General features: G+C 46.1%; 2 protein-coding genes and 1 pseudogene across 2 annotated transcripts; 1 reads left to right on the forward strand and 2 right to left on the reverse strand.

Annotated features, from left to right (window-relative positions):
* Positions 1 to 18785: 18785 nt before the first annotated feature.
* TUSC5 (tumor suppressor candidate 5) lies at positions 18786 to 34203 on the reverse strand. Its single transcript, XM_006891081.1, has 3 exons — positions 33820 to 34203; positions 20411 to 20564; positions 18786 to 18799 (listed from the first exon to the last, which is right to left on the reverse strand). The coding sequence occupies exons 1-3, from the start codon at positions 34201 to 34203 to the stop codon at positions 18786 to 18788; spliced, it is 552 nt and encodes a 183-aa protein (XP_006891143.1).
* A 9133-nt stretch (positions 34204 to 43336) lies between these two features.
* On the reverse strand, positions 43337 to 43993 carry BHLHA9 (basic helix-loop-helix family, member a9). The gene has a single exon (XM_006891082.1). The coding sequence runs from the start codon at positions 43991 to 43993 to the stop codon at positions 43337 to 43339; it is 657 nt and encodes a 218-aa protein (XP_006891144.1).
* A 12030-nt stretch (positions 43994 to 56023) lies between these two features.
* Positions 56024 to 56404, forward strand: LOC102877276 (annotated as a pseudogene).
* Positions 56405 to 61402: the final 4998 nt, after the last annotated feature.

A 61402-nucleotide genomic window follows, 5' to 3' on the forward strand; every position in this document is an offset into this window, starting at 1 on the left:
AATTGGTGAGAGCCTCCTTTGTTGGGTCCTATTCGTAATGAATCTTGCTGGTGGGAGACAGCAAATTGTCAGTCATTGCCAAAGCTGTTCTGTGATATTTTCCATTTTGAAAAACCAAAGACTCAGAAAGGTGGGATAATTTCGTTTTAGCTAGAAAGACAAAGTATCATTTTCTTTCATCTGAAGCAATGAATGTGCACAATTTGTGAACTGTTACCACCTTCCACCTTGTTCTTTTTATGTGCTGTTGAGTTGCCTGCAACTCATAGCAACTCGATGTGCAACAGCTCTGAAGCCTGCCCTGTCTTGGACAGAGTCTCACTGACTCTGACAACATCTACCCCCATTTGCCTTAGTTACTATTTCAATGTGTCTCATCTGGGGTCTTTCTTTCCTGTGCTGTCATTCTACCCTTCTGAGCATGATGTCCTTCCCTGGCCATGTGCCCAAAAAATGTGAAATGGAGCTTCAAAATCCAGGCCTCCAAGGAGAAATGTGGTTTCACCCTCTCCAAGACAAACCTATTTATTTTCTTGGCAGTCCATGGTGTGTTCAACACTTTTTTCCAGCACCACAACTCAACAGCATCAATTCTTCTTCTGTCATCCTTAGTCATCATCCAGCTCTCTGATGCATAGCAAGTAATTGCGAAGACCATGGCCTGGATCAGGTGCACCTTAGTCTCTAGACTGACATCGACCTTCTACCTTAATCATTCATTTCTTAATCAATTTTTATCATTTTATAAAATGCTTTGCAATGTAGAGCTTTACATCTCTGATGTTGTTGTTGTTGTTATGTGCCCTCGAATCGCCTGTGACTCATAGCGACCCTATGTACAACAGTCCTAAACTCCGCCCTGTCCTGTGCCACACTGTCTCCGACACTCCCATCCCAATTACCCCAGTCACTGAATCAATCCACCTCATAGAGGGCCTTCCTCTCCTACATCTCTGATAAAGGCAATTAATCTGACAGGCAAGAGTTTTTGTCGAACTCAAAGAAAGGAATTAGAGCAGAGCAGTTGGTCCTCCCTGCTAGAGAACAACCCAGCCCAACTCAAATCCATTCAGCCCCGCACTGGTTGTCTGAGGGTGTCGATCTTTCTGGGACCTGCCCATCTTTCTCCTCGTGTTAAATTCCCACAAGCCTTTTGCCTCAGTTAACCAGGCAACCACACTTCCTTGCAGAATCCAGTCTTATATTTTTCTATCAGCACAGACCAGACTTTTGATAAAAAAGCATAGTCTAGATGAAAAGGCACAGAAGGGTCCAGAAATGTGCTGCATTGCTTCTCTTGGATGAAAAACTTTCCAAAAGTAAAAGTCTACATTTCTAGCTAGAAAATTAAAGATGAGGTTTTCAGTTTTCTATCAGCAGTTCTAGTTATAACCCTACCTCAGGCCTACTCTGAGACTTCAAGCAAGTTCCATTCACTTCCTTGGTTTCTGTACGAAGAGCCCAGTGGGGCTGGAAAAAGGAAAGTGAGGCTCAGGTCAGAGGCAGCAAGCTGCTCCGTTTCTATCACTGTCACTGGATGCTGTCAAGTGATTCTGACTCCTGTCCCTACCCCATGACCATGTAGGACTACACCCCACAGGGTTGATCACCAGGCCTATCTTCTCAAGCACCTCTGAGTGGACTTGAACCAGCAGCCTTTCTGATAGCAGCTGAGTACTTTAAACATTTCGACCACACAGGGATTCCTTTCCTCTGTCCTTCTCAGAGTGCTCTTGAATAGGTGTATGACTACCATCTTCTCCATTAGATACACGCTCTCTCTCTGCACATTTTCCAGTCCTTCTGGGCCTAGACCCAGAGTTCGCACAAACTTGCCACCCTCTAGTACTGGCCCTCCATCCACATAAACAGTTGAATTCCACATAAACAACTCCATCATACAAAACACCAAGTAAGAAACATGCACAGTGCCCTGGATTCATTCATTCCTCAAACTCGAGTGAAGCTCTCCTGTGCACTGAATCCCATCCTGTGGGATTTAAAACGCATCCAGGGAGAAACCGACAGTAAACAAGGAAATTAATGTGCCTCAAGTGCTGTAGTGAAAATAAAACCTCTTAATGTGGAACAGAGTGCAGAGACCACAGAATTTGGAGGTCTCTATTGTCTTTATGCTTTTTTGCAGTTTCTGAGATTGCCTCAGTGGAAGTGTATTAACTTTGTAATCCGAATAAAAGTATTACAGCCACTTAAAGGATAGAAAAGAAGAAAAAGATTGAAAAACAAAGCAAAAGCACTCTGACCCCCCAGGGGCAGGTCCTTGGGGTGGAGAACACCCACGCCTCCCTGTGTGGGTTTGTGGGAGATGTCCCCCCTCCATTTCCCCACTTCATCGTCCCGTGGTCATGATGTTGCTCTGGGAATTACATGCTCCCCTGCGCTGAGAGCCTCTGCCCTCTGGTTGCCTCACACATGTTTATCCTGCCTGTTTAACCAATACTTAGAGGAGCTCCCTGGGGCCATGATCAAAACATGAGTTCATCGGCTTGTTTCCCCTGGGACAGCAGCCTCCCTGCCTGCAACTGTGTGTCTCCCCCTCCAGAGAATGTTCTGAGACACTAGACTATCTCTCCTGGCCAGCCATTCAGAGGGGGACCTCTGTCCCCTGAAATTTCCCTCGATTCCCCTAAGATCCCCAGAGGATCGGCGGATTTAAGGAAGGTGGTGAGATTCTGGTTTTCAGAGGTGAAAAGAAATCACAGCCGCGTGTTTATACTCAGATTTGAGCCCATCTCAGGGATTTCCCAGGCACCTAAATTACCCCTTAAGGGACATCTTGCTTGCATCTGGTCCCGTGGGCCCAGGCTCTCTATGAGAAGGACTCAGCGTTCAGTAGGGGAAAGGCAGGGTCCTGGAGCTTTCCTAGTGCTCTTGTCTCTCTGGCTGGGGGAGGAGCAAAGGGAAACTGTAGTGCAGGGGCTGAGAGCAAGCTCTAGGGACAAAAGCTGGCAGTTCTAGGGTCAAGAGCAAGAATCCAACCCGAATCAAAGGGCAGGCAAGAAGTGAACCCTGGGGAGGTCCCTGGAGGCGAAGCAGAGGCAAAGAGAATGCCTTTGCTGGAGACCTGCCCAGCTGGTCCAAAGCCAAGGAGAATGGCTCTGGGAGCTTCCATCCCCTCTCACACACAGCAGGCTCCACTCTGTGCCATGAGGCAAGTCAAAGACCCCAGGGGTTGGAGGCAAACATTTTGTAATCAGCTGCTAAACCAAGAGTTGCTGGTGTGAACCCACCAGTGGTACTAGAAGAAAAAAGCTAAACAATTCAATGATTTGCCTGTGTCAAGATTTGTTGTTCTTGTTATGTGCCGTTGCGACTCATAGCGACCCTATGTACAACAGCCCTAAACTCTGCTCTGTCCTGTGTCAATCACACTGTCTCTGACACTCCCATCCCGATTATCCCATGCACTGGATCAATCCACCTCAAAAGATTACAGCCAACAAAACCCCCTGGAGCAGTCCTACCCAGCACAAACGGTGTCACCACAAGTCAGAAATTGCGTCCGCGGCATTTGGCAGCAGTAACAACAGGCCCGTGGGGAGGCAGGTTTGAAGAAAGCTGAAAGAACCGGCCTGTTGCTCAAAAGCTCCCCAAAGTCACAAAGCATGGTAAATGTAATTCATATCACTGAGATGAACATGTGAATCGAAATGCCACATACTTTGTTATATGTACTTTAGAGAAAGAATTGTTTAAAATCTGTTTCATCTACCCGCTACCACTGAGTTGATTGCAACTCATAGAAATCCTACAGGGCAGAGTAGAATTGCCCATCAGCAACCTTTTTGGTTAACAACCCTAATGCCTAACCCACTAGCCACCATGCTCCTTGATCTAGTTAAAGCAAAAGACCCCAAACTCATTATCAAGTCACTTCTGGCTCATAATAACCCTGCAGAACATAACTACCCCAGCGGGTTTCCAAGACCATTTGTTGGGGAAACAAACTGCCTTTTCTTACTCCCACGGAGAGGAGCGCTCTGGTGGCCTAGTGATGAGGAGTTATGTTGCCAACCCAAAGGCATGTGGTTCAAATTCACCAGAACCTCTGTGGGAGAAAGATGGACCATCTCTTCTTTGCAATTTACTGCTATGAGTCAGTTTTGACCCAACAGTGCACAACAACAACAATGGATTTTTAATTTAAAGAGGTAATGATCTGAAAACAATGCTCAACACAGTAGCTATCCCATTCTTGTGCAATTTTCATTGCCATCTAGTTAAAAAAAACACACACACGAAGCAAACAATCGAGCTACAATGCAAATAGCACTTAGTTGAGACCTTTTATTATAAAGTGACTTGCTGTATATTGAAAACAAAGTCCTTTTTAAAAGCCTGGAAGAAAAAGGCTCCAATATTAACATTGATTGCTATGGCTAATGGATTATGAAGAATATTTTTCCTCCCACATACATTTTTATTTTTTAAATGAAATGATAAATTATAAAAGTAATAAAGAAATGCTGGCTGTAAGTTTCCAATAATGTGAGGCATATGGAATAACAGTTGAAAAGCTGCCTTCATTCCTGCTCCAGTCTCACCTGCCTAAAGGTGACCTCTGATACCAGTTTGATGTTTGCAACTTGTATTGCTTTTATATCTGAGAAGAAGACATTTTTCCAGGATGAGAAATCACATGGCTAGGGGACACAGAAAGTTCTAGTGGCAGAAGGGAGATCTAGAAAGTGGCATGCCTGGTGGAGAGCCAGGGAGCCTTGCACCATGGGACAGGGACTGTGGGGCACTGGTCCTGGCACCATGACTGCATTCCAGAGAATCCCAAGAAGGATCTTCTTACCCAGAAACCTCTTCCTCTGATAGTCAGCTAACCACAAAAAGTTCTTACTAAAGTCCTTCTCTTGAGGAACCTAGACTTCAAAGCAAATTGAGAAATCAGTAGAAGAAAATTCTTCATCTAGGGAGACAAGAAAAACTGAGATATTAAGGGAGAAGACAAACCAAGGAATGATTTTCCCAATCCGGCTTCCCAGTTCTTGACTTCAGCATTACACTTTGTCCACGAGGCAAATTCATGGGGATTGTCTTTTGGAGCTTGAGGAAAAAGGGCAGGAATCTGTGTTCCCTCTTCCCATCAGGCCCTCAGCGGTCTGGTCTGATCAGCCCTAAAACCCTGACACTCCTGCTACCCCAGCTACAAACCTCTAAACCCTGAGGGCTCACTGGTCAAACCCCATCCCACAGGCATCTTCCCCATTCCTAACTCCTGTGGTTGCCATGACAACTCAGAAATAAATTAGGGAGAGAGAAAAACTGAATACCTGGATGGAAACTAGCAATGGGAGACTCAAACAACAAACTCAATTTGTTGTCAACGAGTTGGAACCAACTCAGCTGATCCTTCAGTGGGTTTCCAAGGCTGTGAATCACGTGGGAAAACATTGCCCATTTTTCTCTCTTAGAAGTCCTGGTTGATTTGATCCACTAAACAGGCTTAGCCTTTGAATTAGCAGTGCAACTCTTTATAGCCTAATCCACCAGAGCTCCCTAATGGGAGAATTCTGTTGTTGTTGTTGTTGTGTACCGTGGAGTCGGAACCGACCCATAGCTGACCCTCCAGTGGGTTTTCAGAGGCAGTTAATCGCACAAGAGGAGATTGCCCAGCCTTCTCCTTAGGAGCAGCTGGTGGCCTCGAACCACATGGCTTCAGGATTGCAGTGCAGCTTCTTGCCACTAGGCTATAAGTTATGGTTTATAATTATCATTCATATATTTAAAATATATATGTAAAGTATGGTTACACAGATTATGTTAATATGATAACATTAGATATTATGGATTTCGTTGTGTCTTCAAAAAGCTACATGGTCTTTTATTTATCTGCTATGTATCTGAGGTCTGGACAGTAAATAAAGATGACAGAAGAAGAATCTATGCCTTTGAGTCATGGTGTTGGAGAAGAGCACTGAATGCCCCATGGACTTCGAAAGAACAGAAAATGTCTTAGAGAAAGTGCAGCTGGAGTGCTCTTCAGAGGCAAGGATGGTGAAGCTTCGTCTCACATACTTTGGCCATGTTGTTAGGAGAGGCTCTTCATTGGAAAGAGACATCAGACTTGGAAAAGTGGAGGGGCAGTGAAAAACAGCAAGACCGTCAATGAGATAGATTGGTACAGTGACTGCTGTGATGGGCTCAAGTGTGTCGGAGATGAAAAAGATGGTGGAGGGTAGGGCACGGTTCAGATCTGTTGTTCACAGAGTTACTCTGACTTGTACTCAATGGCACCTAACAAGAGCATAAAGGTTTGAAATGAGGTCTTTGAAAATGTTATCAGTTAACATTAATTCTGTAGATCTTGGCACACATTAATGTACTGTCCTAATAGAAAAAAAGGAAGAAAAGACACACTGAGTCAAGCAGAGAGAGAAGCAGCCCTTCAAGGATTCATCTACAAGTCAAGAAACACTTGGAGCTACCAGGAGCTGGGATAGACAAAACCAGACCTTCCCCTACACACATCCAAGAGAGCATATCTCAGCCCATGTTGATCTGAACATCTAGCTTCTGGAACATTGAGACACTAAACTTCTGTTCTTAAAAGCCACTGAGTGCCTACTTAGAGATTCAGAAGCATAGCTTTGGGGGAACATCAAGATTGATTAGTACAACACAGTCCACAAAGAGAATGAAGGCCACTGTGTCAATAGATCTGTTGAGGGTCTTCCTCTCTTTCTCTGACCTACTTTTCTCAGCATGATGCCTTTTCCCAAGGACTGGTCCCTCCTGGCAACATGCACAAAGTATGTGAGATGAAGCTTCATCATCCTCATCTCTAAGGAGCACCTGGTTACATTTCCTCCAACGCAGGTTTGTTTCTTTTGTCAGTCTGTCAAACAGTCAGTACTCTTGGACAACACCACAATTCAAAAAGTGTCAGTACTTCAGTCTTCCTTATCCAGTCTTTAACTTTATTTTCCTTCCCCTCTTTATAGTGATTTTAATGAAAGTTTACAGAAAAGTTGGACCTACCCTCTCAACAGTTTGTTTTTTTTTAAAAAAGAAATCTTCATTCATTGTCACCAGACTTCAACTTTCACATGTGTATAAAACAATTGAAGATACCATGACTTGAATCTTGCGGAGGCTGTCATTCAATATTACTTTCCGAGCCATTGAATTTGACTTTACCATATGAATGGGCAAGAATATGTGAACAGGGCATGTTCTCTTATCCACAGAGGATTGGCTAGTCTCACTCATTAAACTGAGTGGATTCACAGCAGAGACTTTCTCACCAGCAGCAAGGGTGAAGTCGGCATGCAGTGGACACCCTTCAGGACCAGACATTCTTGGGCCAGCTAGACTTACAGCAACACCATGGGCGAAGCAGAGAACCAGAAAGCCAACATGGATGGGGCTGACCTTGGAACTGCTACCCATCATGAACAGAATTAGAGCCTTTGCCCAAGTTTCTTAAACAACTGGGATGGGGAGGGGTAGGAGGAGGGAAGCCAGTATTAGTAAGACTGAGAACTTTGTAATACTACCCTTAAGCTGTGAGGCTTAAAGCTGAGGTACCTATGAGCACTTTTCAGAAGATGTCCCGACTCTATTCTGCTACTAACCTGGATTATAACTTTTTAACTTCCCCAATATGGTTCTGTGTGGTTTATGAGCTGTTGCGTTGGATTTGGACTCAGTAAAGCCGTAAGATTGGCGTTGAGATGAGTAGAAAGAGATGCAGTAGTGAGGGGGACATGTCTGACACCTTGGGATTTGGTTTTGTGCTATTGATGCTGTTGACAGGGACAGCTTCCCTCTGTGAAGTTGGTAATGGTCAGATATGGCCATCCTCATGTGGCCTTGCTCTTTTTATGGGTCTGATGTACCTTAGTCTTTAATATGATAACATTAGTCAGGGAGAATTTTCCTGGTTTTCTAGTTCTGAATTTTAGTTCTTTCCTGACAGTTGGCTTCATCTCAGTATGTTTCAGCAAGTGTTCTGGGTAGTAGAGTTCATAAAAGGAATAGTGAGAAAAATTAAATGAGAAGTTTGGGGGCAGGTGCTGAGTTAATTATTGGTGGCAAATACTTTAGAAAAGAAGGGGAAGTGGCATAAAGAATGGAATAAAGTCACTGAATTGTGTATTTAGAAGTTGCTGAGTTGATGTATGATTTACCATTTATATTTAACAATTTTTAAAAGTTTAAAAAAAAAAGAGAGAGAGAGAGAGAGAGGTGGCCCAGTGGCAAGATGCTGCATTGCAATACCAAAGGCGTGCGGTTCAAATCCACCAGATGCTCTGCTGGAGAAGGAGGGGCAATCTCCTCCTGTACCAGTCAGATCTGATTTGACAGTACACACACACACACACACACACAAAATAAAGAGAGAAAAAGAGAGAGAGTGACAAAGGAGCAATATTGTTTGATTTCACATGAAATAAACAAATCCATGGAAACCAGAGATTACTTACTTATAGTTGCTATGGCTGCAGGAGAGAGTAGGGATACTTTTTCCTAGAGAGGATTGGATTTAGGTTGACAGTGGTAGTGCCATGAGTCAGAATTGCTAAAAGACAGTGGGTTTGGGGATGGTAAAATAACCTGGAAAAGGATAGTTAGAATGACTGTAAAACTTAAGTGTAATCAACATCCCTGAATTATACATGTAGACGTTTAGTGGGAGTTGGGGGGAGAGGGAAGTCCCATGGTTTGTGGTGTTTTTTACAGCAGCCCTGGGAAGTCAACACAATAGGGAAATGCATGGCTCATCAAATCTAAAGTAAGTTTGGAGGACAACAGTCCTCTCAAAGAGAGCACTTGGCAGTGTGTTGCATGTAGGGCCTGCTGCATCCTCACCCTTGGAGATTCAGTCTATTCTCCAGCATTTTAAACCCTCTCAGAGGGTTTTTGTCAGGAGAACAACTTAACTTTATTTAATCTAATGTTTCCCTGGCATCCTTGATGACAGAGACCTATTCTATAGAGCCCTCTTTCCCACTCACAGGACTCCAGCAAGTCCTGCCCCTGTTGGGGTGTCATTGTATATGAAGCAGATACACTGGCTCCCTGCACCCCTCTGGAGGCCCCATAAGCACCTTGATGTAGACCTGCACCCCTTTTCTCCTTCTCACTGCTCTGCCTCCTACCTCACAGCTCAGCACATACACACTGTCAATAACAGTTTGTGGGACTAGACTGAATTAGAGTTCATGTTTCTGGTTTAAATCCTGATGATCTTCTTTTCCCTTCCTTCCTTAAATAGTGTTTATTATAGGATGGGTTCCTGGGGGGTGAGCATGGTAAAGCTCTCAGCTGCTGACCAAAATGTTGGAGGTTCAAGTCCACCTAAAGGCATCTTGGAAGAAAGGCCTTTACTTTTACTTCCAAAAATTCATTCACTATTTTACAGAGCATGGCTCTGATGGCGTAATCAGTAGGAAGTTGTGCTGCTAACCCAAAATGGTACCTGGATGGCAAGTTGAATCCCTCAGTAGCTCCATGGGAGAGAGATGGGCAAAAAAGGCACCGTCCACAATGAGTCTGAATTTTTACGTACGAAAATGACCACCGAGCCACTAATGTCCACCTTCTGTGTAGATCCAAATCTTGTGCTATCCCGTGCTCTAATCTGAGCCATCCTCACCATCTCAGCTATACTCGAGCCCTCAATAAATAATGTGCTAAATGAAACCATTGAACAGAATTGAGCCCGAGGTCCCTAAAGCAGCAAGGCTGAGCTGGCCTCAGCCCAGGCCCAGCAGACTTCACCAACTACAGTCCTATAACCTTTCTCAGGCAGCCTGGAGGTCTTGAGACTGTAAAAGTCTGATCATGAAGAGAAAACCACTGTAGGATCCTGAGTACTTTCTTGAATGCCCTTCCTGACAGCCACCACTGCTTGCCCTGTCTAGAGATAAACCCCATGGACCATCTCATCGCCCACCTTTCATCATCTCCACACCCAGAGGTCCCACTCCCTGAAGCTCTGGCCCACCCCCAGCCCTAGCAGCCCCCTCAGTCATCAGTGTTCACAGTCTGCCTGACTGGTACCCCAGCCTCCACCAAAGCCTTGGCAACAGTGGAAGAAGCCATCATTTATTATAAATAACATCACCAACAATAAGAACTTTGGCTCACTGAGCATGTGCCGTGGGGTCAGGCCTATGCAGGACTCTTCTCATGCATAATTCAATCCACCTAATATCCATGCCCCCAGTTTACCAGGGAGGAAGTGAAGGCTCAGAGAGACTAGAGGACTCAGCATTAGGACCCAGACGGTCAGACTTCAGGGTCCCAGATGACAAGCAACAGTGAGAAGGGACCCCAGGCTGGAATTCAGGGGCTGTTGGGCAGTGTGGATCCACTTAGGGAACCAGGTTCGTTGTAATCCAAGAGCTGGCTCACAGGCGGGAGGAGAAACTTCAGATTCAGCACAGTCTCTCCCTCCAAAGCCCATTAAGCAAAGAGGAGTAAAACCAAGAGCCCAGATGGGGAGGAGCCAGGACGCCTCTGGTTTGCAATCTCAATGCTTCCGTGCTCTGATGAATTATTCATCCCCACAACCAGGCAGCGCATCAATAATGCAGGAGACAGAGCCCTCATTGGGCCCAGCTTCCAGCTGACCCGCCCTGCCTCAAGGCTACAGGGAGGGACCCTCCAGGGCCCTCGCCCCATCAACCTGCCCAGGAAGACCATGGTCCCCTCCTCAGCTCAGGCCCTCAGCCTCCTAAATCAGGCTCTAGGCTGCAAAGGTCCCAAGGAAGGGGCACCTTTTTTGCAATTTCAGTACTTCCTCTGGAAAGAACTCTAGTAGTACACTGTTTAAGTGCTCTCTACTAACCAAAAGGTTAGGGGTTCAAACCCACAAGCTGTTTTAAAGGAGAAAGATGTAACTAACAGTCTGCTTCCATAAAGGTTCCCGCTTTCCCCACCCAAAACAAAGAGTGAAGAAAATCAAAGATACATTATCATTAGTCTAAAGGCCAGTCTCCTCCCCTGTGATTTATTTACTGCCTCTGAAAACCTGCTGGAGGGTCAGCTATGGTTTGGTTTTGACTTGACAGCACATAACAGAAACAAAGGACTAATAGACCACTTTAACTTCAGCCACCATGACCTTGAGACCTGAAGAACCATTTAGAATGGGATAGAATAGGTTGTTGTTAGGTATATCAAGTAGAATAGACTGGAATAGCTCAGAAAGGGTTCCCCGTAAGAGGTCCTGAATAAAGTGGGAGAAAAATGTGGAACAAAATTCTAAAGAAGAAAAGAACAGGCTTGTTGGTCTGACAGTGACGGGAGAACCTCTGAGACTACAGCTGTTATTATTGTTGTAGGTGCCCTATGACTCATAGCAATTCTATGAACAACAGACCTAAACCCTGTCCTATCCTGTGCCATCTCACAATCTCTGACACACTCGAGCCCATTGCTGCAGTCACTGTGTCAGCTCATCTGATTGGCGGTCTGGCTTCCTCTCCTTGGCTGTGCCTCCACCTTTCCAAGCTGATGTTCCTCTCTCGTGAATAGCCTCACCTAGCAACAATCCCAAAGTATGTGCGATGAAGCGTCAACATCTTTGTCTCCAAGGAGCACTCTGGCTGCACCTTCTCCAGGACATATCTGTTTGTTTTCTATGGCACTTAGTCACTCTTCAACCCATGAAGTCACCTCCATGGCTCTCAATTTTCAGCCAGACAATAGGCAGACCTGGAAGGTGAACACCACCACCAAGGAGGTACCATTCCCTATAACAATTAGCCACAGGAGATCAAAGGGAAGGGTCCAGCTGCAGGGTCCCCTCAGCTCCTCTCCATCACAGACAAAGGTGGCTGTTCTCACAGCGGTGCCTGGAGGCACTGACACAACTGCATAATGACCTACTTTGTGTCCAAATGGCCTGTTTTCCTTGCTACATCACAAGCTCCTCGGTGCCAGGCACAGATCTCGTTCACCTTTATGTGCCCAGTATTGACAAAGGGTCTGCACCTGGGAGCTGCTTGTTAAATTGAATTAAACTGAGTAGACCCATGAGACAAGGTGGTTCCACATGCAGTAAACTCCTGATTGTTTAGGGGTGCTTTGGGGAGGTAAGGGTGATTTTTTTTTTCCAAGTCAGTTCTTTTTTATTGTTTTTATCTCAATGAAAATTTCGGTCATTCATACATATTTTGCTTTATAACATTACTTAAAAATAGTGAATATAGCTAATTGATTATAATGTCTTAACCACTTTTATAGCCTTTCCTTTTACCTGACTTTTTCTTTTTTTTTTTGTATGGCACTTTCTCAAAATGTTGCAAATAGAAATACCAGCAATTCCACTATAGAAATATACCCTAAAGAAACCATAACTGCCACCCAAACAGATACATGCACACCTATGTTTATTTCTGCTTTGTTCACAATAGCAAAGAGTTGGAAACAACCCAAGTGCCCATCAACAAATGAATGGATAGAGAAGCTGTGGTGTATTCACACAATGGAATACTATGCGGCACTGAAAAACAAGGAACTCACGAAATATTACACAAAATGGGTGACCCTGGAGGACATTATGCTGAGTGAAATATCTCAGTCACAAAAAGACAAATACAGCATAATGCCATTGTCATAAAAGAGGACTGATATCGGGATTGGGGGGAAACTAAGGAAGAGGGGATAAATAATTTATACTGCATTGAAACAGATGAGGGAGAGAACTGTTTAAAAGGGATATATGATTGGATATTATGATTATAACAGGAGTCCAGAACAAAGGTAGCATAGTGCAGTGGACTTGCAGGAAGGGATTGAATAACAATGAAAGAATTTTTTCTTTTATTTTTCAAAGAGAAAAGCAAATTGCGGGGGAGGGATGGGCAGAGAGAAAAGTGCAACAATGAATGAATGGAAATCCAAAGTGTCTGTAAACTTTCATTAAAATCAATTTTTTAAAAAGTGATGTATTAAGGAACCCTTGTGTCATTGTGGGCTAGGTGTCGGGCTGCTACCCAAAGTTCAAACTCACCAGTTGCTCTACAGGAGAAAGTCTCCTGTAAGCTTAACAGCTTCAGATACCTAAGGGAGGGCTGGCTGCCATGAAGTGGAATCAATTCATTGGCAATGAGTTTGGCTTTTTGGAAGGTTTATTAAATTTCTACGGTTGTGGTAACAGTATACCACAGACTAGGAGGTCTGTGAGAATAGAATGGTATTGTCTCACTGTTCTGGAAGGTGGTGGTTATTGTTGTTGTTGTTAGGTGCTGTTGAGTCAACTGTAGCTCATGGCTACCCTATGAACAATGGATCTGAACCCTGACCTGTCCTGTGCCATCTCATCATCTGATACACTTGAGCCCATTGCTACAGTCACTGTGTCAATCCATCTCCCTGAGGGTCTTCCTCTCTTATGCTGACCCTCCGTCTTTCCAGGCATGATGTCCTCCAAGGACTGGCCCGTCCTAGGATTCAGAATTCGAGGCATTGGCAGCCATGCTGTCTCTGAAGGGTCTAAGGCAAGGGCCTTCCTTGTCCTTCTCATTCCTGGTAGCCCAAGCATTTCTTGGGGCACATGCATCTTGACTTCATCTTCACTTGGTGGTCTTCACCTTCCTGCCCCTGTGAGCTCCTGGCGGTACAATCAACTATATACTCATCTACCAACCAAAAGGCTTAAACATACCCAGATATCTCCTGAAAAATACCTTCATTGATCCACTTCTGAGAGGTCATGGCCTTGAAATCCCTGTGGGATATCTTGGGCTGTGTACACTTTCACCAAAATGGAAATATTACAAAAGAACCTACTGGGTGTGGTTCTACTCTGCGCGTATGTGGTCACCATGAGTTAGACTCTCAGCAATCAGCCCTAATGTGTGACCTCGTGTTAACTGATAAATCCCCAAAGATCCTCTCTCCAAGCAAGATCACATCTCTGACCTGAAGACTTCAACATAACTTTTTTTTTCCTAGAATGGCATCAGTCCAGAACACTTATTCTTTTCAAGTATAGGCAGAAAAAAAAAAAAAACATAATAGCTACATTTCACAAGAATAAGTTGACTGAAGAAGACAGGTTAGGTTTCAGTTTTAAAAGTTTCACAAGGGTAGGCAATTAGAAGCCAACATTTTTGGGGAAGCAATTTGAAGAATACACACTCTACTGTTTGATTCTTAACAAAGTCTGATTTAAATTAGCTCACTGAGCAACTATGTCAGATAATTAAGACTGAGCTATTTTATATTTTCAACGCAACTTTTGAGAAGACACCAATCATTGCATCCCCAATTCCTAGCGGCTTGGTATGTTCATAGCATATCAGGTTGCTAATCAGTTAGGTAGGGCTTGGCTGGCCTGGTGGTAAGGGAGATTCATTGCCAACCCAAAGGCACACAGTTCAGATGCAACCGCTGCTCTGTGGAGAAGGAGGGACAATCCTAGATGGACGATCTTCTCCTGAGCAATCACTGCCTCTGGAAGCCTGCAGGAGGGTCAGCCATGAGTCAGCTCGATGATCAGTAGGTTAGCAGTTGGGAGTCCTCAGGAAAACATTGGCAAGTCTCCTCCTGTAGAGATTTACAGCCTTGGAAACCCAGCGGAACACTGCTGAGTCAGGACCAGCTCAGCTTCAGTTCACGACAGGAGACAAGTCAAGCTTATCCCGCTGCAGGAAATTAAGCCAGAGACACAGGTATCAGAATCACCAGAAGCTGGCCTAGGGAGGTAAGGATGGGGCAGGTGGGTAAGGACTGCAGGGACAATTCTTTGCTAAAAACCTTTCTGGAGGGTGTAAACCACGATACCTCATGTCCGGGTACAGAGGCAAAGGAGGCAGGGCCCAATCGTTTCAATGTGGGGGTGGAGGGGAGGGGAGGGACCATCTGACTTAATGTAGGGCTGACTAGTGATGCAGTGAGAACTGGCGACAGGTTCTCAGTGATGACGAACGTCTCCACTTCAGTATCTTCTTTCCTTCCTTTCTGTTTGTTCACCCTGGGTGGTATAAGTGACTAAAGCATTTAACTCTGAAAGGTTAGCAGTTCAAACCCACCCAGAGGTAGCTTGAAAGGAAGTGTTCTGATCTACTTCCAAAAGGTCCCGGCCTTAAATGTCCTGTGGCATGGAGTTCACTCTGCACAAATGCGGTTAGGCACTGGATGGTAAGTAACAACAACAGCTCAGCTTGTGAAGGAAGATGGGTTGATCTAAGAGAAATCACTTGGTCGGTCTCGTGTTACAGAGTGAATGTTTTTCCCAAAAAAGGTATGTTGAAGTCCTAAGCCCAAGGATGCTGATCTTGTTTGGAAAGAATGCTGTTCATGATCTGATAACATGAGGTCATATATATAGGAGTACCAGTTTCTGTAGAGTTGAGTCAGAGTCCAAGAGGTGGACACAGGACTTTACATAGTCTCACTGAACATTCACAAGAATTCTTGTCATCCTCAGTTTCCAGGTTTGGTGAGATTAAGGGAACTCAGCTAGTAAAGTGGCAGGGCGGGCTTTGAACCCAGGCCATCTGCTCTAGAGACCATACACTTATCCATTCTGCTCTGCTTCCTTGCAGATCCTTGCCCTAGCCCAACCCTGGTCCTTTCTCTCCTCTCTTCCTCCTCCCTGGGCTTTTGCTCCTGATTTCATAACCACCACGGAGGAGGGAGCCATAGGCCTCGGTGAGGGCTGCTCCTGTCTATCTCCATAGAGCAGGTCCTTCCCTTCCCGCTGGCTCAGGCTGCGAGTGGCCTGCCCTCCTGAGGCCTCGGCCTCCTTCCACAGTTAACAACTCCGCCTGTTTCCTGATACAGCCTGAGAAACAGATCCCTACCCTCGCCCCAAACAGCCAACTCACCATCCTTCCAAAGAGTTCTGTCTGAGCTGTAAAATGTGACAAAAAGAAGGCAACTTCAGGGCCAGATAGGAGATCAAACCCATTCACCAAACATTTGTTAAGTGCTTTCTATGTTCCTGGGTGGCACAAAGGGTTTACACTTGGCTGTTACCCTCTCGTTTTACACCTGGGAAAACTGAAGCCCACAGAAAACAATCACCTGGTCTGAGTCAGCAAGGAGCCTCCTGTGTCCGGATTTCCCAGCGCCCAGTTTCCACTCACTCAACGAGCTGATCATCCCCTCCCCTCACTGGCCTCCTTAATTGATTAGAACCCTTTGGCCCCAACAGCACAAACACACAGACCCGTGGTGGTGGTTAGCATGTATTCAGCTTTATTTCTTTCCATGCCAAGATATGCAGAGGAGTCAATGGGCATGTGGGGCGGTGGAGGTGAAGGCGTGGTTCTTGCTGCTCCCTGTGGGGCATGGGAGAAGCTGGGTCAGTGCCCTGAGCTGGGGGGGCTGTTCATGCAGCCGGTGGCTGGACCCTCAGTGGGGCTGGAACAGCAGGGCCACTTTTCTCTCCAGAGTCAGTGAGGTGAGGAGGCCAGGGTGCCAACGGGGAGGGCTCTGCCCTGGGTTCTTCGGGGACCTTTCCTGTCGTCTTCTCTGGGCTACATTCTTACCCTGCTCTGGGCTCACTCCTCTCCACCAGGGGTTGGCTGGCTCTTCCATGCCTCTGCTCTTTCCATCCACCTCAGAGACTTCTGAGCTGGTGTCAGGTAAAATCTTCAAGCTGTCTTTGCCTGGGAAGACAGTTCCACCCATGCATGCTCCTGGAGCTCTGCAGATGGGGTCTCTCTCCTTTTCTGCTCTGGGTTTTGAGATTGCGGCACAGATTCTTACGGTTAGGCCACCAGAGTTCCCTAATGCTCTGGGTTTTGAGTGTGTGTATGTAAGAGTGAGGGAGATAACAGTGTCTGCTATGTACGTGGCTGTGGAGAAGTCTGGGGCACACAGGTCCCAGAGTCCCACCTCTGACATCATTTCCCCATGTGACAATGCCTGAACAGTCCAACAGAGAACCCAGTCCATTTTCCTGTTCTTAAGTTGCTGGGCATCCTGCCAGGAGCTGGAGTTGGGGGTCCTTTTGTCAGAGGACACAGGCCCACTACCTCTCCCCTTCCAGAGTGTTCTAAAAGACCTCATGTCTCCCAACCTGATCAGAGGTCACACATGACACAGCATGGCCTCCTCCTCATCTCTGCCACTAACAGAAGACTCTCTATTTTAGTCTTAAAGTCCCCATAATGCAAACCCAACCAGTCCCTGCTTTCATAGTGACAGAGACCTGCCTCCCCAGGTGGAAGACACCAGCCGGCAAGGGAGCATGCTCATGCTGGAGCCTGCTCCCCTCCCCTCTCACAGACCATCACAGACCCTGCCTCTGTGCTGAGGCCCCTTCCTAGCAGCCTCTGAGGAGGTGAGGAGGTCACCTGGGAGAGGAGGCATGAGGGTCCGGAGCCATTGTCTAGAGCCTGTCTGGGTGTGGCCTGGCACTGTCCTGCCCTCAAGGCAGCAGTAACCCAGGCTGCTACTTGGGGACCTCCTGGGACAGGAAAATGTGCAGCGTCCCTCTCCAAAGTTCTAGGAGCAAAGCCAGTGGAGGTGCCCGGAGCAGGGTCAGCCCACGCCTGTGCTAGATGGAATCGAGGCAAAGGCCAAAGAGGAGCCCAGGGAACTTGCTCAGCTCCTTCCCAGTGCCCATTGCATTCTCTCAGTCTCTTTAGCCTGAGACAGAGAGGCCATGAATATGTCTGTCCCTGGACCTAGTCCCCCTACTCTTCTGCACACTTGACCCTTCACCCAATTCCTTCCTTCTTGGGGATCTCTAGGCCCAAGAAACAATAAATGTCCATGAAAACTCTCTAGCTCATCTCCTCTGCAGACAAACAGCCTTAACAGCCTAGAAGCCTGTGGAAAGCCCTCTTATGATAGTCCAGAAGGACCTTCTTCCAGAAGGGCTGTTGTTTTCCAGAAGTGGCCAGGGGTCAAAGCTACAGGCCACCAGGGTCATGAAAGTATCAGATGGGGCTAGGCTGGACACTGAGAGCCTATGCCCTATCTGAGCAACCCTGCTTTCAGACCTCAAGTTGCACTCCAGGCCAGGGTCCCTCCACACTGGCCACCTTGGCCAAATCAAGTGGGAGTTCCTAGAGGGCTCCCAGGCTTCAGCACAGGCAGGGAGCAAGAGGCAGGCTGGCAGTCCCAGCAGACACAGCTGAGACCAGAGTCTTCAGTAGATGTACTTCTCAAAGCTGAAAAGTTTGGAGATGTCCACCCTTTCCCCCACTAGCATACCTCTCAGTGGCTCCATGTTGAGATGGGGACCTCATGCTGAGAGAGCTTGGGCAGGGTGGCCGCCTGGCCTCTGTTCTCTGAGCTCAGGGCATGGACTGAGGTTGCTGTGGGCATGTGGCACAGGCATGCAAGCAGTCTTTGCGACCCCTCAAGAAAAATACAAAAATTAAAGTCCCACATTCATGTTCTTGGTCCACAGATAGACAGGGTGTTTCCTGCTTCTTTTCCCTTTATCATTTATCTTCCTAATGGGGCTGGTTTCTTCTCATTCTGGCAGTTTATGCTGCTTGGTAGACCCCAGGAAATGGTGGGTGTGAGAAACGAGCCAGACACGGGGGTCAGAATGCTAGGAAGTGTTCATGAGGTGTCCCCACATCATTCACAGGTTCATCAGTCAATTTCCTTTCCTTTCTTCCTTTCCCCGACTGCTCTGGGCTGATAAGGGGTGACTTGGGAGTTTCCCTCCAAATTTGTGCTTTTGGTGAGTGGGGACAGGCAGGCACTTGGCAGTCACCATTCAGGGCTTGGAGAACTCCAGCCTGTCCTCTGTGGCATGTGGGGTGTGTGGGTTCAGAGCTCCTCAGCTGGCCAGGACTGGCCTCAGCTAGACAGCTCCCTGGTTAATCTTACTTCTTCTGAACTGTAAAGAAAAAAAATAGCATAGAGCTCAGAACATTAGGTGTGCCATCTTTATAGTCGCTTTTTGGGGACTTAAGATGGTGTTTTCTTGTAAGAAACAGTAACAGGAATAAAGTACAGGATAAAGGTGTCTTTGGGCTCATAGTAGAACTGAACTCTTGCCAGCGAGAGAACTATAATGGTGATTGGCTTAGATGAGGACATGTGACCCTAACTGGACCAATCAGAATCAGCCCTGGGGCTTTTGCTATAATTTTTTGATAGAGACAGTATTCCCCCCTTGCTTTGTTACGAGATTGATAAAAATCTGTAGAATATTCTATAATATAGGATCAGCCTATCCAGGAAAGAAGCTAACACAGGAGAAAGCAAGTTTAAGAGAGTGAGAAGGATTTGTGTCAACATAGTCTGGGCACCTAGACACAGCCATTCTTGAAGATACGGCCATCTATGCTTGAATAATTTTTCCCTTTGCCTTTCACTGCCATCAAAAGGGTCCTGCCTGAAATTACAAACCTCAGCAAAAACTATGGACTCAGAGGTATCATAGAGTGATACTGAGGGTGTAGCTGGGCTATACCTCCTTTATCAGACTCTGCACCAATGGAGGAGACTAAGACCTGCCTTGAACTTGCTCCAGTTCACACCAGGAACTTAACCCGCTCAAGTGGTAAAAGGATGCCTGTGGACCATCGCTAAGCCCAGGTCTTCTTCCCAAATGAGGGCACTCCACCCTCTAAGACTTGTGCCGCTGGAACTATTTTGAGTGATCTGGGGATCTTAAATCAGATTCTAATTGAATCACAAAACAGATTCTGAGGTGAGATCCAACAGTCTGCATTTCTAACAAGTTGTGTGGTGATTCCACAATGCAGGTCTATGACCACATCTTGAGTTGTGATGTCTTTAGGGGAAAGTTTAGGCTGATTACTTAAAATGGCAGAGATGCTAAAGAGCCTCACAGTGTGAATGTGAAAAGGTGGAGAGTGAGTGGCTAGCTCTCACCTGCATGGATCCAGAGACTATGAGCAACTGAGAGCTCCCTTTGAAGGTGGTTTCCGTGCTTGGGTAACTTCACTAGGTCATTGAGACTGATTGTTACTTCCAGTCTTCTACTCTGTGTATTCTTTACTTCCAGCATGTCTTGGGCTCCTCAGCATAGCTGTTAATGTGTCAAGCCCACTGTTTTCAAAGCTGAACTAAAGTCAATCTCAGGTGATGTGCATAAGACCGTTTGTATTGAAGGCCGCTTTGGACTCTTTTACACATGAAACACCAAGGCTGAGCCACACAGAACACTTGCCAGGTCACACAGCCGTCACAGCTGAAACTGGAGCTCCTGTCCTCTGACTCCTAAGATCTGTCTGTGCTCTCTCTACACTCTTTCCTAGTCCTCTGCTCTCCACACATGAAACAAGTCAGAAGACCGATCCCTGTCCAGCTGGTCATGCTGGGGCCTTGGGACGTGAGTGAAGTGAGAGGATTAGGTTGTGGGCCCGGTATGCTCCTACCTCCCCCTTCATGGCCCCTTACACCAGGGTTGGGGGACAGACTACCCCTTCAGGTGGTCCTCAGACCACTAAAGCATTCTCCCTCTCCTGCCGTGCCTCACCTGTGCACATGTGGGCCTCACCTGTTAAGTTGACAGTCACGGCCACAATGATGATGACAATCCCCAGGAAGATGAAGGTGATGCTGAGGAGCCGGGCCAGGCGGCCCAGCCTCCGGGCCCCGTCCAGGTCCCCCTGCTGCACGCTCCCTCGGGACTGCAGAAAGAAGCAGAGACCTCAGGAAGCCTGTTGGACAGTCACAGAAGACCCTCCAGGGCCTCGAGAACATACCACATACCTACCTCAGCCCACACTCCGGCAGCCCCTCCAGGGCAGGGCAAGAGGACACTTCTCAAAAGAATGGTCTGACACCCATGTTTATTGCAGCTTTGTTCACAGTAGCAAGGAGTTGGAAGCAACCTAAGTGCCCATCAACAAATGAATGGATAGAGAAGCTGTGGTATATTCACACAATGGAATACTACGCTGCATTGAAAAACAAGGAACTCATGCAATATTATTCAAAATGGATGACTCTGGAGGACATTATGCTGAGCGAGGTACCTCAGTCACAAAAGGACAAATACTGCATAGTGCCACTGTTGTAAAACAGGACTGACATCGGGATTGGGGGGAGACTGAGAAAGATGGGTTCAGTAATGTATACTGCATTGAAATAGATGAGGGAGAAAACTGTTTAAAAGGGATATGTGATTAGGTATTTTTGTCATGACAGGAGTCCAGAGCAAAGGCTGCATAGTGGAGTGGACTTGGAGGAGGGATTGTAAAATAATGAAAGAATTTTTATTTTACTTTTCCAAGAGGAGAGTGTACTGGGGTTGGGAGGGGAGAGGAGTGCAACAATGAATGAATGGAAATCCAAAGTCTCTGTAACTTTTCATTGAAATTAATAACAAATTTAAAAAAAAAAAGAATGATCTGAACTCCAAAGTGGCCCAGACCTCTCACAGGAACCCTTTAAGCAAACCTGTCCCTTACTGTCTGGGAAACTGGGGGCTGCTCCAAGCCATGCAGGGCGGTTCTTCTCAGTGCAGTGTCAGGGCTGGGCTGTGATGATGGAAGATAAGGTAGAGAGGCTAAGAGTATGAGCTCTATTCAGGCCTTACAGAGCTTGTGAGAGTCAGATTAAGCAGACGCCTTAAGGCCCCAGCTCACCCACTCACTCCTGCAGCTACACCAAGGTCCCTAGACAGCCCATGTGGTTTTTCCAATGACCATATTGATTTTCCACCATATTGATTGGCCAGCGCCATCTTGGGGGGTGGGGGAAGTCACTGGTCTTCTTCATTTTTCACCCAAGAAACACATTCTTGTTCAGTAAGAGTCCTTCCCACAAATACACAAGACAAGTGTGGAGTTCTGGAGGGTGAGCTTTCCCTCCTCACTAACTTCTCAGGAACAGCTTTTTCTCTTGGTCCTATTTGATGTAGTAAAATCAGACAAGTGAGGATGGGAACAGACAGATGAGGGTGGGAATGGAGAGTTTAGAGACAGAAGGGATCCTAAGGGAATCCTGCCTGGGGGACTCCACAGGAGGTATGTCCCAACCCAAACCCATCTTTCAGTATCTGCAAGGAAGCCCCCAGGCTTAAGATGTCTCAGGTGTCAGCTAGCTAGGCCCCAAGTGCCAAGATGGCTGGCCCCCATGCCAACCCCAGGCTGCTCCAGCTCCTGAATGCCTGCGTTCTTCTTGGGCTCCGTGGACTGACCTGGGAAGCCCTAGGAATTGACACAGGTGTGATTACTGTCTAGTCCTCAGGCCAGGTATTCAATTATGTAAGATTCTGGTTATTTGAAGTTCCTGAGTTCAGCTTAGAAATGTCGTCAAGTATCTTGATGATGAGTTCTTGAACCTCTATATCATGCCAGGTTATTTGCTAAGGACTTGACCTATATTATCTCACTTAGCGTCAGACTTATCCTAGGAGGCTGGCAATGAGGCCACCCATTCTTCCCTCATGAGGCAGCTACGAACAGAGATGTTTCCTTTCCTCTTTCTGTTTTCTTTAGTGAGTGTCCTTTCCTCTGGTTCTATCCTCTTCATCCTTCAAAATTCTAACCCCCGCCAATTCCCATCCCAGAGCTTCCCTGTTCCAAACTGTGTACGTCTAGACATCATCACTCGCCTGTCACAGCATAACATCATAGTCACTCTGCCCTAAACCATACAACCACTTACTGTTGAGTCAACACTGACTCATGATTTCAGCCACGTGTGAAAGAGCAGAGCTGTGCTCCAGAGGGTTTTCAATGGCTGGTTCTTCACAAGTGCATCTTCAAGGCACTCTTCTGAGGGCACCTCTTGAGTGGACCAGACTTGAACTTGTAACCTCTTGGTTAGCAGCTGAGCATCTCAGTTGTGCATATCATCCGTGAACTCCACCCCAAAACATAGCTCCTTTTCAGGTCTGACCTTACCTGTGCTTCTCCTCCCACTTGCCTCAACCCGGATTCCAGAGACCTGTCACTGGGTGTCCAAGGCAGTAAATCTTAATGGAGAGGAGGACTGCATCTAGCTGCTCAACATGTCATCCGATACTACTTGCCTGCCTACACCCCAATTATTGACAGCAGCCAGGGTCTTCCTTCCCATTCACAACCCCTCCCCCATCTTGATCCACCAATTAGTTTCTTCTGGTCTAATCCATATATATTTTATTCCTCTCCTCTCCAATTCCCTAGCTCCTGCCCCAGTCCTACGTACCACTTATTCCTGAACTACACCAACAATCCACTGAAGATCTCCAACTTCCAAACTCTGCTCTTCTTCATTGTATTCTCACTCCAGTCATTTCTGTCAGGCACCGAGATGTAGCAGAATACAGGAGTTTCAGTTTCTCTCCTCATAGCATTTACAGGCTGTCTGTGATCCCACAAATAAAGGTGAGACTGCCCAGAGTCATGAGAAGTATTACCAAGGAAATGTACATGGTGCTATTTTGTTGTTGTTGTTGTTGTTGTTTTGTGTACCACTGAGTTGGAACTGACCCACAGCTGACCCTCCAGGGGGTTTTCCATAAATTGCACCAGAAGAGCTTGCCCATCTTCCTCCCATGAGCAGACTCACGGTGGATTTCAACTGTGTGCCTTCAGGATTGCTGCTCAGCTTCTTAACCACTAGGCTGCCAGTGCTCCCATGGTGCTATGAGAGTTTATAAAAGGAGAGAGTCCCTAGTGGTAAGGAGCTGCAACTACACTCCCAGAGGCGAACGGTTCGAATCCACCAGATGCTCTGCCGGGGAAGAAGGGACAATCTCCTCCTGTACCAGTCAGATCTGATTTGACATACACGCACACAAAAATAATAAAATAAAATAAAAATAAAAAGAGAGAGTCAGGAAAGAGTTCCTGGAAGGACATTTAAGTTGAAATGTGAATAATGAGAAGGGGTTAAATTGATCATTTTTAAAAGGAAGAAGAGTATTCCAGACACAACAGCATGTGCGAAGGTCCTGTGGTGGGCCCTGCATGGCAAATACATGACTCAATAAAGAGTTGACTGAGTGAGGCAGAAGAAACTGCCTGTAACAACAATGTTCCTTAAGTATTTACTTTGTAACAAGAGCTAAGTGCCAGCTACCAATAGGGCTTAGGCACTGTATGAAATTGTGAAAGAGCAACTGGAAAAGTAGAGAAAAGTTAGATTTAGAAGATCCCCCAGAGTCATCCAAGTGAGTTTGGGTTTTGTCCTATATACAGCTGGGAGCTGATGAAGAACTTGAAATAGGAACAAGACCCCTGATGAGATGGACTGACACAGTGATTGCATCAGGGCCTGAAACACAAGATTGTGAGGATGGGATGGCGCAAGGCCAAACAAGGTTTAGCTCTGTTATACATCGGGCCCTTATGAGTCAGAGTAGACTCGACAGCACCTAACAACAATAACCAGATCTGCACTTTAGCAATGACCTCTCTGATTACTGTGTAGTGTGTAGGTTAGAGAGGAAAAGAATTAAAGCCAGATAACTTGAAAGACTAGAACCAATAGTATTGATAAAAAGGTTCACATTTGAGAGGTTATGAGGAAAGAATCAACAGACCTAGGTGCCAAATTAGATGAACTGGGGAGAAGGCGTGATGACTGGGATGATTCCTGGCTGCTGGCTTGGCCAGACGATCAATGCAGGTGGTGGTGCTGGTGGTGGTTGTAAGGTGCTGCCGAGATGAGTATGACCCATAGCGACCCTATGAACAAAAGATCTGAAACCTGTCCTGTCCTGTGCCATCCTCACACTTCTTGACACACTAGAGCCCATTGCAGCAGTCGCCATGTCGATCATCCTGGGTGAGGGTCTTCCTCTCCTTCGTGACCTTTCCAAGCAACATGTCCCTCTCCAAGCAATAACCCCTTCTAGAAACAGGCTCAAAGTAAGTGAGGTGAAGCTTTCTTTGCCTTCAAAGAGCACTCTGATTGCACTTTCTCCAAGGCATACTTGTTTGTTCTTTTGGCAGTCCACGAGATATTCAATACTCTTCTCTAACATGACAGCTCAAAGGCATTAATTATTCTTCTGTTATCCTTAGTCATTGTCCAGCTTTCAGATGCATAACAAGTGATCAGAAAGAGCAGGGCCTGAGACAGATGCACCTTAGTCTTCAAACTGATATCATTACTTCTCAATAATTTGGACAGGTCCCTAACTGCAGACTTTCTCAGGGTAATATGTCTCCTGATTTCCTGACTACTAGTAACAAAGGTGTTGATTGTGAATCAAAGCAAGATTAAATTGTTGACAGTATCAATCTTTTCTCCATCTATCAAATGGCAGGTATCACTGTGAAGCAGGTTGGATAAGAAAAGATTGGATAATGAACACTCTATTGCAGCAGATGAGGGAGAGAACTGTTTAAAAAGAATATATGATTAGTCATTATATATAAGACAACAGTCCAGAATAAAAGATATATTGTAAAGCAGAATGGCGGAAGGGGAGGAGAAGGGAAAGAGAGAGGAAACTGTGCAACAATGAATGAATTTAAGATTAAAAAGATGCACACCTATGTTTATTGCTGTGTTGTTCACAATAGCAAAGAGATGAAAGAAGCAACTCAAGTGCCCATCAAAAAAATGAATGGATAGAGAAGCTGTCATATATTCACACAATTGAATACACAGCATTGAAAAACAAGGAATTCATAAAACATTATACAAAGTGGGTGACCCTGGAGGACATTATATTGAGTGAAATATCTCAGTCACAAAAGGACAAATACTGCATAATGCCACTGATATAAAGCAGGACTGACATGGAGGTTGGGGAAAAGACTAAGAAAAGAGCTGATGAACAATGAACACTGCATTTAAACAGATGAGGGAAAGGACTGTTTAAAAGGACTATATGATTAGGTATTATTTGCATGACCACAGTTTAGAATAAGAGCTGCATAGCAAAGTGGACTGGGGGAGGAAGGAAATTGTACAACAATGAAAGTACTTTTTTTTAAAGAGAAAAGCAAACTGGGGGAGCGGATAGAAGGAAAATGTGCAACAATGATTGAATGGAAATCCAAGTTCTCTATAAACTTTCATTAAAATCTCAAAAACTATTTTAAAAATAATGGAAAATTATTGTTATTAAAAATAAAAATGAAGAAAGAAAATGGACTAGGGAGGGAGGAAAATGTTTAACAATGAATGAATGAAAACCCAATTCTTCTGTAGACTTTTCATCAAAATTACAATTAAAATTTTTAAAAAGTTGGAAAAAATGAAAATAAGAGAGACCATTTGGTGCTGGGCTAGTTCATTGTGAGGTGCCTGGGAGCTGTGAGTGTCCAGATGTCCCTCAGCAGTTGAGGAAAATGGGTCTGGAGCTCAGGAGAAACCAGCATGTGGATGGCAACTAAAGTTCTACTGTGTGTGGACCAGGTCACCAGGGAGCAAACAGATGAGGAGGAGGAAGGCCCACAATGGGACATTAGGGAATCCGTGCAAGGGAGACTATGAGAATGTGACAGTGGGATGGGCGGGGCTGGCAGCCAAAAGACCAGGATGGGAAGTGTCCCGTGAAGTGTCCTCCTTAAGAGGATGTGGTCACTGGCGCCGTTCAGCTCACAGAGGTCAAGTTTTAGAAAAAAGATTAAAATATCAACAGGGAGACACTGGTAACCTTGGTTAGAGAGTTCCAAAGGAGTGAGCAGAAAGAAGTGGTCTGAGGATTGATAAGGAAATGGAGACAACACAGAGAGACAGTGCCTCAAAGCTCGGCAATGCCTGGGAGGAGGCTGACGGCAGAGTAACTACTGATGGGAGAGGGAGGAGACGCCCCAGTGTCGGGGAGGGAGAAAGCCAGCTTCTCTTCTCTCCCTTGTTAAATGGGGTCATGTGCTTATCTCACAGGGGCTGAGGTGAGTACGTGCAACTCCCTGATCCAGGCTGGCTCTCAGAGTATCTGCCTTCGTTTTTCCTTCATATGAATAAATGAGCACCTGCTCTCCAGACCCTGCTCAGTGACATCATCCTCCCATAAACACGATGGCTCAGGTTGAAGGCCAGGATAATGGCAGCGGTGACTGTGATGGCTTTGGACTAATAGCTCAGTAGTGATTGGCTGTGAGAAAAGCAAGAGTGAAAACGAGTTCAGGTTAATTAGATCCTTGAAAAGAGGCTTTGGAAAAAGTGTGAGAGTGAGGTGAGGATGGGAGGAGAGGATGCTGGGAGAGTTGCCAGAGGGTAGAACCAGCTAAAAAGAGCAGAGAAGGTGGTGACAGAAAGCGCTTCCACTACCCCTGAGGCTCAGGTCCCAGCAGATCTGAGAAGCAGTGACAGGGTTTAGAGGGCTGATCCATTAGGAGTCCTTCTGCTGAGGTCACTGACTCCTGGCAGCTCAGGGCAGAGGAAATGCTTTCTCATGTCCCTTCACACACCTCTCTTAGCTCCAGTGCCATCCCTGGATGTCCTGGTCACAGATGGGAACTTCCTACCCCCACTATAGTGAGACAGGAGGGGCTATGCCCTCAGTTCTGCCGTCGACAATTACTATGAGTGAGCATCAATCATACAGAATAGACTGGCATAGGCTACTGGATCCGAGGTGAACCCTTCAGTTGCTGGAAGATGGAGAGCCTGGGGTGGGGGCGTGAGTATCCAGAGGAGGAATCAGGACATCAGTTAATGGTAGATAGGAGGGACTAGGGATGTTTAAGGGTTTGAGGCAGCAGCTGCTTATCAGTAGATTCAGGAGTGATCAATATTTTAAGCCATCTGTCTGTGTGCCAGCTGTCACCTGATTGGGACTCAGCTGTTGTTGGATAGATGGATGGATGCATCAGTGAACGATGGCACAGCAAAATGTGCTGAGTCTACAGAATGTCAATCCAATAGTCAGATTCTCAAAAAGAGCCCAAGGAACAGGTGTGGAGGCCACCCCAGGTCCCTGCATCACCCACATTTGTAGGAAGACCCCCACAGGGAAAGGCTATCACAAGCTTTCACTGGGACCACAAATGGGCCCCCCACCTCCTCTAGGTGGTGTGATGAAGAATGAGACACCATGATCCCAAATGTGGTCAAAGTCAGAGTTGCCTGTCCACTGGGAGGTTTGCCCTTTCCTCTGACTCGGTAAAGTTCTTTGGTATTAATGATAATAACATCCACTTGCACTGATGAGGCCTCCGCTATGATCCAGGCTCCGTGCAAAGTGTTTGCACACCCGCTCACCTATAACCTTCCCAACAGCTCTCTACACTAATCGGTTTTATCACACCCATTTGATAGATGAGGGGACTGGTGCTAATGAAGGAAGTGGAGTGATTCAGGCTTGTAAGAACGGAGCTGGGTAGCACACACTGAGGTTGCCCTGCTCCTTTTATCAGTGACAGATACTCTCTGGGGAAGTCGCCCCTCATTGACAGGAAAAGCTTGCAAGCATTGAGGAACGTGGCCATTTCTGATGCATGGATGATGCTGGCCTTGCTCTGGCCACGCCAGGAGGCTCACAGAGGCTGCAGTGCCAAGCAGAGCTCAGGCTGGTACTTGGGATCATGACTCCTCAGGGAGGTCTCGCTACAATAGCTTCCATCAAAGCCACAAAGGGCTTTGGAGTAAAGGCTGCTTCATTAGCGTTTCTCCAATGAACTGAGTTTGGGAATTGGTTACTGGGTTGGAGGTAAAGGGAAGGAATGGGATGCTCCCCTCCTTGTACAAATGTCTGGAAAGTTTAGCTTTCCTGAAATGAGGGGATGCATCATCCATCCTGGTCCCAAGCCAGAGGTAACTGGAGCCATGGAGAGAACACTGTGTGACCAGTGCCCAGGTGCATGATTGAAGGGAAGCTGTTGTTCTGTGCAGGTCTCAGTTGTCTGGTCTGTTAGATGGGGACAGTTTCCCAGATTCTGTCATCCTCATCTTAGAATGCACTCTGCAGATAGAAATAAGCTCCTAACAGGGGCTGTCAGAGCTGAGGTCTCGTTCCATCCCTGAGATCCAGCGTTGATCTGGTAACTTGTGGGGACAGGGACTTCACCACAGACGCTTGTCCTCAGGATGGGGACGTTCCAGCACCACAGTTGGGAACTCTTTGCACGCTCTCCAGCCCTCCTTCTCACCACGGTGCCGTGTGAATGGGAACTAGTGTTTCAGCAGAGTCATCAGTTCAGTGTCAGCCTGTCAGTCTCTGGTTGACCTGTCAGTGTCTGGTCAACCTGTCAGTCTCTGGTCAACCCCCTTCCTTCTGTCACCCCAGCCCCTATTTCTCAGTAAGTGATATTGTGCTTCACTTTCCTGGTGGCACAAAGATCATGCAGCAGAGCCACTCTCGTTCTTTGCTTTCACTTTCTTTCTTTGGCCTCGTGGTCTCTCCTCTAGACTTCCAGGGAAGGCATCCTTTGTGGACACAGATCGCATCAGAGACCATGGTCATGAGTCACCCCACATCTGTACCTTCACCCCCTCTCGCTGGCCTAAGCCTTTCCACCATCAGGGTCACCAGTTACCTCAAGTGGTCAAGCCAGTGGGCACGTCCACCCTCCTCTAACATGACCTCTTCACAGCATGTGGCCACTTCCTCCTTCAAACTCACTCCCAATTAAGTGACTCTCCTTTCCTCATTTCCCCTCCATCTCTGACAAGAAGTTTCTTTCAATCTCCTTTTCATCCACTTCCCTCCGCCAACAGCTTAAATGTTTTAGAACCTCAGGCTACCTCTGGGATCATCGAGTTAGCTAACCGGGAGCCACCTTAGACTCTAACCTAAAGCGAACCATTGTTCCTATCTCCTTCCTAACCCGCTTATAAGTCCCATTCTTTACAAACATACTTTTTAGTTTCTTTCCTACGTGAATTATCTTTAAAACCTCCTATGAGGTCTCCCAGATCCCAGTCCTTCCAATCATGGGAATTATGTCCATTTCCCATAATGCAGTTGAAGGCTGAATCAAAATTATTAATTGACCACATCGTACTTCCATTTAAAAAAATATTAGGAGTATAACTCGAGAATCTGGTTTATATGAAAAAGAATGTGGTATCAGAATTGAGGGGAGATTGAACAACCTATGATATGCAGATGACACAACCTTGCTTGCTGAAGGTGAAGAAGACTTGAAGAACTTGCTGAAGAAAATAAAAGACAACACCCTTCAGGAGAGCTCTAGTGGCCGAATTGTAAGAATTTTGGTTCAAATCCACCAGCTGTTCTGAGGGAGAATGATAGACAGTCTCCTCCCGTGCGATTAACTGCCTCTGAAAACCCACTGGAGGGTCAGCTAAGGCTTTGCTCCAACTTGAGGGCACACAATAACAACAACAACAACATAGCCTTCAGTATCATTTACACCTTCACCTCAAAAAGCCACAATAATCCTCACCACGGGACAAGTAGGCAACATGATGATGAATAGAGAAAAGATTCTAAATTGTCAAAGGGTTTATTTTACTTGGATCCACAATCCACACCCATGGATGCAGCAGTCAAGAGATCAAGCAATGTATTGCATTGGACAAACCTGCTATCAAGGACCTCTTTAAAGTGCTAAAGAAAAAGGATGTCAGTTAAAAGACTGTGTGTTTTGCATTGCTTCATGTGTTTGCCAAAGTTGGATAAGGATTAAAGAGGGCCAAGGAGGAACCACTGCCTTTGAATTATATTGGTGGCAAAGAATATTGACTACACCATGACTGCCAACAGAACAAGTCTATCATGGAGAACATGCAACCATAGCGCTCCTGAGAGGCAAGGACGACAAGACTTCTTAGCACATATTTTGGTCATGTTGTCCGAAGCTCCCAGTCATTGGAAATCTCTCAAGCTTTGGAAATCTCTCTCTCTTTATCTCTTTATCTTTCATTGCTACCAAGTCAGAACCAATTCAGAGCTGGCCCTCCGGGGGTTTGTTGTTGTTCATAATGCAACTTCCTATGGACTGTGCCAACAGAACGCTACTTCTTCTTGTGTGTGTTTTTTTTTAAATATGGAATGCTTCACAAATTTGTGTCATCCTTGCGCAGAAGCCATGCTAATCTTCTCTGTATCGTTCCAATTTTAGTATATCTGCTGCTGAAGTGAGTACTCTACTTCTTTTTAAAACTTTCTGTCTAATATCAAATGGCCAATGATTACTTTAAAACAAGGATGAAAGTCTTATTGGGCTGGGAAACTTGCTTAATAGAAATAAAACAACCAGAACAGACTATTCGCACATTGTATGAATCCCTAGACAAATCCCGAGAGATGAAAGAATATTAGTGGTGGTCTTGGGCTGGGAGGATGGGAGAGCACGGAGATGATAGCTAAAGGCATAAGGCTTTATTTTAAGATGATGAAAATGTCCTAAAATTGACTATGGTGATGGCTGCACCTATCTGTGAATAGAATAATTAAAAACCCCAAATCATTTAATTGTACAATTCAAATAGGTGAATTATGTGGTATGGGGAAAAAATAGAGTCTCCATTTTATTGAGTTGTGATTACATCTTCATAAAGCTGCTTTTTTCCCTCTACACAATTAATTTTAATTATAACTCTTTGAGATTAGTCATTTTTCTATTTTACAGAAGTAGAAACTTCTCTTCAGGTGTTAAAAAATTGCTAGAAATCCCTACAATCTACAAACCCAACCAACCAACTAAAATGCTTTGTCATTAAGATTTCAACTTATGACCTCCTTGTGTTGTTTTTTTTTTCTTTTAAAACATAAAACAAGCCTACAATGTCTTCCCATCCCCATGGGAAAATTAAGCTTTTACTTATATACAATCACCATGTGGAAGCGCTGATTACCCAGTGGGTGTTGTTCATAAACACCTTATGTGTTCGTGTCACCTCACCCTCACAAAGTGGCCTACTAGGTAAGGAGAGCTAGCTCCCAAACCAAAGGTTTTGTTGTTGTTGTCAGTTTGAATCCACCAACTACACTTTGGGGGAAATATGAGCAATCTTTACCCATGCAATTTACAGCCTCTAAAAACTCACTGGAATGTCAGCTATAAGTCAGTTCCATCTCAATGGCCATCAACAACAATAACAATAGCAGATCTAAAATGTAGGCATTGTGGCCACGCCCATTTTGTAGATGGGACTACTGAGAAGATCTGTTTGAGTGACTTGCCCAGGGTCACACAACACCTTGCATCTGTGTCTACCACACGTGGGGAAGAATCTGTTTGCAAGCTCATCGTCCCTCCTGGGAGATGCCAATGGTGTCTAGTTTAGGCAGAGTGTCCCTCACACCTAGACCCGGGCCCTGATATAAGAACCTTAAAAGGACACAGAGGTCCCTAGGGTGGGTTCAGTGGTCTCACAGGCTTAACAAAGGCAGCTCCTATCCAGCCTGCATGACTGGGTCAAACACACAGTTAACGTGCTCAGCTGCTAATAACCAAGAGGTTGGGGGTTCAAATCCACCCAGAGGTGCCTCAAAGAAAAGCCTAGTGCTCTGCTTCCAAAATTCCCATCACTACACAGCTCTTCTTGATACACTCTGAGTTGGCATATCCTCAGCAGCCTCCACCTGCCACCCTACTAGGAGCTGGGCTCTAGCAACAGGATTCTAGCAACTGTTTACTCCTGGGCCGTGTGTGGTTTCTCTCCCCAAAGGCTGTCTCTCCTCTAGGGCCTTTTCTGGTAACCAAGAGGTGGGCCCTGCCCAGAGCCACTGGCTGCACCCTTGAGGGCCAGGCCTGATCCCTTCTGTCCTGGTGTGATGGGCAGCAGGCCAGGCTCCTCCAGGATCCGTGCCCTGGGCCCTACCCAGTCCTGGGTATTGAGCTCATGACAAGTCCCTCAGATTCAGGAATATCCTCAAAATCCTGTCGAGCGGCTTAGGATTAATGCGGATCAGGGAAGTGGACGGAGATGGATGAGGAAATACGGATATCCTCAGAGGTCATCCTTTGGGGATGGGGGAGTCCAGGGGACAGCAGACAGGAGCACAGTTCCTGGGGAGTTGGCAGTAGATGACTCAGCAGTGGGGTTATCTCAGGAGGAAGCTAACCAACATCTCCCCACCTGGTCCTCTAGCCCTGCCAGCATGGACCAGCAGTTTACTGTCCCCCGTTCACAGTGTCATTCTCGAGATCCTGGCTCTGCCCTGCCTCCCCATTTCTCTTTTTGCTCCCTGGACTCAAAAGTCACTTGCCATCTTGTAACAGCATTTATCTGTGGGTCCTTCTGTAAGAAGCTCCACCCCAGTGGTTTCATTTCAGAGCAATCTAAGGCAACTAACTTTAAGCCCTCCAGCCTGTGAGTGAAAAGCCTGTCCTCTGCAGCTCTGTGGTCAGGCCGTCTGACAGCTACCCTTCCCCACTGAGACCAACACCACTTCTGCCTGGCCCAGACACTAAATTCAGTGCCACCATTGACGTCCAGGGGGCTCCAGTGAGAACTCCCACCCTAGAGGAGCAGCCTGCAAATTCTCCCCTCCTCTCAGACCCCAGGGGAAGACGAGCCCAGGGCCCCCCAAGCATGGTAGGGAAGTCACTTCAACTCTTAAAAATCAGAGCTGGAGCTGACAAAGGTTCCTGGAACATGAAGTCCCTAGGGTGGGGACGCATCTGGATTTCCTGGATCTCAGGACTGACCCCATACCAGCTGCAACCTCTATTGAATATAGTCCCCAGCCCCCAATCCCAGTAAGGTGACCCCTACACCAAAGGTAAATCCTCAACTTGGCCTCCATAAGCTTGAAAGTGGAACAGGCGCATAATCTACTCCCCTCAGTCCCTACTGCGTGTCTGTACAGGAAGATGTAGCTCGAGGAGGCTCCCTCTGTCCAGAAACAAGATGTGCAAAGTCTAGCTGTGATGGCCAGAAGCAGAGAGGAAAACGCAGCAGACGGAAGCCCCCCCCTGGCCCCTGACCCCTTCTCTGGGAACCAGCAGACCCTGAGAGAGGGCATCTTCTGGCATCTTCTACCCGTGTCCAGCGCACAGCTCTCTACCCTTCAGCCCCCAGGTGGGATGTCTGTGTCTGTCCCCTTCCCAACCCAGCTCCCCTACAAGCACTTACCATGATGGAAAAGATGAGAGGGATGAGGTTGAGGGGCCAGACGGGGCAGAAGCAAGAGGCGATGGCGAGGATGAGGTAATCCTTGGGAACCTCCCGGTCCTGGGTGTAGGAGGCAGTGGCAATGGAGGATGCTCTCCTGGAGCTGGCCCTGGAGGGCGACTGGGAGAGGGGGGCCTCCAGATGCCGCTCAGAGACCGCCTTGAAGGGTAGGCTGTGGCCATTCTGCTCGAGGTCCAGGGCCCCTGAAAGGGACTTGGACAGCTTCAGGGTCTTGTCCTCCGTCTTGGTTAGGAGCTTCTCCATCTCCGGCAGCTCCAGGGGTGAGGGTGAGGTGGTGCCCAGCTCCTGGGCTGGGGGAAACTGAGGCTTCTCAGGGCTGGCCATGCTGGCCTGGGCTTTGGGCTGTTCTGACTCCAGGCCAAGATGAGGGGGCCTCTGAAGGACCTCAGTGCACCATGCCCTCAGTCCCAGCTGGGGACCTACGGTGGGACGGTGTGCCCCAGGGGAGTGAGGCCTGGCAGGAGGCTGAGAGGGTTATGATGGGCTCTCGTCAAGGCCTGCTGGGTCCGAGGCTGGTCCTGCCTGTTACCCCCACGGAGCTCCTGGGAAGCTGAGCAGAGCTGGAGGCTCCAGCGACGTTCAAGTTTGAGGCCAAGTTTGCTGAAGCTGCTGACAGCACAGATGGGCGGGGGAAGCCCAAGGCTCAGAGGGCAGAGAGAAGAGTGCGCCTCTTCCAAGTGAAGTCAGGGAGGATGTGTGTGTATATGTGAGTGTGTGTGCAAGCCACACAGCCTCCTGCCATCCTGCCCCTCCCAACCACCCTCCTCCCTGATGCTTTTTCTATTCAATTCGTTCTCCCCAGAGGACCGCCCCAGCAGCAGCGTTCTGCCTAGGCCCCAGCAGCAGCGTTCTGCCTAGGCCCCAGCTCAGCCCAGCCTGTAGGGACTTGAGACAGTCTCTGGTTTCTACCACAGCCCCGAATATGGGCTGAGGGCTCTGGGTAGGGAAAGAGTCCAAGTGGGTCACAAAGGGTTCAGCTTGGAAGTTGAGCCCTTGAATTCTCTTCTTGACCCCCCAGTGTGATGTGTCCTCCTCGTTGTGGAGAAAACACCAGGTCCTGGATCTATCACAGCATATTTAACCCAGACTGCAATCCCCCAGGGGACCACCAGACCAAAACCTGACTCCTAACTGGAAGGAAAATGCAGTTGTGAGCTCCACTGTGGTCAGCGGGGGAACCCCACTCAATGGTCTCTAAGCAGCTCAGGTGGAGGAAAGCCAAGAGGGGGTAAGAGGAAGAAGGCTCCAGCCCAGCCCATGTGAGCCTTTCTGTGAAGTTAGAGAGCAAAGACTGGCCGGTCCTAGAGCTGTTCAGGGCAGAGTCATCTCTGAAGGGCTCTGGCTCTGTGGTCTGTCCTCACTGAGTTTTTGTCTTTACTCCGTCGTGTGTCTCTTCCCTCCAGTTCTCTCTTGTTCTCTGTCCTCTGCATCTCATTATCCCTACGTTCCTGATCTCTCTCCAAACACTGGTCTACAAGGATGATCTGAAAGCGTGTGTGTCTGTGTCTGTGTGTGTTCTGGAGGAAGGTCTAATAAATAGTTTCAAATCCTAGGTTCCTGAATGATGTAGCATGAGAAGTTAGAGGTTGAAAGGGCCTCAGAGGTGTGTCATTCAAATCTTTTAAATTTTTTACATATTAGATAACCCTAGCGGTAAGGAGTTGCACTGCCAACCCAAAGACAGTTGGTTCAAATCCACCACTGCTTCACAGGATACAATGGACAGTCTCCTCCTGTGCTGTTTACAGCCTCTGAAAACCCACTGGTGGGTCAGTTATGAGTCGAATTCAACTAGATGGCACATAACAATGACATCTTTCTTAAACTTTGTCCCAATCAGACAGCAATCCCTGATTCATGACTACACAGACTAGTTTGGAACAAAATGAATGATTTTCATGGAACTGGGGTTGTTTATCAACCAGGCTTCAGAAATGCTGCTTCCAGCAGAGACAGTACCTAACCAAAGGCAAGGTATGTGTGCGCGTGCGTGTCTCCCAGGAACCCTCACAGCTGTTTGCCTGCCCATCTCTGGACGGCTGCCTTTGTGGAAAAGTATGCCCAGAGCCACCGCACATCAGGAGGGGAGCGATATCAGCATTGGCTTGGAGCATAAGGTAATGGCTGCTCTATACTGGGCAGTGTCGGCTGGGGAGGTGGGTCAGGCAGACGGAGTGGAGCACTGCTCCCTGGAAGGGGCGCCTGCAGACAGGAGTCACAAGCTGGGGGAGGGGGGGTCTCAGGATGAGCCCGGGGTGCTGAAAGGACCCCTGTGATTGTTGTTGTTAGGTGCCATTGAGTTCAGCAGGATCCATTGCAACCATCTGAACCCTGTCCTATCCTGCGCCATGCTCACAATCTCTAACACACTCAAGCCCATTGCTACAAGCCCATTGCGTCAATCCACCTGGTTGAGGGTCTTCCTCTTCTTAGCTGTCCCTCCACCTTCCCAAGCATGATGTTTCTCTCCAAGGAATAACCTCTCCTAGCAACATGCCCTAAGTATGTGAGTGTGTGAGATGGAAACCAATGAAGTCACTGTCAGTCAGACAGGATGGCAGTGAGTGAGCAAGTGGAAAAGTGTTTTATTTTTGAAAAACTTTGCATTATATTGGGCTGTGCTAGCCTAGAAGGCAAAACAGACTCTATACAAAGGGGGCTTCTCTGGCAGTTCAAATCCACCAGTGGCTCCATGGGAGAAAGATATCTTCCTGTAAGTTAATGCTTCAAATATGAATGCTAATGGCTAGAAACGCCATGGGGTGGTGTGTGGTGTCAAGGATTCATTGTTCAAAATGGCTTTCCTAACGACTTCTCTACATGATGGGTAAGGAACATGCAGCTGGGGTGTGTTGGCTAGGCTTGATACTAAATCGACTGGATTCAGCAGCAGAAATGGAGAATCTCGCCTCCAGCAAAGGAGAGGCAGAGAAGGCAGAGTATATAGCCTTTGGGGCCAAAGATTCCTGTGCTGCTGACAGGAGCAGCATCCGTAGCAGAGAATAGGAGATCCAGCACTAGACAGAGCTGACCTTGGGACTCCCACCCCATGGCACCCCCACCCCATGGCACCCCCACCCCATGGCAGCAGAGCTAGGAGCTTTCATCCAAGTTCATTGGAGTGTTAGAGAGGGGAGATGCCATGGCTTAACACTGACCTAAAGCCCCAGGCGAAAAGCTGAGGTGCTTTCCCCACTGAGCGACTATATCCTGCTGCCTTTTGACTTCCCTAAGAAACTTCATAATGGTGGGAAACCAAAAGAAATCCTCCTGTGCGATTTACAGCTCAAAAACACAACAGAGGGTCAATTATGAGTCAGCTCCCACTCGACAACAATGAATGGAGTGAGTGAATCTGACATGATGAAAAGTCTTTTTAAGAAAAAAAACAAGAAATCAAAGAGTCCCCAGGGTGATCCAGGCCAGTGAACTAACCAGGCTTTACGGGTATTCAGAGACCGTGAGATACTAGGTTCACAGTACCATCTAGTGGTGCTATAGCAGACCAGGAGGGCAGAAAAGTTGCCCAATTTGGGTTCCAGGACTGGTGGGTAGGTCCACCCCCAATCTGCACACAGCTCCCCTTCTTGGTTTTATAGCAGAATTCCCTGTGTTTCCCTGTTAGAACAGGTTCCCGCAAACTCAGTGACCTGAAATTACCGAAATGTCCTCTCTCATAGCTCTGGAGATCCCAAGTCCCAAATCAATGACCAATTTCTTCCATGGAAAACTCTGAAGGAGACTCTTTTCTGCCTCTTCCAGCTTCTACCAGCTCCAGGCTTTTCCTGACACATAGTTTGTCAATGAATCTAGGATCCACTTGGATAATGCAAAAGTAACTCTAGTCATAAAATGTGTTAGGACTTGGGCTGCTAAGTGAAAGGTCAGTGGTTCGAATCCACCAGCCACTCCACAATAGAAAAATAATAATAAATCCTCAGAAACCCAGCTGAGAGTTGCTGTGAGACAGGATTCAACTTAAGGGCAATGGGTTTGTATTTTTTGGTTTGGATAATCCAGAATTATCTCATTTTACACCCCTCTTTCTAAATCGGGCCACATTCATGGCTTCCAGGAGTTGAGACATTAACACATCTCCCCCCACCTGCCTCTCCAGTATATTTTTCTTTAAAAAAGACAAGTTTAGTGTGTGGTAGAGGCAGTGAGGAAGCTGGAGGGGTCCTCAAGTGTGCCATGCCACCATCCCCATGCCCATCATAGACACATCCTTTTTGTTTTGTTTTGTTTTGTTTAATTTTTTATTATTTTTTTTAATTATTATTTTGGTGTGAGTGTACCATCAAATCAGATCTGACTGGTACAGGAGGAGACCGTCCCTCCTTCCCCGGCAGAGCATCTGGTGGATTCGAACCTTGCGCCTCTGGGATTATAGTTGCAGCTCCTTGCCACTAGGCCACCAGAGCTCCCCGGACACAACCTTTTTGAAGGCCATCATTCAACCCATAAAATGGGTTTGACCTACTCAGTATCGACTCAATGAACTTTGTTGTTGTTTTGTTGTTGTTGTGTACTGTCAAAATGGATCTGACTGGCACAGGAGGAGATTGCCTCTCCTTCTCCAGCAGAGAATCTGGTGGATTCGAACCGTTTGCCTTCAAGATTGCAGCACAGCTTCTTACCACTAGGCTACCTGAGCTTCCTTCAATGTTCAAAGTCGATTTTACATAAACATTGAGGGTTCATAATTTTAACATGAAGATCTGAGCTTGGGTTCATTCCTTGCACAGCAAGAAACATCTGCAGCCTTTAAGAGCATTGAGCCCTCCCTTGGCCAGCACAATAGAGTAGGTGTGGCCCAGTGAGTCTGGGCCACGAGGTTTTGGTCTGGCTAGATAGGTGCCTCTGTTTCTTTCTTGTTCTGCTGCAGACTGGTTTACTCTGCTTCTTGAGTGCACTCAGGAAACTGACGAAAGTAACTCCCCCCTTTGCCCATTGAGATTACGAGCTCCTGGAAGGGGCAGGTGCACCCCAGGCCCCTAGCCCAGGCATGCCTGACCCATAGTAAAGACTGGCTGGATGAAAGCAACAAGCAAGTGCCCAAGTGTGTTCACACCCATGCCAATTCCACCTCTGCCCAGCCCATTTCCCGTGCAGCCCAAATCATGAAGAAGGGTGAGGTTAGCATACCCACAGCAGGGGGACATGGACCTAGATGCAGTCATTTGGGGAATGTGGGGTGAGGCTGGCAAAGATACACACTTCAGGAGCAAAGTTACATTCAGACTAATCCAAGGAGAAGAGGGAATAAGGCCCCCTCATACCTGTGCTTTTTATCTCTGGCAGTTCATTAGGTGTCAGGGAAATCCTTGGAGACTGGAAGAGCAGGTATGATTAACTAAATACCCCTTTCAAAGGAGCCCTCCTAGCCCAGCCCACCCCACCTCAGGAGCTTCCTGTAGATTGCACACACATACATGATCACACACAAACCGCACGTGAGGGAAGGGTTGGAAGCTGCATACTTGCTAAAAAGAATCAAGTTACTGAACATATGAAAGCCCTTTGGAAAGCTATTAGAAATAATGGAGTTGTTGTTGCTCGCTGTCCTTTAAAAGTAAGCCCTGTCTCCTTTGAACAGTATTTGAGTAAATCCTCCGTGTGTGTGTGTGTGTGTGTGTGTGTGTGTGTGTGTGTGTGTGCCCTATTTATTGGTCATAATGTTTTCAGCTGTCTCCTGTGTATTTCCCCTCAAGACACTTTTTATATTCATGCAACATGTATCACTGTACTGACTTTTCCCCTCTGCATAGACAAGCCCATCTGGTCTTGTTTGATAACCTCTATTTCCTTAATAATCACAAATGTTACCTTCTCCTCACAACCAATAGGTAATCTTAGAGTATCAGCTGGAAAAGTTGGCAGGATGGGAACAGGATGAAAGCACCAAGCAAGTGCGCAGAGATTTGATTTTTTGTTTTTTTAAATCAAGCAAGCCCTCCAGAAAATATGGAAGACATATAACTTGGCCTATCCTATTCTGGCCTGGGATCCCCCAAAATATCATGAAGAGGATAGAGATATAGATAGATAGATAGATAGATAGATGATAGATAGATAGATAGATAGATAGATAGATAGATATGGATGATAGATAGATAGATAGATAGATAGATAGATAGATAGATAGATGATAGATAGGATAGAGATAGATAGATAGATAGATAGATGAGATATATACACACAAATAGCCACGCATCCACAGTCATAGATGCCCCCCAAAAGCACACACATCTATCTATGTTAAGAAACATATTGTTAACAACTCAAAACAACAGCAAAACACACCAGTTGCCAACATGTCACTTCTGACTCCCTGCAGCCCCCTGTGTATCAGAGTAGAACTGTGTTCCATAGGTAAACAGGTCACCAGGCCTTTCTTCTGCGGTGCCTCTGGCTGAACAGAACCAATAAGACTCAGTTAGGATCCATGCACTTACTTGTTTGTGCCCCCGAGGACTTCAAAATACAATCCACAGGTGCATATACAGATGTGCACACAAGAGCACAGAAGAACTAATGATAGTAACGGGTGTGCCATATGCTTTTCCAAGTTTCTGAAAACACCCCAAACGCTTTCTGCCTACAGCAAACTTGTAAAGAGAAAGCATCTTAACAGCTTCCACTCAGGACGTGCATGTACAGGCCAGGCACTAGAATAAGCACTTTAAGTGCATCATCTTGTTCAGTCTGCACAACAGACTACGAAACAAGCATGACTTTAGCGCATTATACGGGTAGGGAAAGCAAGGTTCAGTCAAGGTTCAAAGCTGGCCAGTGATTTGCTCTCCCTCACTGTGCTGGTAAGTGAACTCCTTTGAGGAGTTCGTGAGGACAGCACAGGCTAGGACAAGGTTCAGGTTTGCAGTCATAGGGTCTCTGAGTCGCGGTAGACTTGACCTGAATACACAAGTCCACTGCACGTTCGTGCTTTCACCTGCAGAGGGCATCATTGCCACTCCTCGGCTGAAAGTGCCATTAAGTGAAAACCCGTCTCTCTTTCTGCCCTGAAGTTCAGACAGTAGAAGATGCTGGTCGTGTTATCTTGTTTCCAGAGAATAAAAATCTCAAAACAAGGCTAAAGCCTTAAGACCAAAACTAGGGCAAGCAATGTCCAGACAGGTCTGTCATTGTTGTGTGCCATCAAGTCGAAACATACTTCCAGTTGACCCTCCAGCGGGTTTTCAGAGGCAGTGACCTAGAAAGAGACTGTCCACCCTTCTCCCATGGAGCAGCTGGTAGATGCGAACCACCTGCCTTTGGGATTGCAGTGCAGCTCCTTACCACTAGCCCACAAGAGCTCCCTTATGTCAGGGGCCTATCATAAGGTTATAAAAATATTCAAACAACTATTTGCTGATCTTCTCGGTGTAAGAAACCTTATGAATAAATGTTAATTCTTACAGCACACTGAGATGGAATCATCACGTCAGACATGAGGATCCAGGTGGTCAGTGTGGTTAGTGGGTCAGCCCAGGCTTATCTAGCTCTTTCCATACCCCTACCCCCACCCCGAGGAGGAAGGCTGGTCGGCAGGGATGGGATCACAGCACCACACCTTGCTCTTGGCTGGACCCCATGAGCCTTGTGCCCCAGTGTCGAAGCCAGACTGTGGGCTGGGTTGCAGCCACCTCCCTGATAGTGCTATTGGGAGCCCTGGAGCCTGTGGTTTGGATAAGGGTACCAAGTGAGCCAGACAGCACTTGCAGCAAAGATATCTTTAGTCTGACTGAAAGCCTCATCTCACGTGCGCTGGGGAACCTGTCCCAGAGTATGCCTAAGAGCATGGAGTACCCCATTCTGGGCTGGCCAAATGTAACCTTGCCTCTGACTAGCAAGAATCTAGCTCTCTAAGGAGACCAGGAGAACCCTTAGCACTCCCCTGACATATCTGGAGCCTCACGCCAGCAAGGGGCATGTGGTTCACCAGCCTGGTTGCCCTCAGTGAGGCCAGATACCTGAGGGTGCCCATCAGCGATGCAGGGAAGCTCTCCAGACAGATTGCTCTGAGTAGCTGACTGTACCTCCCAGACCCCCAACTATTGTTATGACCATTGAGTCAGACCCACCTCTAGCTGACCTTTCAGCAGGTTTTCAGAGGTAGGAGTTGATTGTCCATCTTTCTCCCACAGAGCAGCTGGAGAATTCTAAGTACCTTTGGGTCAACATGGCAGTTCCTCTTACCAATAAGCCACCAAAGTGATCTGAACCCTGCCCCCTAGCAGCCTCCTCATAATCTTTTTGGGTTCCAACTCTGCTAATCATCACCAAGGCCCCTGCTGCACTGGCCCCTCTTCCCTGAGAGCTCCATCTACCCATCACTCAGGTAACAGGCAGGGCTCGTTGGGTGCCTTTAAGTCAAAACTGACTTTTAGCAACCCTTTAGGACAGAGTAGAACTGTCCCATACATAGGTCTTTCAAGTCAGTAATCCTTATGGGAGGAGCCTTGATGACATCATCATTAAGATTTACAGCCTCAGAAACCTGAACAGAGGGGTCATTAAGAGTTAAAATGAGCAGTGGGGTTTGGCAACTTTTGAGAGCTGATTGCCACATCGTTCTCCCTGTGGGTTTGAACTGTTAACCTTTCAGTTAGCAGCCAAGCATTTAACCACTGCACCATGAAGGCTTGCTTGCTGACCATCCAATGCCTGGCCCTGCCCTCGGTTTCCCTCTAGAGACCTTCCCAGGCTCTGCTTTCACAGCAGCCTCCTCCAAGCTCGCTGAAACAGCAGCTCTACAGGGAGGTCCCAGGGAGCTAAACCCGAGTACATCCTGAGGCCCACGCTCAGGCACACCTGGGCCTTGCCATGAACCAATGCTCCCACGTACCTACCTGCATGAACCAAAGTACTGAGGGGAGACCCCTGGGCCTCAGGGCCCTCCTGACCTTGCTGCTACCCAGAGTCAGTGCCCCCCGAGGAGTTGTGATAGCAAACAAATGGCGCCGCCGTTTCCTTTTTATTTGCCTGCTTTTGATAGCTTCTCCCAGATCACTGACTTGAGAAAGCACTGCAGGCGTGAGAACCCCCACGCTGTGCCATCAGATCACACCAGGTACTCCTACACCAAGTGTGTGTCCCCCCCCCCCCCCCCGTCCAAAAGCCCCCTCTCTCCTAAGAAACAGCAAGAGAAGATTCAGTGGCACTGGAATGCAAAGGTCACTTTCCCAGAAGAGTTCAAGGAGTGCAAAGGGAAGAGTCAAGCAGGATCTGGCTCCATTCTCCTGGCTGCGTCCAGGGTGGGAATGGTGTGCAGCCCCAGGCTCCAGGCGTTCGACCACCCACAAGGTCGGTCGCTTCCTGGTCTCTCATCCTGTGCCTAGGGCGTTTCTATAGTCCTCTAGCCAGTCGCTCCTCCTCCGAGCAGGGGCTCCCTCCAACCTCTCCTGTGCGTTCTGTGCTCCCTCCAGCCTCTCCTGTGCACTCTGTGGCCAGATCAGGAGTGCAGACAGCCCAGTCCTGGGCCTGTTCTCAAGTAGCTCTGTGGCCAGGTAGCTGGCGTCCCCGGGCGTTTGTACCAGCTTGCAGCAGAGGCCTGGGCCAAAGCTGGCACCTGCGCCATGGCCCTGGGTCTTCCCATATGTGTGCACGGTGAGGTCGGCGCTGAGGGACAGGCGGTGTCCCGGCGTGCAAGGCCAAGCCCGGCCTGTGTTGGTGCAGGCTGCAGTGGAATGGAGCCTGCGTCCCGGGCGGCCCAGGCGTGCGCGGCTTGCCCATGGCACTCCAAGTGCGCGCAGGGCCAGCGAGGCGCAGGGCTGGCGCGCAGCACCAGGGAGAGCGCAGTAATGCGGTGGATGGCCCGGCGCAGGGTGGCGATCTTGGAGAGCCGCTTGCCACCCAAGTCGTGCCGAAGCGCCCGGCGGAGCGCATTGAAGGCCTCGTTGTAGTCCAGGATGCGTTTGCGCTCCCGCACGTTGGCTGCCATGCGCCGCGCCTTAGAGCGCACTGGCCGGGCGCGCTTCCTGGCCGAGGCCTCCGAGGCCTCGCCCAGGCCGCGGGGGGCGCCGTTCTCTCTGAGCACCCCAAAATCCCTTTCAATCTCTGCGCCCTCCACCGAGTCCTCCTTCTGGCCCCGGAGGCCTGGTGCTGGCATGCCTCGGAGCATGGCCTTTTCCTGGGTCCGCTGCTGGGGTTCGAAAGGCCTCAGAATGTTGCGAACACTACCTTCTGAATATTGGCCCCTGTAGCCTGGACACTCCCCTGGCAGGCCCTCTCTGGCTGGGCTTTATGGCACCATGTGGCTCCCCGCCCTCCCCATCTATCCATCTCCCTCCTGCTTTATTACCTGCCCTCAGGTAGGTTGTCGAGGGAGGAACCAGGGGGAGGAAGCAAGAAAGGAAGGAATCATGCAGATTCTTGTAGAGGGGACAAGACGGGCAGCCCAGCCACGCCCCAGGCACAGAGTGCTCGCTCTGCCTTACTTGGGGCCTCTCTGGGAAAGTTGGGTTCCACATTCTAACTCCTGACCCCACGCACAGCGCCATATTTGGCCTCCGGGTAAGGGAGCTGGTAGAATCCCAAAAAGAGTCGCAGGGGTGGGTTGGGAGTCTTTCAAGAACCTTGAAATGTCTTGTCAAGTCCTGCCTGCAACCAACCACTGGCAGCAGGAGGTCACTGAGCTGTCATTGAGAAAAGCATGCCTGTCTCAGCAAGGCTGAGGGAGGGAGGGGGAGGGGAAGCTCTTACAGGGGCCATAGCCGGCCCTGCAGGTTACAAGAATCGGGAGATTCTGGCCAGGGACCAGAGCGAGGCTGCCTGGGATTGTGGGTTTGGGTTTGATTAGCCCTTACATTCCACCACCTGGGTTTGACTCCATCCAGGCGGGGCAGGACTGAGGCAGCAGCAAAGGGGATGAAGGTCTTGTGGCCCTCTGGTTCCCCCTGTGGTACCCATCAGGAGCATCTCTTGGGATCAAGGACCCAGGGCATCTCCACATTTTGTCACAACACTGCTGTGATATGAACTCACTGTGTCACTCCCCACTCTAGGGACCTGAATTTTATTTTATTCTTTTTAATTTTTTAAAATATTATTTTTTGTGCGCGTACCTCCAAAGCGGATCTGATTGGTACAGAAGATTGCCCCGCCTTCTCCAGCAGAACATCTTGTGGATTCGAGCTGCGTACCTCTGGTATTGCAGTGCAGCTTCTTGCCACTAGGCCACCAGAGCTTCCTGGGGACCTGAATTTTAAACAGCATTTCAGAAAAATAAAGAGTCACGCTTAATCTTAAGAGATCCCGCCCCCTAGTGGTGGAATTATGAGGAGCACATCATTATGAGCACTTCAAATCAACTCACTCCAAAATGCCACACCCATTGTGCCCGTTGGCTGGATGGGTATGTGGTTTCAAACGGAATTTCTTCATGGGGGAGCAGGATACTAGAAAACAATAGGTGTATTTCTGTGACTATTTGATTTATTATCTGTCTTGCCCAATAGACTGTAGGCATTCTAAGTATGTTTATATTTCCAGGGCTCTATTTCCCAAATCTGCAATACATGAAAAATGTAAAAGTGAATGAAAATATCTAGAACAGAGTGTTTTCTCTCCTCTCTAGACAGTTGCTGTTAAGTTGCCTCTAACTTGGGGAGATCAGACTCAGACATATGTCTGAGTAGAACTGGGCTCTAGATGGCTAATTTTTTTTAATTGGTATTTCTTCTGAGATACCTGTGGGAAGGCTTGCTTCATCAAACTTCTGATTAGCAGATGAGTATATCATTAAGGGGGCTTAGAGTGGAGGGGCAGTGCAAGAGAGGAAGACCTCAATGAGATGGATTTGTTCAGTGACTGGGGTAATGAGGGTTGATATGCCAGAGACAGTAAGGTTGACACAGGATAGAGCAGGGTTTAAGGCTATTGTACATAGGGTCACTATGAGTCACAAGTGACTCGATGGCACATACCAACAACAGTGATAAGAAACAATGAAATAATTCTTCCTTTACTTTTCAAAGAGAAGAGTGTACTGGGGGAAGGGGTCAGCAAGGAGAAAAGTGCAACAATGAATGAATGGAGCTGTGCTGCAATTCCAAAGGCACATGGTTTGAGTCCACCAACTGCTCTGCAAGAGAAAGATGGGCAATCTCCTCCTTTGTGATTAAACTGCCTCTGAAACCCCACTGGAGGGCTAGCTATGAGTTGGTTCCAATTTGATGGTACACAATAACAACAAAGGACCGGATTCTCTCTCTACAGTGTATTTCCCACAATACACACCCACACAAGCACATACACATACATCCCATGCAGGATTCTACTCAGAGTATGAACCACTATGTCTGAACACCCATATCTACCCTTCCAGCTGAGGTGACCAATGTCAGTCAGTCTCTCTGGATCCACAAAGAATAGACAAAAGCTTACAGACAATATGATTCCTGCTTGTAGGTTGAGTGTCTTGCTCCAGGCCCCTTAGCCCCATTGATGCCACTCTAGAAAATGGAATCACTTCCCTACTCACTCAGACACTGGGGCTCAAGGTTCTACTCAGCCCGATAAAAAGGTGTAGTTCCAAAGGTTGAGCAAATCAAAAGGCAGCGAGTAGACTTCTGAGTCCCAGAGGGCAACATGGGAGGCAGTTTATCGGAAAGGAATCGCCCACCTACTAACGCCACATGACTCTTTTCTGAACTCTCCCCATCCCCAAGGTGAAAAGTAGGAATTCCACTGGACAGGGTTTAGGAGACCTGGTTTTAGTTCTGCCACCAACTTGCTGTGTATATATCATGTCTCCCTCTTTGTCCCTCAGTTTCCTTCTCTGCAAAGCAAACATCCTTGCTATGAAAGAAAGAGTGATCATTTGCAGGTTTCAGTGCAAAATAAAATACATTAAAAATATTTAAAACAACTATGAGATACCATCTCACCCCAGTCAGAATTGCGACATTTAACAGAACAGCAAGCAACAAATGCTGGCGAGGTTGTGGAGAAACTGGAACCCTTATTCACTCTTGGTGGGAGTGTAAAATGGTGCAACCACTGTGGAAAGCAGTATGGTGCTTTCTCAAAAAGTTGCAAATAGAGCCAGCAGTTCCACTACTGGGAATATGCCCCAAAGAGACCATAACTGTCATCCAAGCAGATATATGCACATCATGTTTATCGCGTCTTTGTTCACAATAGCAAGGAGTTGGAAACAACCTAAGTGCCCATCAACAAACGAATGGATAGAGAACCTGTGGTATAGTCACACAATGGCATACTCTGCTGCATTGAAAAACAAGGAACTCATGCAATATTATTCAAAATGGATGACTCTGGAGTACATTATGCTGAGTGAAGTATCTCAGTCACAAAAGGACAAATACTGCATGGTGCCACTGTTGTAAAACAGGACTGACCTTGGGGTTGGGGAGAGACTGAGAAAGATGGGTTCAATAATGTATACTGCATTGAAACAGATGAGGGAGAAAACTGTTTAAAAGGGATATGTGATTAAATATTTTTGTCATGACAGGAGTCTAGAGCGAAGGCTGCATAGTGGAGTGGACCTGGGGGAGGGATTGTAAAACAATGAAAGAATTTGTCTTTTACTTTTCCAAGAGGGTAGTGTACTGGGGGGGGGAGGGTTGGGAGAGGAGAAAAGTGCAACAATGAATGAATGGAAATCCAAAGTCTCTGTAAATTTTTACTGAAATTAATAATAAATTGTAAAAAAAAGAAGAAAGGGAAAAAACCTATTAAGAATTTCAAGATGGTGACAGCAGAGTATTAAACCAAGTGTGGGGCCCTTCTAAACATGTGGACTGGTCTTGATGACAGGTTGCATGTTCAAAAAGCCAGGCCTGAGTGTAGGACCAAATAGTATCATAGAAACTAGCACAAGCTAGGCCTAAGCTCATTTGATTTTGCCACTTTCAAAGGCATTAGCCTAGGGAAATCTCTGAACCTCAGATCTCCACCTGCAACATGAGGGTGATGCCAGCCTCAGAGGACATACGTGATGGGTTTCAGTAGAGAATGTTGTTGTTGTTGTTGAGTATCATCAAGTCAGAACTATAGCTGACCCTCCAGCAGGTTTTCAAAGGCTATAAATCACATGGGAGGAGATTGCCCATCCTCCTGAGGAGCAACTGGTGGATTTGAAGCGCATTTGCCTTTGGATTGCTGAACAGTTTCTCACCACTAGGCCACCAGAGGATGGGCCTCAGAAAAGACTGTATCTGGTTATCTTGAGGATGACTCCTGAGTGTGACCACTAATGACCTTCCCCTCCGAAAGCCTAGGATATCTTTCACCTTGACATATGGTTGGAGTTGATCTACCCAAGGATTTCTTTCCCAGCTGGCCTCTAGGGCCACTTCCAAGAAGGGATCTTCTGCCTGGGGCAGTGCTGGAGCTGGTCTGATAAACAAGGACAGTCCCTCAGCGACTTGGCATTTCAGTAACTCACAATCCCACCATGGACGGGATGCTGCTTCGTAATAATTAATAGTAATAACAATGATAATAATAATCTGAATAAGATTGGCACTGAACCCATTAAGTGCTTATTATTAGTTTGGTTGTTTTGTTGTTGTTTTTTTTAACACTTGTTTCCCAAACATAAAATCAGACAGACAAGTCTTTTCAACCTTGTATTACCCTGGGAATTTCTGTGGCACTGGAATGGAGCTCATCACCAGGTATATCTGCTGACAGATTACGAGCAGTACATTATTATAAGTTTTTTAAGCTTACATTAACTTAGACTCACAATAATCGTGTAAGAAAGGCCCTATTACTAGACCCATTTTCCAGATTGGAAACTGAGACTCATAAAGAGTCACATTGAAACACTAACAAAATAAATCAATCAGAAACTGTTCTGGACAATGGTGTAAAATGGTGGCAAAACAACTCAAGGAAAACAGACTCATCTAAAAAAATGAGAGTGTGGAAAAGCAGACTCCAAAGGCCACCATAAATCCATCAGAAGCCGTACACCACCATAAAGCTGTGTAAACTCGCTCTCCACTGAAAAACGTATGTTGTTGTTGTTGTTATGTACCATTGAGTCGGAACTGACCCATAGCCCACCCTCCAGGGGGTTTTCCCATGGAGCAGATGGTGGCCTCGAGCCTCATGCCTTTGGGATTGTAGCACAGCTTCTTGTCATTAGGCCACCAGAGCTCCCTAAACACATATATATATTTGTACATAAAATAAGGATAAGGCCAGTCTGTCCTGACCCATTCAGAGTCTGTTATCAACGTCGAATAAACCTCCATCCCTTTCTGTTGCCCTTTCCCGGTGTCTGTGTATTTCTTGGATATCTGACTCAGAACTCTCTAATTCTTACTCAGAGAGGCCCTGGACCACTTTGGACATCATTCCCTTGACAACATGACTTGCCCCAAATTGGCTTGGAGCTGTGGATGAACCAAGATTTCAAATCGAGGGTGTGGCTTCCATTCAAAGACCAGACTCTTCACCATCCTGGGATGGGCGCTGCATTCCTTATGGAGTGAGGAGGCCCTGGAGCACTCAGTAATTGCCTGAACTATTAGAAGCCTGCTGGCAATGATGGATAAGGATGAGAAGAAGGGGGATTCAGAACACTGAATTGTACTCATTCAGAAACTATATAGATCAAGAGGCAGTTGTTTGAACAGAACAAGGAGATACTCAGTACATGACGTAAAATCAAGAGAGCTGTACATGAGGCTTATATGCTTCTACCCTAATTATTCAATCTGTATGCTGAGCAAATAATCTGAGAAACTGGACTATAGAAAAAACTAGGCATCAGGGTTGAAGGAAGACTCATTAACAACCTGGCATATGCTGATGTTACAACCTTGCAAAGGTGTCTTGAAGCACTTACTGATGATGATCAAAATCTACAGTCTTCAGTGTACATTTCACCTCAACATCAAGGAAACAAACTTTTTACAACTGGGCCAATAAGCAACATACGATAAATGGAGAAAATTGAAGATGTGTAGGATTTCATTTTACTTGGATCCACAATAATTATCAGCAGGAGTCAAGAATCCAAACAACATATTGCATTGAGCTAATCTGCTGCCAAAGATCTTTTTAAAGTAAAGAGGTCACTTTGAAGGCTAAGAAGTCCCTGACCTCAGGCCATGAAAGTGGTTGTGTGTGTATGTTATTGTGATTTTGTGGTGGCAAAACAACACAGGGAAAACAGACTCATTTTTTTTAAAATGGAATAGTAGTGGAGGAGCAGACCCCAAAGGCCACCATAAATCTATCAGAAGCTTGGAGAAAAGTTGGATTTTCATTTATCCATTGTTTAACATTTTCCTCCCTCCCCTTTCTCCAGTTAATAAAAAAATATTCATTCATCGTTGCATAATTTCTTCTCCCCCACACCTCCCCCGTCTACTTTGCTATGTATGTCTTATTTTGGACTGTTAATCATGCAAAAAAAAATGCCTAATCATATATTCCTTTTAAACTGTTCTTTCCTTCATCTGCTCCAATGCAGTGTTCATTATTTTTCCCCTCTTTTCCTGTTTCCCCCAGCCCCTATGTCAATCCTGTTTTATAACAGTGATGTTATGCAGTATTTGTCCTTTTGTGACTGAGATATTTCACTCAGCATTAAGCCCTTCAGTGTCACCCGTGTTGTGTAATATTTTTACAAGTTCCTTGCTTTTCAGTGCTGCATAATATCCCATTGTGTAAATATGCTATAGTTTTACTATCCATTAATTTGTTGATGGCCACTTCGGTTGCTTCCATCACTTTGCTATTATGAATAATGCAGCAATAAACATGGATGTGCAAATATCTGTTTGGGTGGTAGCTCTGGTTTCATTAGGGTATATTCCTAGTAGTGGAATTGCTGGGTCCAATCTCATTTCTATGTCCATCTTTTTGAGAAAGTTCCATACCACCTTTCATAGTGGTTGTACCATTTTATACTCCCACCAGCAGTAAATAAGGGTTCCAGTCTCTCCACAAGCTCTCCAGCCTGTGTTACTGTTGAATTTTGCTATTGTTACTGGAGTGATATAATATCTCATAGCTGTTTTTATTTGCATCTCTTGGAGAGCTAGGAATTTTGAACATGGGTTTCTTTGCCATTTGAATACCTTCTGCAGTGAAGTGAAGCCATGATCTTTTCAATTGCCTCATTTGCATGTGAAATCTGAACAATGAATAAGAAAAACTTAAGAACTGACATCTTTGAATTATGATGTTAGTAAAAGATATTGAATATGACATAGATTGCCAAAAGAACAAACACATATGTCTTTTAAAAAGTACAGTCAGAATGCTCTTTGGAAGTGAGCATGATGAGAATCTCTCATATGCATTCGACATGTCAAGAGGGACCAGTCCCTGGAGAAGGACACCATGCCTGATAAACAAGGCAATTAGCAAAAAAGAAGACTCTTCACAAGATGGATTAACACACTGGCTACAATAATGGGCTCAGACATAACAGTGATTGTGAGGATGGCCAAGACCCCGTAGAGTGTTATTGTTCTGTATGTATATAGGGAGTTTATGAGCTGGAGTCAATTGGACAGGAACTAACTACAAGTAGGTGCCCAGGTGATGGTTGTGGTTGTTGTTGTTATGTGCCGTCGAGTCACTTGCAACTCATAGCAACCCTATGTACAACAGCCCTAAACTCTGCTCTGTCCTGTGCCAATTGCACTGTCTCCGATACACCCATCCCGATTATCCCAGTCACTAAATCAATCCACCTCATAGGGGGCCTTCCCCTCCTGCGCTGTCCCTCCACCCTCCCAAGCATGATGTCCTTCTCCAAGAACTGATCTCTCCCTACAACATGTCCAAAGTATGTTAGACGGAGCCTCAGAATCCTTGTCTCCAAGGAACCGCCCTCTTTAACCCTTTCCAGGATGAATCTGTTCATTTTCCTATCAGTCCATGGTACTCTCAATACTCTTCTCCAGCACCACAGCTCAAAGGCATCAATTCTCCTTCTATCCTCCTTAGTCATTGTCCAACTCTCTGATGCATAACAAGTGATAGACACCTTTGCTTTTCAGTCCCTTGGAGAGGTCCCTAACAGCAGACTTTCCCATGGCAATACGTCTTTTAATTTCCTGGCTACTGATGCCAAGAGTGTTGACCGTGAAGCCAAGCAAACTAAAGCTGTGAACAATCTCAATCTCTTCACCATCCATCCTGATGCTGCCAGTTGGCCCAGTGGAGAGAATCTTTGTCTTCTTGACATTGAGCCTCAACCCATATTGGAGGCTTCAGTCCTTGACCCTCTGCCACAAGCGGTTCAGGTCCGTTTCAGCAAGCAAGGTTGTATCATCTGCATAACTCAGATTGTTGATAGATCTTCCACCAGTCTTGACCCCACATTTCTCCTCATGGAGCCCAGCCTCCCAGATAATCTGTTCTGCATATAGGTTGAAAAGGTATGGAGACAGGACACATCCCTGGCGTACGCCCTTTCCAATTTTGAATCATGCAGTGTTCCCTTGCTCTGTTCTGACGACTGCCTCTTGGTCCAAGTATAGGTTTCGCATTAGCACGATCAAGTGTTCTGGGATTCCCATTATTCTCAGAGTCAGCCACAGTTTATTATGATCCAAACAGTCAAATGCCTTTGCATAGTCAATGAAACACAGATATACATTCCTCTGGTATTCCCTGTTTTCAGCAGGTGGTACAAATAGTAAAATGCTTGACTATTAGCCCCAAAATTGGCAGTTCAAATTCATCCAGTGGTGCCATGGACGACATCCATGATGATTTGCTTATGAAAGATCATATAGCCTTGAAAAAAAACACTGTTGTACAAAGAGTACAATTGGCATGGGTGTGACTGGGTCTGATCTCCGTTAATTCCACAAGGGGAAACAGTTCCCATCCACAGCCTCCACAACACAAAGATTCCCTTGAGATCAGATAAGCCTTCATGCTTCCAGCACCTCCTTCTCTCAATGCTAACACCAACTATCCTTCCCAGGGCTCTCACTGCAGTGCTGCTAGGTCAGCTGATCTATTACAATGGCCACACAGAACTCACAGATTATACTCTTAGTTATGGGATATATTGTTATTGTTATTGTAGTTATTGTGTCTGACTGGCCTTCACTGATCTTCTACTTTTTCAAACTAGGGGAGATTTAGTGGCTTAAGAGAAAGGAATTGTACTGCCAATGCAAAGGTGTGTGATTCAAATCCACCAGCTTCTCCACAGGAGAAAGATGGGTAATCTAATGCTTCTGAAAACCCACTGAGAGTCAGCTGGCCCCTCCTGATAATATGCCCAGAGTCTGTAAGATTAAATTTCAACATCCTTGCCTCTAAGGAGCACCCTGGTCCCACTTTTCCCAAGACAGATTTGTTAATTCTTTTGGCACTCCATGGTACATTCAATACTCTTCATCAATCCCATACTTCTCAATATTAAAATAAAATGAAATAAATACTATAGCAAAACAGAAATACTTTGGAATTATTCCATCCACTTCCATACGCTGGAAGTAATTTGATATTCTTAAAGATAGAGGAAGCCCCCAGCAAGATTTGACACAGGAGTGGGTGGGGAGAAAAGTGCAACAATGGAAATCCACAATCTCTGTAAATGTTCACTGAAATTAGTAGTAGTAGTAGTAATAATAATAATAATAATAATAGATTGACACAGTGACTGTAACAAAGGAATCGCATGTATGTGATGATGAGGATGAGTGTCCAAAATAGGGCAAAGTTCAGATCTGTTGTTCATAGACAGGGTCAGTACAAGTTATAGTTGAATAGAATAGTTGTCACCTAACACCAACACATCAAAAAGACCACAAAAGAGCTATGGTGGCATAGTGTGTAATGTGTCCGGCTACTCACCAAAAGGTCCACAGTTTGAATCCACCAGTAACTCCAGGAAGATCGACAGTCTCTCTTTGTAGAGATTTATAACCTTGGAAAATGGAGGGTCTCTAAGAGTGGGATTCAGCGTGACTGCAGTAGGTAAAACCAAGAATACTGGGTTCATTTCTAGGACCCACAACCTCAGTATTGGAAGCTCTGGTGGCCTAGTGGTAAGAAGTTGCGCTGCAATCCTAAAGATATATGGTTCGGATCTACCAGTTACTCTGTGGGAGAAGGATGGGCAGTCTCCTCCCATGTGATTTACAGCCTCTAAAAACCCACTGGAGGATAAGCTATGGGTTAATTCTGATTTGATGGTATGCAACAATAACAACATTCTTTGCTGAAACCCATCACATTGTGTCCTCTGAGGCTGGCACCAGGTTCCTCATTTTGCAGGTAGAGAACCAATGGTCTGCTTTGTCCTTCTAACTCAGCTTTCCTGCTTTTACTTGTTACATGAACACTTCCCACTCATCATTGCTAATTGCTAGCCAGTCACCTCTGATTTTCAAGACTGACATTTCAGAAGTAGACCACCAGACCTTGCTCCCAAGGTACCTCTAGGTGAGTCTGAACTACCAATCTTTCCATTAGTCCAATAATTCGCACTACCCAAGGACTCCCCTGATGCTGTGGTGGGAGGTACTTCCTCCATACCTACTCAATCTGTATGCTAAGCAAATGAATCAAGAAGCTGAACTACATAAAGAATGTGGCATCAGGATTGGAGGAAGATTCACCAACAACCTCCATTATGCAGATGACTCAATCTTGCTGGCTGGAATTGAAGAGGATTTGAAATACTTGCTGGAGAAGATCACAGACTTCCATATGGATTATATCTTAGCATTAAAACAACAACAACAAACCCTCAAATCTTCACCACTGGACCAATAAGCAACACTATGACAGATGGAGAAAAGACTGAAGTTGTCAACTATTTAATTTCCACTCAACAATAACCATCAAGAAATAAAAAAAAGATACGTTGCATTGGAAAAACTGCTTTCAAAGACCTCTCCAAAATGCTAAAGAGCAATGATGTCAGTTTAATGACTAAGGTGCACCCAATCCAAGCCATGGTCTGTTCAATTTTTTGCATCTGAGAGTTTGACAATGACTAAGGATGATGGAAGAAGAATCAATGCCTTTGATCTATGGTGTTGGAAAGGGATACTAAATATCTCTTTGACTACAAAGAGAACAAGTGTGTTTTGGAGGAAGTAAATCAGGGTGCTCCTTAAAGATGAGGATGTTGAAACTTTCACATAGTTAAGGCATGTTGTCAAAAAGGCAGAAGTCATCATGCTGGGAAAGGTGGAGGGTCTGAGAAAGATTGGAAGACCCTCAATGGGATGGATTAACACAGTGTAACAACACATTTGAGCCTATCAGAGCTGGTGAGGATGGTGTAGATAGGGCGATGCCCAGATCTCTTGTTTAGAGGGTCGCTATGACTCATATTTAACTTGATGACACCTAACAACAAAAGCCACAGTGTTGGCAAACGCCAGGGGCTCCTAGAGATGAGCGCATCCACCTCTGCTCTGTCCGGCTTCCCTCGCCCTCGGATTATTTGCTCAGTAGCTGCGGCTCCCGGGGACTCCAGGGCTCTGTGAGGAGCTTTGCGCAGGGAGCGCGTGCTCGTGCGCCGACTTCAAAGGCGGTGGCGCGGCAGGCATTTCCGCGGCACCTGCAGCACCGTGCGCCCTGCAGCCGGCTGGCTGGGATCCGCCCATGGCCCGAGGCACCACTTCTTCGGCTTGATTTAGGGCCTGGCGATTCCGCTGGCAGCCGGGAAGGTGCCTATTACTGCTCGGCTGGGTTTGGATTTCAGAAATTCCTGCTCTTCCTCTGGAAGTTCCGGCGTCTCCCGCCCCCGCCAACCCCCAAAGGAGGGCAGAACACCCACTCTGGCGAGAAAGCTCAGGGCCCAAGGGTGCGCTTTCGGGAGAAACCCAGTGTCTCCAGAGTTGAAGAGTCCAGGGGCTTGAATTTGGGACAGGTGAAAGGACCCAAGCAGATGTCTCCCAGTGTCCTTGTGAGGACATCTAGGGGAGGTTTTTTTATTTCTTTGTGTTCGCCAAACTTTATTCTCTAGACTTTTCGCTGATCCTCGGAGCTATCCCAGATCTAACAGTATCTCCTTATCTCCAATTTTTAAAAAAAATATTATTTTGGGCGCGCAGACAGCGATCCCCGCGCAGGCTTGGCCGCGCGCTCCCGCCTCCCTCGGGCTCTCCCGCTCCTTCCTCCTCGCGTGCTTCTCCGGGAGCCGTGGTGCAGGAGGGAGACCGAGATGGCAGATGAGATCGCCAAGGCTCAGACCGCCCGGCCTGGTGGCGATACAATCTTCGGGAAGATAATCCAGAAAGAAATCCCAGCCAAAATCATTTTTGAGGATGAGCAGTGCCTCGCTTTTCATGACATTTCACCTCAAGCACCAATACATTTTCTGGTGATACCTAAGAAACCTATTACCCAGATTTCTGTAGCAGAAGATGATGATTAAAGCTTTCTTGGACATCTCATGATTGTTGGCAAGAAATGTGCTGCTGATCTGGGCTTGCAAAAGGGTTATCGAATGGTGGTGAATGAAGGTTCAGATGGGGGGCAGTCTGTTTATCATGTTCATCTCCATGTTCTTGGAGGCCGGCAGTTGCATTTGCCTCCTGGTTAATTTTGCTTTAGTATTATTTTCCCTTCTTTAAACAACTGTCAGATTTGAAAGGTCGAATATGTTAAGCAGTACACTTACTATTGCCTGTGTACAGAGAGATTAAGGAAATAATTGGAAAAACAGTTGTGTAATAAAAGACGTGGTTGCATGGTTAAAAAATATTATTTTATTTTCTTTTATACTGGTTTACATGTCAATTTCGTATACATTGTTTTTCATGCTGGACCTTTCCCCTTTGCTTTACCAAGCCTTCCTTCCACCCATCAAATTGTGCCACCATATATTTAAGCCCGCCTCCCCCTCATTGGGTTCTCATACACACTCTGCAATAATGATCTTATTCGGTATTTGTCTTAATGACACTAAGTTAGTTCACTTAGCATAATGCTCTCCAGTCCCTCCTATGTATGTTAGGATTTACAAAATTATTTACAAAATCGTTGCTCCTGCATGCTGCATAGTATTCCATTGTGTGAATGTACCATAATTTCTCAAGCCATTCCATTGTGGTTGGGTATATGAGCTGTTTCCATGTTCTTGTGATGGTTAATAACACTGCTATGAACATTGATGTACAAGTCTCTATTAATGCCTCAGTCCTCATTTTCTCAGGGTATATTCCAAGAAGCAGAATAGCTGAGTCATATGGAATGTCTTTGTTCAATTTTTTTAGGAAATGCCAAACTGCCTTCCAGAGAGGTTGTACTATTTTACAATCCCACCAAACAATAAGAGTTGCAATCTTGCCACATCCTCTCCAACATTTGTTCCTTGATGTCCTGCTAAACTTTGCTGCTGCTACTGGGGTAAAATGGTATCTCATTGTGGTTTTGATTTGCATCTCTCTTATTGTCAGTGATTTGGAGCATTTCTCCATGTGTCTGTTGGCCATTCAAAAGTCCTCCTCCGTGAAAAGTCCTTCCATGTCTTTTGCCCCTTTTGGGATTGGATTATCAGTCTTTTTCTTCTGGAGGCCCTGTAGAATTCTATAAACTTTCATTATGAGACCCTTATCTGAGATGGTATTTTCAAATGTTTGTTTCCAGTCAGTAGATTTTCTTTTCACCCTGTTGGAAAAAGTTTTTGATGAACATAGAGATTTAATCTTTAGAAGGTCCCATTCATCAATTTTATCCTCTTCAGATTGTGTATTTCTGGCTGTATTTCTCATCTCTAATTTTATATGTAACACCATTAAAAAAGAACAAAATGGGAGGCCTCACATTTCCTTTCCCAAAACATAATATATAGTGTTTTTCAAAGTTTCTTATATAGTTAAAATAATCAAAATGGCCTGGTGCTGCTTCAAAGACAGATACATAGATGAATGCAATTGAATTGATACCAGAAATATGGACAGCTGATTTTCTACACAGGGTAAAAGTCCAGTTAAACTCAGAAAGAACAATCTCTTTAACAAATGGTGCAGGTAAAACCTGGAAAGTCATATGCAGAAAAATTAATCAGGCTCCATACTTCATACCTTATGAAAAACTAATTCAAAATTAATCAAAGTAGTTAAATATTTAAGTCCCTGCAAAGTCCCTGGATGATTACATAAGGTCGAAACTAGGAGACTTAATGTTCATCCAAAGTAGTCTAGCAAACAAACAAACAAAAAATATGTAAATGACAGAAAATAAAGTTAATGACTGGAACATCCTAAAAATTCAATATTTATATTCATCAAAAGAACTGAAGAAACAAGAAGAAAACCTACAGACCAGGGGAGGAATCTTTGGTAACTACCTATATGGTAAAGGTTTACTTTCTAAAAACTATTGAAAACGTCAGCTGCCTAACAAAAAGACAAATAATCCAATTTTAAAAATTGGCAAAAATCTACAACCAGGAGAGGATAAAATAGATGAATGGGACCTTCTAAGACTCAAACCCCTACGCACATCCAAAAACTTCTCCATCAGAGTAAAAAGAGAAGCCACAGACTGGGAAAAAAATATTTGGCAATGACATGTCAGATAAGGGACTTATATTTAGAATTTATAAAATACTCAAGCACCACAACAAAATAAAGGTAAACAACCCAATTGAAAAATGGGCACAGGATATGAACAGACACTTCACCAAAGAAGACATTCAGATGGCAAACAAACACGTGAAGAAATGTTCAAAATCCCTACCTCTAGGAGAGATGCTAATCAAAATGATGAGATATAATCTCACCCCAGTAAGAATAGCAAAATTTAACAGAACAGCAAGCAACATATGCTGGCGAGGTTTGAAGAAACTGGAACTCTTATTCACTGTTGGTGGGAGTGTAAAATGGTGCGACCACTATGGAAGGCAATATGGCGCTTTCTCAAAAGTTGCAAATAGAAATACCATTTGACCCAGCAATTCCACTAGTGGGAATTTACCCTAAAGAAGCCATAACCACCACCCCAGTAGATATATGCACACCCATGTTTGTCACGGCTTTGTTCACAATAGCAAAGAGTTGTAAATAACCTAAGTACCCATCAACAAACGAATGGATAGAGAAGCTCTGGTATATTCACACAATGGAATACTACACTGCATTGAAAAATAAGGAACTCATGAAATATTATACAAAATGGGTGATCCTGAAGGACATTATGCTGAGTTAAATATCTCAGTCACAAAAGGACAAATACTGCATGGTGCCACTGTTGTAAAACAGGACTGACCTCGGGGTTGGGGGGAGACTGAGAAAGATGGGATAAAGTATGCATACTTCATTGAAACAGATGAGAGAGAGAACTGTTTAAAAGGGATATGTGATTAGGTATTATTGTCATGACAGGAGTCCAGAACGAAGGGTGCATAGTGGAGTGGACTTGGGGGGAGGGATTGTATAACAATGAAAGAATTTTTTCTTTTACTTTTTTTAAGGAGAAGAGCAAACTAGGGTGGGGAGGGAGGTTGGGCAGAGAGAAAAGTGCAACCATGAATGAATGGAAATCCAAAGCCTATGTAAACTTTCATTAAAATTAATCTATTTTTAAAAAAATTGGCAAAAAACATGAACAGACACTATACCAAAAAATATAAAATATATCCAAGTGATAATATGAGAAGATGCTTGCATTTATTAACCATTCAGTCACTCATTGTTGTCAAGTTAGAACAGACTCAGAGCTGACCCTCTAGCAGATTTTCAGAGGCTGTAAATCACATAGAAGGAGATTGCTCATCTTTATCCCTTAGAGAAGCTGGCAGATTCGAACTGTCTGCCTTTGGGTTGCCAGTACAACTCCCTACCCACTAGGCCACCAGAACTCCATGATTAATCAGTAGAAAGATGCAAATTAAAACTATAATGACATGCCATCTCAGCCCTGCAATAGTGATGATAAAAACCCTCCAACAAGCACTGGTAAGATTTATTGTTGTTGTTAGATGTTGTTGAGTTGAATACAACTCATTGTGACCCTCTGAACGACAGATCTGAACCCTGTCAACCTTGTACTATCCTCATCATCTCCAGCTCACTACAGCAGCCACTGTGTCAATCCGTCTGGTTGAGGGGTTTCCTCTCTTTCACTGACCTTCTACCTTTCCATAATGCTCTTTTCCAAGGAATAGTCTCTCCTAACAACATGCCCAAAGTATGTGAGATGAAGCTTTGGCATCTTTGCCTCCAAAGAATGCTCTGACTGCATTTTCTCCAAGACATATCTATTATTTTGGCAGTCCATTCAGTACTCTTCACCAACACCACAGCTCAAAGAGGATTGGAAATTGTATACATTGTGGATGGTTGTTCATGTTGTTAGGTGCTGTTGAGTTGAGTACAACTCATAGCGACCCTATAAACAACAGATCTGAACCCTGTCCTATCCTGTGCCATCCTCACTCTTCCTCACACACTAGACCTCATTGCGGCAATCACCATGTCAATACACCCGGTTAAGAGTCTTCCTCTCCTTGGCTGATCCTCCATCCTTCCAAGTATCATGATCCTCTCCAAGAATTGCCTAGCAACATGCCTGAAATATGTGTCACAGCCTCATCATCCCGGCCTCCAAAGAGAACCCCAGCTGCCCCCTCTCCAAGACATATTTGATCTTTTGGCAGCCCATGGAATGTTCAGTGCTCTTCTCCAACACCATTCCTCAAAGGCATCAATTCTTCTTCTGTCATCCTATTCATTGTCCAGATCTCAGATGCATAGCAAGTGTTTGGAAAGTCCATGGGCTGAGTCAGACACACATTAGTCCTCAAACAAATATCATCATTCCTCAATAACTTAGAGAGGTCTCTAACTGCAGGCTTTCCCAGTGCAATATGTCTCCTGATTCCCTGTCTGCTGATAACAAGAGTGTTAATTATGGATCCAAGGTAGATGAAGTTGTTGACAGTTTCAATTTCTTCTCCATCCATCAGGATGTTGCCCATCAGTCCAGTGGTAAGAATATTTGTTTTCTTGACGTTGAGATGCAATCTGAATTGAAGGCTGCATTCCTTGATCTTCTGCAACAAGTGCTTCAAGTCCTCACTTTTAGAAACCAAGATTGTGTCACCTGCATAATGCAGGTTATCAACAAGTTTCCCTCTGATCCTGATGCCACATTCTTCCTCGTAGGGTCCAGCCTCTCAAATAATTTGCTCAGCATACAGACTTAATAGCTATGGAGAGAGAATACAACCCTGATGTACTCTCTTCCTAATTCTAAGCCAGGCAGTGTTGTTCCCTTGCTCTGTTCACACAACAGCCTGCTGATCCAGGTATAGGTTTCTCACGAGCACAAGCAAGTGCTCCGGGACTCCCATTCTTCTCAATGTCAGCCACAACTTGTTATGATCCACACAGTCAAATGCCTTTTCATAGTCAATAAAGCATATATGGTCATTCTTTTGGTATTCTTTACTTTCAGCCAATTGACACATTGTGGGTGTTGTTGTTGTTGTTATGTGCCATCGAGTCGCCTGCGACTCATAGCGACCCTATGTACAACAGCCCTAAACTCTGCTCTGTCCTGTGCCAATCGCACTGTCTCTAACACTCCCATCCCA

This window comes from Elephantulus edwardii, unplaced genomic scaffold (assembly GCF_000299155.1).
Source record: "Elephantulus edwardii isolate Elephantulus edwardi_28Jun2011 unplaced genomic scaffold, EleEdw1.0 scaffold00094, whole genome shotgun sequence".
NCBI lineage: Eukaryota > Metazoa > Chordata > Mammalia > Macroscelidea > Macroscelididae > Elephantulus > Elephantulus edwardii.

What these genes read in the sequence shown, in the direction of transcription:
- TUSC5 (XM_006891081.1), bottom strand. Translation starts at nt 34,203, where the DNA reads ATGGCCAGCCCTGAGAAGCCTCAGTTTCCCCCAGCCCAGGAGCTGGGC. An exon ending in CTCTCATCTTTTCCATCATG is followed by an intron (nt 20,565 to 33,819) that starts GTAAGTGCTTGT and finishes TTCTTTCTGCAG; the next exon opens with TCCCGAGGGAGCGTGCAGCA.
- BHLHA9 (XM_006891082.1), bottom strand. Translation starts at nt 43,993, where the DNA reads ATGCCAGCACCAGGCCTCCGGGGCCAGAAGGAGGACTCGGTGGAGGGC.